The sequence below is a fragment of the Cucumis melo genome, chromosome 12 (genome assembly GCF_025177605.1).
Source record: "Cucumis melo cultivar AY chromosome 12, USDA_Cmelo_AY_1.0, whole genome shotgun sequence".
Taxonomy (NCBI): Eukaryota; Viridiplantae; Streptophyta; class Magnoliopsida; order Cucurbitales; family Cucurbitaceae; genus Cucumis; species Cucumis melo.
This window is the reverse complement of record NC_066868.1, coordinates 2404252-2461090: the sequence shown is the minus strand read 5'-3', so window position 1 is coordinate 2461090 and position 56839 is coordinate 2404252. Positions and strand designations below refer to the sequence as shown.

The 56839-nt window shown below is 29.3% G+C and overlaps 3 protein-coding genes and 1 long non-coding RNA gene across 5 annotated transcripts; 2 read left to right on the top strand and 2 right to left on the bottom strand.

Annotated features, from left to right (window-relative positions):
* The first annotated feature begins 4446 nt into the window (after window positions 1-4446).
* On the top strand, window positions 4447-5625 carry LOC103497168 (uncharacterized). The gene has a single exon (XM_008459266.3). The coding sequence runs from the start codon at window positions 4691-4693 to the stop codon at window positions 5516-5518; it is 828 nt and encodes a 275-aa protein (XP_008457488.2). The 5' UTR covers window positions 4447-4690; the 3' UTR covers window positions 5519-5625.
* A 14427-nt stretch (window positions 5626-20052) lies between these two features.
* LOC103497167 (dof zinc finger protein DOF3.6) lies at window positions 20053-22153 on the bottom strand. 2 transcript variants are annotated; one of them, XR_539348.3, is made up of 3 exons: window positions 21703-22067; window positions 20489-21515; window positions 20053-20276 (listed from the first exon to the last, which is right to left on the bottom strand). XR_539348.3 is itself a non-coding variant. In XM_008459265.3 (2 exons), exons 1-2 carry the CDS (start codon window positions 21757-21759, stop codon window positions 20550-20552), a joined length of 1023 nt encoding a protein of 340 aa, XP_008457487.1. In that variant the 5' UTR covers window positions 21760-22153; the 3' UTR covers window positions 20053-20549. The 2 variants fall into 2 exon arrangements, 1 of the variants encoding a protein (XP_008457487.1); XM_008459265.3 differs by having other exon boundaries at window positions 20053-21515; window positions 21703-22153.
* Window positions 22154-36269: 14116 nt separating this feature from the next.
* Window positions 36270-41451, bottom strand: LOC103503262 (U-box domain-containing protein 13-like). Its single transcript, XM_051080408.1, has 5 exons — window positions 41158-41451; window positions 40793-41067; window positions 39922-40038; window positions 38146-38601; window positions 36270-37624 (listed from the first exon to the last, which is right to left on the bottom strand). Exons 2-5 carry the CDS (start codon window positions 41063-41065, stop codon window positions 36452-36454), a joined length of 2019 nt encoding a protein of 672 aa, XP_050936365.1. The 5' UTR covers window positions 41066-41067; window positions 41158-41451; the 3' UTR covers window positions 36270-36451.
* An 11015-nt stretch (window positions 41452-52466) lies between these two features.
* On the top strand, window positions 52467-54449 carry LOC127144450 (uncharacterized). The gene is made up of 2 exons (XR_007816093.1): window positions 52467-52809; window positions 54162-54449. It is a non-coding gene; the product is annotated as an uncharacterized LOC127144450 (long non-coding RNA).
* The last annotated feature ends 2390 nt before the right edge of the window (window positions 54450-56839 follow it).

Genomic DNA, 56839 nt, shown 5'->3' with positions numbered 1-56839 from the left:
ATAGAGGACCTTGATCACATCTTCATCCATTGTAGCAAAGCAAAAAATATATGGCAAAGGGTTGAAGATGGTACAAAAGTAATAATCTATATAAGGAAGCAATGCAGAGCTTTTATGCACTAACCTTTGCAAAATCAATCAAAACAGTATAAGTTCTATAGTCAAATTCAGCACGATTGCTGCTGCTATGTGGACTATTTGGATCGACAGAAACAACATAATTTTCATTGAGAAAAATATTAGTATCTTGGATAGCTGGGAGAACATTTGTAATCTCGTTGGTATATGGTCTACTAGACACAAGCTACTGAAAAACTATAGTCAAAGTACAATCTCAATGAATATTCAAGCTCTTTGTAGCTGATCTTGTATCATTGGCTTACTTCTAGCCATGTTATGTTACTTTCTCCCATTAATAAAATATGGGATACGAATATAATATACCTATATCTTACAGGTTTCTTTTTTTTAAAAAAATATTCTAATGTTTTTCAATTCTAAATTAAAGAAAGAATTCCTCCAACCTAGAATTATTTTCTTAAATTAATGTGCTACTTAATTATTTAAAATAATAAAAGATTACTTTAAAGACCTTTTAAATACATACTTAAATTTAGGACTAAAAAAATTACCTATCATCAATTTAGGAACCAAATACACATTTTCTTTAGAGAAACATATCTTTTATAATTTATGGCTTCCATGTCCTCAATATAGGAGCAAGTTATCTACATTTATAAACAACTTTTGTCGCACAATAACGTTTAACATTTTGTTTGATATGTCCATGTTGACAAAAATGTTGAGATTTCAATTTATTAGAAACTTTGATGAAAATATATGCTATGTTTTTGTTAAAAGCAAAAAAGAGAATAAAAACATTCACTCTTTTGTACCTCTATGGATTTTTTTTTTAATTATATAATAGAATTGTCAATTCACTCTTTCATATTAACATCGAATATCCATGATAACTATAAAATTTTCACTTACGATGTTATATTTGTATATGTGTATGATAGGCAAATGACTGATCAACTATAGATTTATTTGCATAAATAGAACCGAATTATATGACCTAACTCTGTATTGGAAAAAAATGTGCACTATATATAATACTCAAATGTCATAAAACTCATACTATCAACTTTGAGGCTAGGAAGTTCAATTCTCTCACCTATATCGTCAAAAAAAAAAAAAAAAAAAAAAAACAAAACAAAACAAAAAACAAAACTAAATAATTTTGTATAATTTAGAGTCGGTGCCACATTTATTCGATCGAGGAAAAACATATATAATCCATTATATTAATAGTAGTATGAACAAAAATATAGGTCTCATTTGATTACATTTGTTGTTACTTACTTGTGTTACATAATCGTAATGGAACGTGGGTCTACTACCAAACTTGTAATCAACAAATCCAATATAATTAAGAAGTTAGGGATGATCAATTAATCCAATGATTGTTTTGATAAATATGTGAGATCCACATACCTAAATAAATTTGATTAAAAACATCCGGTTATGTTTGTGATAATTGAAATCCATTATGATTGATCTATCAATCAAATTATGCAGTTACAATAGGCTAATTTTTATTATAGATGGATAAACATGCCAACCACATCATTCTAATAAAATCTTTTTGGGTTTCATATACATATTGGAGCAGTGTTTATATGCTAATACATTGGTGGCCATTGCCCAATGACCTGAGTTGCGTGAGAGTTTTTTTTTCTTCCAAATTTTAGCAACATAATTTGGTAGAAAAAGTCATAATACACAACAACATAACATAGTGGAAATCGATTGAAGAGGCAAAAATAATGGAAAGCAAACAAATTACGTAATTAATGTAATTGCTAATAATAGCTAATCAACAACAAATCCTTGTTGATATGAAATACTATCATATTAAAATCTACAACAAATCAAATATAATAATAATATTGGTAAATTGGATCTATATATATAAAGGGTCTCTTTTGTTTGATATGATCTTTTAGAATATATATTTCTATATATCATTAACCAATTAATAATTTGGTTAAGAGAGATGGATCAAGATCTAATTTCTAATATATGTGGGTAATGTTAAATTAGATTGCCAATCTAAGCACTCAACAATTGGATTAGGACATATCTAATTGACCAAGGAGATTTAAGGTTGGAATTTCCATTTCCATATAATTGAACTTAAAAGAAGAAAACAACATTAAAGAAATTTATTGCATTGGTTAATTAATAAACAAAACGTTTCGAGGTGCCTTTCGAATACGAAGATAACCTCAACAGTTGAAAGATGGATACCATCGATTAAAGAATTCAAACTCTCAAATTTCCATATTTCATGTGTAGTGTTGTGAATTTTTTATTAGGTAGGTTAAACTACAAATTAACGTAAAGTTTAGATGAGATTAAAGTTTTCGGTTTGTGTTTATTTAGTTCTTAATCGTCTTTTAGATGTAGCAAATAAGCAAACACATTCTTAAACACTTAAATGTAAACTTTGACTAAAACGTTGTTGTATCAATTAAAGACTATAATTGCCTTTGGTATTGGCCGAACGTTTCAAAAATAGCGTGCCTATTGGCATTGTCGGTTCCCCTGTGTCATCAGACGACACCCATTTCTTTAACCTTTTTGCATGAACATGGCTTCCAAAGCTCATTGAATAGTTTATATGAATTTTGTCATCTCTCGATGAAAGTTATTCATATAATAGACGAGACGATTGGTCCCTAGGCTATGGATTTTGGTTCAATTTTGAATCCAATTTTCACAACTCAACAAAAATAGCCTTGAAATTGCATTTTATTTCATTTTATTTTAAAAGTTTTAGAAATTATATTTATTATATAAAAAATAAATAATTTTAAATAAGAAATAAGCGTGTCACGTCAACTTTATATTATAAGTTAGCGATATATTTAATAGAGGATCTAAAAGTGCCACCAAACCCACAGCTTAGAAGCTAAAATGTTACATACGAAAATTGAGGGCCCAAATAGAACCAAACTTAAAATTTGAAATTTAAAGTACATATATTTCTCTTTGATATATAATTTAAAAATAGGAAAAAAAAAAATAAAACATACAATATTTGTTATAAATGAACATTACTTAATTTACCAACAAAACAAAATTACATAGTCTATCAGTGATAGACAATGTTATATACTAATTAGATATTGATAGCCATCATCTATCGGTGTCTATCATCATCTACCAGTAATAGATGATAGTAGTCTCTGTTTAGTGTCAATCAACAATTATCAATGATATTTTGTTATATTCGTAAATATTTTAGTTCATTTTGTTATATTTAAAAACGAACCCTGAAAAATTGGTACTTTGTTAGGAATTAATCTAAGAAGGATGAAGGAACTCATAGTGGTACCCAAAACAAATAATTTTCTATTGCAAATTCTATTTTTTCGAAACAAAGAAAAAATTAACAAATAAATTAATAATAATGTACAGATTTTAGGGTAATGAAGTAAATTATTAGTTGATAGACACTAAGTTGGAGCAATAAATAAGTAGGAAATAAAAGTGGTAAGTTGTTAAAAATGAAAATAGGTTGTTAATTTCATGAGAGTTAAAGGAGCAATCAAATAATTGAAAGGGAAATTTGTATAAGAAGGGAAATTGGGAGCAACATTGAAGTTATAATTAAATACAAACACTAACCATTCTTTTCCAAATACTCCTAATTCCCATGTGACCTCCCCCCAAGCTCCCCTCAACTCACTAAAAACCAAATTATACATATAAAAAAAACACCCACTTCTTTGGTTCTCTCGTTTAAAATTTTACACCATTGTTGTTAATAATAATATACCGGCCAACCCGACTCCTATGTTAAATATCTCTCCTTTTTCGACAACTACACTACCAGCGTTTTATTATTTAATATCATTTAACTAAGTTCATTTTTGCACAATAAAATTATATATCTGTATATAATTCAAACTATTTATATAACTCCATGGACCAATTTGTTGAGAAATTAAGTGTTGGATGCAGAGTGCATATACTAACTTTATTCTCAATTTGACCTAAAGAATTTGTGGGTCTCATAACTTATATTTTGTAAGTTTTGAAAGTTCATAACTCATTTGTCTCAAATATCTATAAATTTATTTAGAGGGTGTTTGGACCTCTAATTTTAAGTGGATGAGATTGAGTTATAATAGTCCACTGTTCTAACTTATTTCAAATTACAATGTTTGCTATTTCTAATTAGTTTTTACTATTTCATACTTAAACTAAAATATATTTCACTCCAAAAGGATATTATTGTATATCTAAATTAAAATAGTCTAAGTTACATTTCAAGGACGAATTGTAATATTACTAGCTATAATAACCAAGTCAACGTCTAAAGATTTGGGTATTTTGTAAAATAAAACAAATGAAATTGAGATTACACTCACTCATAACCAAAGAAGCAAACCGATATTTTTTTTCTCATTTCTTTATCCTCCAACTGCTTCGTTTTTATAAACAAAACGTCAAGTCCCTTTCTCCCATTCATTTCAAAATTTTCATTGTGAGTAGTTGGATTCAACTCTTTTCCCTTCTCCCGTTTCCTTCTGAAAATTCTTCTTTCATAAACAAAAAGAAAAGAAAAGAAAAGAAAACCCTTTTTTCCCATTTGAGTGATGCAAAATCCCATCTCCAAATGGCTTCTTCAAGTTGGTTATATATTGGTTTAGGCATAGTTTTAGGGTTCCTCTTCTTAGGCATACTCACAGAGCTTTATTACCTTCTATGTCGGAAGAACAAGAGAATCAATGACACTTCAGAGGTTGAAGAAGACAACCACCACCACTTCACTAAACAACCGTCCCGTCGTTTAATTCCCACTGAAACTCAAAATCCACCTGAGAATCGTCGTGGATTCGACGCCGAACTCGGCTCCGGCGAGGTTTCGTTGCTGAAAACAACGGGGAGAGAGGAAGAAGATGAAGATGAAGATGAAGATGAAGAAACAGAGGATGATTTAGAATTACATGGGATTTATAATCTTGCTGGACAACCAAGGTTTTTATTCACAATTAATGAAGAAACAAAGGAAGATTTGGAATCGGAAGATGGAAAATCGAGAAAAGGTTCGAGAAATAGAAGCTTAAGTGATATAATTGCAGCAATTGAAACTCCTTTTTTTACTCCTATGGCTTCTCCGCCATTGAAGGCCTCTTCACCCTTGAGTTTGAATTTAGAGTCTTACAATTATAAAGTCCATGGATTTAATCCTTTGTTTGAATCATCGGAAGAATTGGAGCAGAATTTGACGAGGTTGAGATCTTCACCTCCTCCGAAGTTCAAATTTCTTAGAGATGCAGAGGAGAAATTGTACAGAAGATTAATGGAAGAAGCTCAGAGAAAAACAGAGATTCCTAAAAATGAAAGAAAGGTAATTAATAATAATAATAATAATAATAATCAAAGGTTTATTTATTCTTCAAGCTCTTCTCAGGTTCTTCCTCTCATTTCTTCACCTCCCTAGGGATTTTCTTAACTTAAATCCTGTTTAAATCTTAGAAATATAGGCAAAAAGAAAGTTCTTTTTTCTTTAATATATATATATATATAGTTCTAAGTTTTGGATGATCATCTTGTTCTTGTTTCTTCATGTTTTGCTACCATTGATGAGGTCTTTTATTTATTTGTTTTATTGGTAAAATTGTTTGTAAATATAAAATTATTTCAAGCTTTGGATGATGAATGTTGTTCTCTGTTTCTTCAAGCATTGCTATTGCTATTGCTACCATCAATATAATTTTTCTTTTTTCTTTTTAAAAATTAATTTTGTTTATAATCTTATTGAAGTCAATATGTTTGTTAATTACATAGACTAAGCTTTTACTAAGGTATGGAATTGACTTGTGCTTCACCTAATAAAGTGTTTGCATGTTTTTTCAGAGGAAAGTTTTGGTTAAATCAAAATTTTTATTATTTAGTAAATCCTTCAAACAGTCTATGAATTTTCAGGATATTTATTTGGTCATTAAATTTTTAATTATTACAAATTTAATTACTTTCCATTTTCAAAATCTTTCAAATTTAGATCATTGCAACTTTTGAAAATTTTAAGATTATTCTATAAATTCAAGTTTATAGATAGTAGAGCAGTTAGTTTTAGAATAATTGTTTTAAATGGTAAATCACATTTTGTAATATTTTATAATTATTTGATTGATGTTGCTATATTTAAAAGAATTATGAAATTTTTTTAGATTATTAAATACAATACTAAAATGATAAAAATTTATTACATCCAAATTTGAAATTTTAGAAATAATTAAATACTTTATGAAGTTTCAATCTTTAATTTTTTCATTTAAAATTTTAGATTATGTTAATAATAGATATTGATAAATTTAGAAGTATCGATACTATTGATATACATTGAAAGTATGTATCTTTCATCGATAGAATATAAAATTTTGCTAAATTTTGCTAAATTTTGTTTATATCGAAAGGCATTCCTTACAAATTTAATTAAATTGAATAATAGCCTCAAAGTGGCTGTGGTGTCTTCGAAACTTTGATTTCTACGATACCAAGAAGTCTATGCATCTGTTTTGTCAAAAGGAAATTAAAAAGAAAAAAGTCTAAGCATTTATTTTTGATAAATTATGTCTATACTATAGATCAGGACTTATGGGGTTTTTTACTTCAAAATTAAAAGGTATTTTATAAAATATAATTTATACCTATAGCAATACACATTAAATTTATTGCTAAAGAAAATATGATATTACATTAGTATATATTTTATTTTATAAAATTGAAATTTAATTTTCAAAATTTATCAGTAATAGATCACATCATTTGTACGAGTTTATTAGTGATGGATCATGTCACTAATACAATAATTGTTAGGCAGGTAGGTGAAGATTGAATTCCTGACCTCTTTGTCGTTTATTGAGATTATATCTCTTTTATAGGATAATTAGTTTAACTCATGATAATTTGATGCTATACATTTAATTATTACAACTTGGTAAGTCGTATCTAATTTTATTATAAAATGAAAAAAAAAAAAGAAGAAGAAGAAGAAGAAGATACTTGTAGGTTTTGACAAAAAGTGTTTTCATTTATTGTTTTAGTTTTTAATTAGAAAGTGATATTTCTTTCTTTACTATTTCTTTCCCTTCTAGATAATGCTATACAACTCTTATAACCTCAAATTATTTTATAAAAAGCTTAAATATATTCCTTTTTAACTTTAAAGTTGATATAATAGACCATATATTAGTTGAAGTATATGTCTTTATCTTATTTTCATTTTATTTTGAGTTGGTTGAATTGTTAATTTTAGTAAAGGTTGTTGAGATAAAATTTATTTAACGTTAAAAGTTAGAAGTAGAATAGGTTAATATTCTTATTCTCAATTTTAAAACAAAATTTAAAAATCCGAATAAATGATTTTATTAATTGTGTAGAAATTAAATTTAAAATTGTAAAAAAGATTCATATACTCTTTACTATTTAGAATTGAAAATAAAAACGAAAAGGTTTTCTTTTCCCTCGTTGATTTGAGAATATGAATTTGTCAACATTTTTAATGGCTAAAAAGATTACTTCCTAAAAATAAAATAATATAATTGAAAAATAAACAATTGATATTTTATTTTTATCGACATAAAATCAAAATCAAACATTCCCATTTTATTTTTCAACTTTGAAAATCTAAGTTTTGGGTTAAAAATTATATTTTCAAAATTAGTAAAATATTAAAACCATTTACAAAATATAGTAAAATCGTTCGACTCTCCTTAGTTTATTTAAGTCTTCTTTGGTTATATTTTTTCAATAGTTGCAATTTTTTTTTAATTATTTATAATAATTCCTGTTATTTTGAAAAGAGGCAGTTAATAATTTGAAATTGGAAAAAGGGCATATGATGGGTCATAAATCAAAAATTGAGAAATTAAAGGGACAGAAAGAAAAAGAAAAAGTGTAAAAGAAAAAAAAAAAAAAAAAAAAAAGAAAAAAAGAAAGAGAAGAAGAAAATTGGTTGTGAAAGTTTGAATTCATCAGTTACCCAAACAACAAGAAATGTCATTGTTATTATCACGCGATTCGGCCGCCGAAAGTTGGTTGCCTTCCAACTATCTTTTTCTTAATAATTTACCCTTTTATCACTCTCTCAATCATTTCTATTTTTTCTAAACCATCACTTCATAATTAAAAACACAATACAATGTCTTTGATTTCTAATATCATCTACAAATTTTATATATTTTGAATTTCTAATCAACTCTCTTTCATTCAGACTTTAAGAAATTGGGTTCTAATTCTAATTGCAATTAATTATTTTTAACTTATTTATCAACCCCTTTTATGTTTTAACAAAACATATATAATTACTGTTATATAATTTATAGGAAAGATTGAAATTTTTTGGTCCATATATACTACTACATTTAATAGTTTATAATTAGAATTTATTTATCAGACAATTATAAATTTAAAATCCATTATAAAGTCACCAATAACTTATTTAAACCACGAGAACCAAACTTAAAATTTGAGCCTAATTTAATTTATAACACATATTTTAGTTTTAAAAAAATTAAAAAAAATTCTTGTGATATTATAAATTTTAGAACTTAAATTCTCAATATAAAAAACATATAAAAAGTCGTGTTCTTCAACATTGCTGCTAATAAAGAACAGAAAAAAAAAAGGAAAATCAAATTATTTGTTGGAATCAATTGACAAATAAATATTTGTATCAATTGAACTAATCGACACAGTATTCTAAACTAATTGAAATATATTTTGACTTGGAAACACTTTTACTAGAAATATGATTGATAAGTGATAATGAAATGGGTTGGTGTCGTAATATAATTCAAATCCATATTTGGATTGAACATTTTAAATATGATTTGTAATATGGTTGACGGCTTTCAATTTAACTAAATTTTTTACCGTTTTCACGTTTAACGAATTCATTTTTATTCATCTTTGATTAGTTATTCTTTTTCAACCATTATTAATCCTCGATAATTCTAACTGTATTTTCAAACTTTCCAAATTAAACACCCCAATGTTTTACCATTTCTAGAAAAATTAAATTAAACTCATCAAATATCAAAAATTAAATAAAGCCATCTCAAAGTCCATGAGAGACAAATTCAACTTATGACTAAACACCTTCTTGGGGAAAAAAAAAGCACAAAAATTCTAAAGTAGATGGCCATTAATTTTGTTTTTCTTGTGTAAAAAAAAAGAAAAAGAAAAAAAAGGCTGAAGCCCTGCAAAAGTTTTTATAGATAAATTTTGAATTCCAAAACACAATGTTCATTTTCATTCTCTTCTATTGAGGAATTTGAAAACTAGCTATAGCTACCTTTTCAAAAAGCTAGTTATGATCTTAAGTTATTTATACAAATAATTCAATCTATACTATTTTATATTTTAATACCCAATAACACAAACATACTTTGCAAAATAAAAAACTCATAACATTTTTTTTTTCTAATTTTCTTTATTTTTTATTATCTAACTTTTATGTTTAAATTGATAGATATTGAAGTCATTGTTGTATTTCTATTATAGGTATTTATGATTGATAAAATATGAAATTTTGTTATATTTTGTAAATATTTTTGATAGTTTATTATTTTTAATATATATTTTGTTTGGTGTGATATTTTGTTGCTTTCTTTTGAAAGGGATGGATGAGCTTGGTTCATGTGGAGGTGGTTGTGATAAGTTCTTTCCCCACAAGTTACATTCATTGTGGATTTGAATCATATTGCCAAGAAATGGGCATATCATATATCTATTTATTTATTTATTTCCTCCACCAAATACTTTTGGAAATTAAGCTACAATAAAAGTGGACATAAAAGAGAGTATTTTATTTATAGTAAGGGATATAATTTGAAATATATTAACAATTATAATAAATATTACCTTATAGAAATTCTATAAGCAAGAGATATGCTTAATTAATTGTTTTTCTTTTTATCTAGAATTTTCTTAACTATAATTTTACTCGTATATTAATCTATGAGTGATACACTCATTTTTCTACATGTTATGTTAGTTTATCGGTTGTAGTCTTCAAGCAAAATAAAGACTATCACTATATAGACTACGATATATATCCCTTATTATTCTATATAACAACATTACTTTACTAGGTATGATACACTTCTATATCTTCATGATACTTGTTCATTTTTCAAGTGTAACAATGGATATATTTCTATCTATGATTCTAATTGTAACTTTTCATTTAAGTGATATAGACTCTATCGATAATAAGATGATATTTCTACCAAGTGCATCAAGAGTGGGAAAATATTCCACCATTTGGTCATTTTTTTTTATCCATTTGAGGACCATGTTCTAGTAATAATTTAAAGTGACTTGTTAAAGGTGTGATATATTTTAACTCATTCATCCTAAGCTTTATCACACTATTTAATTAATAAGACCCTTGAGAAAGTTTCATGGTGTAAAATTTATCTACTCTTCTAACAATATTATATTTATTTCAAAGATAACCTTTTAATTCACTTTTCAACTTATTAACTTCATATCTATCTAGAGCTAGCTTGCTACAAGGCATGCATGTCATCAATGTAAATAGCAAAAGTACAGAATAGACCCTCCATTATTTTGTCTAAAGTAAGTAAACACAAGGGGTCCAACATGTGCTTCTTTGAAAACCACAAGACAACATAAATGAATCAAACTTAAGGTACCATTCCCTATGTGCTTGCTGTAGAGACCATACAAGACTTCTGATCAAGAAAACATACCTTATTTTTAGTTGCCTTACTTATAAAGGCAATTGGTTGTTGCATCATGTGTAGGTAGTTCTTTTATCATAAATCTCCAATGTAAAAATATTGTTTATTGTCGAGTTGATATAATTTCAGTTTTGAAAGTGACGACCAAGGATAACAGCATTTTGATGGAAGAGTGCCTGACAACCGATGAAAATATTTCACCATAATCCACTCCCTCTTTCTGATTAAAAACCTTAACAAGTCTTGTCTTCAACATCCAACAATTAGACTTCTCTATATCTTGTTTTAGCTTGTAGCTTTCTGTTATTTCCTTCCATTTAGCACTATCTTTTGAATTCATAGCTTTAGAAGTTAATTATTATGGCTCTACATCAACATCTTCTAACTCAGCTGAGAGGTATATCACTTGTAGGGTGTCTCACTTGGTTGTTCCATTATAAGATGACATCAAATTTAATGAGTTGGTTGTTTTTCTTGAGCTACTTTTAGCCTTCTTGAACATCTTTAGTATTTGCTATTGCAATCTTGGTCTCGTAAAGTATAACACATCATTTCTTAGAATCTGTATAGGACCGCAATGAAAACTCAAGTTGGTTCTGCTTGATGCAATTTGTGCGTCAATTCTCATCCCCAAAAAAGTTCAATTAGTTCAACTCCTTACAGAATCTGCAAGTGTGTAAATCAATAATATCTGCAAGTGTGTAAATTTTGTATCTCAATATAGTTTTTTAAGCTATATATAAAGATATTTAACAGTTCACTCAAAACGTTCAATTTTGAGTGCAATCTTAAAACTTGCACATCTTAATTAATCTTTGATTGATAACACAAACTAAAACAGAGGGTGTTCTTGAAAATGGCTAATGGTATACCTTCAGAAACCGATGAAATAAACAGTACGTAACGCTAACTTTCACAAAATTATCAACCAAACAAATGACTAGATTTTTTATTTTTTTGTTTTTATTTATTCATTTATTTTTTTGGAATGTGTTTGTTTTACTAAAAACATGGGTTTACATTCATTAAAATTGAACAATGGAGTAGTAGGAGACACTCTTAGGCATGCATAAGGGAAAAGTTTGGGTAAGTCTAACAATGTTTCCTGTTGCATCTGATACAACTGTTACAACTGTTATTTGGGGGAGAATTCAAATGGAGATTTATTGGAATATCTTGAATTTGAATTTGGTTTGTGGCGTTTTGATTGGTGAACCAGTACAAGTTTAGAAAAGTACGTTGTATAAACTCCTTTAACCCTATACATTTCTTAATTTTGTAATCTATATTATTTTAATAAATGTTGCCCCCTCCGCCCTTGCGGAAACATATATATACCTAACACACCGTTAACGAACTTAAATATAAACTTTTATATCGATTCTTTACTTTTACGTTTTTTTAATGTTCTTTATTTGTCGATTTCTATGGTTACTCTTCTTCTGAATTACAGTTCAAAATTGCGATAGAAAAGTGGACTAACTTCATCCTCGAGATTTGTCTAACTTGAGTCTTTGATTATGTTGCTTATCCACACTTCAAAGAAGGAAAATTAGATAGAAGGGCAAAGAGACGCTTACTTATTGGTTTCCCACAAGGATTAAAGGGTTATAGATTATGGTGTATAAAGATGAAGGACAAGCGAAATGCATTATTATGCTTCAAAGATTTCTATTCAGATTCATATATGCTTCAAAGAGTTCTCTTCTTCTTCTTCATCAAAAAGAAAGTTGTATTATATTGAAGTGGGTTTTGGTGTTGTTATATTTAGTCACAAAGGAGAAAGCTTTTACATCTCCATCTTTTATCCCCGATAAATTTCCTAGATGTCAACGATGTTCGTTAATGGTCTACTCTTCTATTAAAACATGTACTTGTGCAAGAAGGTTTATCACTTATAGACTCGATCAACATTCTTATATGAGTTTATAGGATGAATATCAAAGTAAAAAAAGACATGGAATATTTACCATTGATCATGTACATCACAAATAGACACACATATATATATAATCGAGACTCGAAATTACACCAACACACAATATATCCATCCATCAAGATAACATTGATAAAACATGTGTATATTTGCAATCAAAGTTCTCATCACCTAATAGATTGATATTCTGTTTAACTATATCAGTGTCATAGACTTAAATATGTATCAAATGAAAACAATGTATTTAAGTCTTCCTTTAATTTATACTTTTTTTTTCCATCACAATCATGCAATAATTAAGTTCCATTAGCAAAATTTACCTTGACGACCCTTTATCTTGTGTTTTAGCTATGTCTGTCTTGGTAAGAAATATAGCAATATTTTTAAAAAATTACAATTATAACAAAATCTAATTACCATTTTGTTGATAGTGATTAGTTTGATATATAGGCTTTTCCTATATTTACAATTCTTTTAAATTAGTGCTAAATTTTATCAACAAGAATAATCCAATAGACATACATTGATCCTGTATTTTCCAGCACAAAATCAAAACACACAAACAGATGATCATCTTTCGTTCCTGCTATTGCCACCCTTTAGACTGTTTAGAACGAGCGAAACAAACGCACCTTCAGGGATTCACAGAACAACTTTATAAATTTATGGGAATATGTCTGTATGCTCTACTGGTTGCTGATCTTTTAGGTCAAAACACTTCAAAGGCTATAGACCATTATAGACTATATAGCTATGCTCTTTATATTGATGCTTTCATGTAATCGGGCTTCCCGCTAGTCTCTCTTTTTGTATTTTTTTTTTATTTTTTGAGATATTGAGAATCCAACCTTGAAAAAACTAAGGAATTTCGCACTTTGTCATAGATTAATGGAAATCATTTGAAATATGGGAGATGGAATTTTAGTTATCATAGTGAAATTCTCGTCCCCTTGTTATGGGAATAATCATATCTCTTTGAGAATTACCTCCAAGATCAATGTCATATATTAGTTGGCAAACAACATTAGAGTTGTATAATTGGCCTTGTTTTGATGCGTTGCGGGTGGCAATATGCCAACACTTCTTGGGATCAAGAGCAACCGCTAGCTGCTTAATATATACGAGGAACTATCAACTCTTTACACAATGGAAATATAATGAAATCGACGACTATACTGTTGGAGAGTTTATATCGTAAACACCAACAAAGAGAAGTAGTGAAGAGCAATTTGCACACTTTGGAGACTGTGTTGAGAACAACATGCATAGGAAAAGAATGACTTTTACCTCTCATGAGTTAAGAGAGCCCATATAATATAGTAGTGCAATTGAGGATAGAGGAAATGAAAAGGTTTAGTTTGTCCAAAAAGGAAAAGAAGATGTGTTATAAGAATCTTTGTGGAAGAAGAAGAATTCTCAAACAAGATTTTTATTCTGGAGGTTTGTTACGATATATTGGATCTAAATGGAGAAAAATCAAAATTTGGCAAAATGATTGATAATCCAATATTTGGCAAAATGTTTGGTCGCTCAGATCAAGGACCAATTTCACTCTCACTTCTTTTACTTTCATGATCAATAGCACTGAGAAAAATTGGTACATTGACAATTCTGTTGATATATGCTCACTAATTTCAGTTCCACGTACATAGCAAGTTTCAACATTACTCAGTGTTTGAGTTTCCCAAATGTTTTGATAATTGTTGATCGTCTCTTATGGGTGGTACTCTGAGGCATGCATGAGAGAAAAGTCTGGGTACTTTTAGTAACGTATCGTCTTACATTTGGGACATCTATTATCCGTGTGAGAATTCAAGCCAAGGTGGAGATATGTTGGAATACCTTGAATTTGGTTTGTACCACTATATAAACTCTCTAACTATAAAGATACCTTAATTATGTAACCTATGTTATCCTCTCTGCTCTATAAACGTACCTAACACTATTAGTGAAGCACATAAACCATCAAGTTGATTCTTTAAGTGAGTTCAATATTAAAAGAGAAAAGTGGAAACCATCCCTTTAGGGATTTTTCTAACTTGAGTGTCTTTGGGGTTGCTTATTCATAGGAGGAAAGTTAGATTAGAAAGGTAAAGAAATGCTTGTTTATTGGTTACCCCACAAAGCATATGTAAAGTAATCGTTACAGATTGTGATGTACATGGACCGTCCATTGAAATTCTAGATGATTTAATTAAAACTCAATCACTTAGAAGTCTTCCATTAGATTCTCTCACATAGGTCTACCTTGGGTCCTTCAATTAGGTCCTCCGCGTGACTTCTAAATCCTCTTAATCATGTAGAAAGATCTTTCATACAAGGGTTTCCATGTGATTTCTCCGTCTCCCCACTCGGCTCTTTCAAAGGTCTTAAGCTCCCTCTAGACTTGTTCGTGAATTCTCTAAGCTTACTTTAGATCACTTATCTTTCTAGGACGCTCAACCTTGGTATTTAATGTATAAATATGCTAACCAACTAATTTTGATTTATATTGAACATGCAGAGCCTAGGAGTAAGGAGAAAGGAAAAGTAGTTTTTCAAATACTCTGATGATGCGAATCCAAAATAGAAGGTCCCTTGGAGATTCGTTTTATATTTTAGCAGCCCATTATTGATGCCCACTTAGATATGAAATGTTATGCCGTTTCATCACAGAAAACATATAATATAAATAAATTGAAAAAAAAGGCATAGCAAGTGGGTCTACATAAAGTGGTATCATATTTAGCGATAAAGATTTTATGTTAAAACCAATTGATATTTAGAGATAAAACCTTACGTCATATAATATAGTATCAAAGACCATAAATTTCGAATGAGTATTAGATCTTAAAACAGTAACTTAAAGAGGTACATACCATATGATCTTGTGGAGGTGTGTGTGTTTAGAATTCAACATTAAAGATATGTTAATTATTATGGGAAGGAACTCCAGTTACATTTGATTTATTAATAATATATTTGATACATTTGATCACTACCTCTTGATATACTTTGATAATGACGTGCTTGAGAAATATACTAATTAATATACTTGTCAATCATGCACTAGTTTATATAAATAATAAACTTGATATCCTTAATTGTGATGAATTGATATTACTTGGTAATGATGCATGCTCTTGACGTTGTTAAATTAACCAAATTATATTTATTGGTTGACAATATTAATAAACATGATATATATGATTGATTTACTTTAAGATATAATGATATACTTGACTGATATACTGCTGATAAACTTAGATATTGTAATTCTTTTATAATGTTGATGCATCAATTAGTATACCGTTGATACACTTCATAGCGATGTACTTGAATGACGTTGATATGTTTTATAATGATACATTTATATTCATAGAAAATAAATAAAACCTAAACTTCTTCTTCTTCACACATTCAATAGACCCCCCACTCGTACATCTCTCTTTCACCAACCAGGCACTGCTTTACACCATCTACTGTTGGCCATCGCTCTACCTCTCTATAACTTACCTTCAGTGACCGCATTGCATGTGGCAAGTCATAGATCAAACATTAACTTAGACAATTAATAAATTTTAGTAGATTACAATTAGTATCTTTATGTTAAATTTACATACACCGTAGTTAGAATTATTTTTAAAGTAATCTTATTCTAGTTTGGTTGGAATTTGATTTATCGTTGTATTCACTCGTTTGATCTTTATCTATATTAATCTTTTATACACAGATGATAAACAATAAATTCATAACAATATAAACAAAATTTTGTTCAACTAATTAACAACCCAAGTTTGGTTGGAAGTCTAATCGAAATATCAGATACGTATTCGATACTCTGATGTAATAAATATGATTCAATTGTAATGTATTCTTGAGGTAAATGTGATGTAAGTAGAAAAGAAAGAAGAAAAAAGAATGCATGTGGGTGGGGGAGAGAAAGAGAGGTGTGTGGAGGGGTCTTGGAATTCTGCGCCCACCTTTGATTGCTGGTCTTCGTACGTACCCACAACAGCAACCACTCCTCTTTTATGTCTTTCTTTTCTCTTTGTCACCCCATTTCCACACACACATCTTTACAATCATATAATTTCCCTCTCTCTCTCTCTCTCTCTCTCTCTCTCTCTCTCTCTCTCTCTCTCTTATTTTATCAATTTCATTTCTTTTTCTCTTGGTTTGTGTGAAAGCTATGTATGGATTATAACTGTTATTATTCTCTCACCTTATTTTCAAATTCTTTCACATATTTTCCTTATAGCCTTTGATTCAAATTACAACATAAAAAACATAAACTCATTTGCTTGAGAACTTTCTCCTTTGTATTCATTCTATTGATTGAAAAAAAAAAAAACAGCTTCGTTTGTATTGAAATAAGTGTCATAGAATGAATTTTCCATCACTTGCATCACTCATAACATAAGCCTTTAAAATGATTGGTTATTTACGTGAAGCGGGAATATTTTATATTTAAAGTTTTGTAATTAATTATGTCACTACTTTTACAACAAGTTAGATTGTTCGTAATATTCTCTTGTAGTAAAATTTTCGACATTGAATTATGTGGCATTTTTCCTTTTACTAGTAATTAAAAGTTTTAGAGTTGCATGTGGGAGGAAAATATTGTTCCAACATGCATCGACCTAGTCCTCTAAATCCTATGGAACCTACATGGCTCAAGAGGAATAAATCATATTGTCAAAGTTATATAGGAGTCACAACCACACACTTGTATGTTGGAGATGATTATTGGATTATTAAAAGTGCGAACAAAATCTCATATATGTTAGGTTAGGGAGTGATCCTGAGGAATGAGAAATATAATTGAGAACAACTATTTTCGTAAGTATGATGTCATTTGGGATAGTACTAAAAGTAGACAATATCATACAATTTTGAAAATATCTTGAAGGAAGGATTTCTCTCATGCTCCTTTGTTTACAAAATTTTCTTTATTTCTCGATGTTAGCTCCTCTTTCATTGCACTAAATTGACATTTTTTTGTAATTCCATTTCAATAGATTCTTTCACTACATCAATGAAGTTGTTTTTTGTTAAAAAAAAAAAAGACCTAGTCCCTTGAATCAGTAAATCTTAACTCTTTGCTGATTGTTCTCACTGGTCTTACAAGTGAGGATGAGGAGTATTAAAGTATTATTATTATAGCTTAAATATATTTAGATTGATCGAAGAAATGACCATTTGAAGAACCCTATTTGTCAAGGGGAAATTTTAGAAATTTCTCCTCTCTCTCGAGTCAAGGGACAGAAAGCAATGGTACCTTCTCTCTCTCAAGCTTTTGTTACAAAACATTGCATAGAATAATTACTCTTCCTAGTCAATGTGACAGCAAAAAAAGAAAAGAAAAGGCAGAGCAGGACAATTGCTTCCTCTTAACTGTCTAATACGTATGAACAAATTTTTTAACTCATATGTAAAACAGTTAGAAGGTAAAATTTTGCTAATCTCCAATATATTCCGGTATTGAAATGTCTTGAGAATCTATTATTTGATACTTCAAATGACAAACTATGGAGTCTCAATATCCTAAGTTGTATTCATATTTATACAATGTACGATTTTGGTCTAATATTCGTCTTTTTGACCTTACCTATAATACCTCTTTAATTTGACATATGATATTTCAATTTAATAATAAATCGTTCTTTCTTCCTTATTGTCAACATAGGTAAATCTCTCGATCGGTATTGATTTCTCTATTGTCTACCTTTTGAGTGTTTGTCAATTTCATAATGTTACCGTTATATGGACAAAAAAAAAAAAAAAAAAGGATAACTAACTCCAAGTCAGTTTGGATTTTATACACACCAAATTCAACTATAAAAACAAGAAACAAAAAATGTTTTGGAAACAATAAATTGGTGTGTTCTTAGTTTTTTTAGTTTGGTTCTTGGCGTTTTCTTTAGATTGTTGTCTTCATAACATCCGTACCTGTACACACATATTCTCACTTTCATCATTTTTATTATGAAAATATCATTGTCTTTAACTTTGTCCTTTTTTTTTCTCTATCATGAACACACACACATGCACACATAGATGTTTCAAAGTTTTGACAAAAAATATGAACCAATCAATAAAAGCATTTGACCATGTGGGTGGAACACCATTATCTGTTAAAGCTACTCTTCCTGGCTTATCCTACTTTTTCGTTTTTAATTATCGTGAATATGTTATGTGATCTTTCGATTGATCGAGTATATATTAACAACTTTGTAATGTATTTTTTTTTTTATATTTACCATTTTTTCCTCTATCTATGAACGCCATTGATACATTGTTATTGAAATAGGTAAGTTTATATATATATATATATATCATTCTTGTTTTTTATTTGTGGGGTGAGTCATATTCTTTGAAGACAAAAAGCCACCAATAATAAGAGGGGGTTGAAAGGACTTGTAGGCATCAAATGAAGTATTTCAACAGTTTTCTCTTCAAAATCAGAGCTGCATTAAAAGGTGTGTCATTGAGAATAATGTACTGAAACTTTGGGTCTGATCAAATCTTATTCTATATACTTTTATTTCAATCTTTGTTATGCTCACATCAATCTTAATTTACTTTTATTAACATTTCTGCCCATATTAATTAATATATTAAAGTAAATGTCCAACGCATCAATATTAATACACAGCTCAAATTCTTATATAACGTTTAAATTTTTCCATAATTTGTATGATGTAAACTTACATTACTTTAATGTATAAAACTCCTATCATGAAACTTCTTACATTACTGTTTAGTTATATGGAGTTTTAGAAAATAATGAGGTTAATTTTTTGTGAAATATTAATTAGTAGTATATATTAAATTTTTTTGAAGTATATATAAGATTTAAATAGATGAGTGTAAATTAGGGTTTATAGAAAATTTTTCACTTGAACTCCTAAAGCATACTAATTGGCTAAAACTTAGTTAGATATATATAGATCAATTTAGTTAATTAGATCTATGAAAAATGTGTGTTACTCTCAACTTTGTCAGTGTGCTTGAATCTAGTACACACATATATAATAATGCAAATATTGTTAAAATGTTAAATCAAATGCGCAAGTGTTGTTTACATCAATCAATTTGGAAGAATTTAATTAGAAATATTATGAATTCAATTAAAACAACACTTTTTAAAATATAGATTCAAAAGTGCCACAAAATCCATGCAAATTATTCAAGACAAAATGAATATATTATAATTAGAGAAGAACAGGGACTTTTTTTTTTCCGATATATATTATTAATCATCAAGATTAAATGAAAAAATTGTAAATAAAACTAAATCCCATGGTCCTAATTAACCATTTCGCATTCCATTTTATACACATAAACACAAAACAATACTCTTCCATTTAAATCCAACAAACATTAGCAAATCATAGTCACACACATTCTGAAAAAGAAATTGAAATAGAAAAAAAAAACAATATTTCTACAAAGCACTCTTTTTGTATAAAATAAAAAAGATAAATAAAAGAGAGCACAAACTAGCTACCATGGAGATTCAGTTTCTGAGTGTTGATCAAAGAGGCTGAAGAGAGGTAGAAGAGTGCCTGGGATATTTTGTGTTATAATATATGATTAATTTCTATAAGATCTAAGTAGCTTAATTAATAAGAGATTTAATTGATCAAGTGAGGGCTTTTACTTCTTTTTTTTTTTTTTTCTTTATTTGTTCAACTTAATTAATAAATTTTGCATTAAATCACTTGACCATTTAAATCTTGGTAATAATTAAGTTGATATATATATAAATCAAACTTACTACAAAGATGTGAGCTGAGAGATGCCATTTTGAAGATGATGATCTGATCAATTTGGGGCTTTTAATGATTGAAGTCACAAGAAATATGGCCACTTGAAGTAGAACTGATAGCTGAAAGATCTGTCCAACCATTTGATGCATTGCTCCAAAATTGATTGTTTTCAGAATTATTGATACCCAAATTTGATGATTTCAACAAATTCAGTACTTGGGTTTCTTCAATCTTCACTGGAGGCAAATGGGTTCCCCTTGAAATTGGTGTTAGGATTGAATTTGTTGTGTTGTCGCCGCCGCTAATTTGAAACGGGTACAACCCTGGCGGGGTTTCTAGGCCACCTGAGAGAGGAAAGTTTTGGGAACTCCGCCACGGATGATGATTCAGAAGGGCACCGTTACCGATGTTGTTAGTTTGAGTCTGGATCTCGTTGAAATTCAACCCTAAACTTGATGTCCCGAATCGAGAAAAATTATTCAACGAAGCCATGAATGAAAGGTGAGGGTGTTGAGGCTGTAAATGACCAATAAGATTCTCAGCACTACTATGCAAGGGAATTGTAGCAGTAGTAGGAGAGTTTGAATTGTTATTCATCACTTGACTTTCATTTCCACCCGCCATCGTCGCTGCCGCCGTTGGAGACTTCGATCGTCTAGTTTTATTCTTCTTATTCCTCCGACAGCCACCCCCAACCGGGACGTTCCTTAGGGCACCCCCACGAGTCCAATATCGTCGGCAACTCTTACAAAAGTGGCGAGGCTGCGAGAGACTATAGTTATTAAAATAACAAAACTTCGTATTGGTAGAATCACATCGAGGACACTTTAGCGCCGTCTCTGGTAGTGGTACGTTAGCCATCCGAGCTCGGTCCGCCATCGAACCACGCCGGATCGAGCCAACACCAACACCCACACCGACATGGGACGATGGTGCGGACGAGAGTTGTTGAGTTGGTAATGAAAGAAGGTGTTGATGTTGAGGAGATCCATCACTATTACTTATCTGAGGATGATGATGATGATGATTTGATTGCTGCAAAAACCAAAAGAGAAAGCAAAAAAAAAAAAAAAAAAGCAAAAAAAGTAAAACCCCAATTAAGAAAATTGTTTGAGATATAGAAGGATATTCAAGAGGAGATTACAAAAGAAGAGAATAGAGAATAATTCTTTTATAAATAAGTGAAGAACAAGGGAAGAAGAAAAGCTCTTATTATTATTACCTGATGATGCCAATTGGGAGGAGGATCTAAATAGATTGGAACAGAAGAGAAATCCATGGGAGAAGGGATTGATATCTTTTTATAAAGCAAAATTTTTTTGATGTGTCTTTAGGAAAAACCAAGGTGGAGAATCGCATGCACTTGGGGAATACCAGAGCCAAAAACACACAAAAGAAAAGGAAAAGAAAAGAGAAAAAGAGAAAAAAAAAAAATAAAGGCAAAGGCAAAGGGAAAAGATGAAGAGAAGAGAAGAAGAGAAGGAGAGAATTAAAGCTATGGTGTGGAAGCTTTTGTTTAACTTTGCTCTCTTATTCTCTCTTTCATTCTCTCTTCCTTATCTTTTTGTTTTATTATATTTTTTAGGGTTTTAGTGGAAGGAGCTTCCTTCACTTATAAGCTTCTATTCTTTTGAGCTGTGTATTGTGTGGCTAAGAGGTTCAAAAGGGGAAGATGGGGAATATAGTGCCCTCCCCATCTCATGCATTTTTTTAAAAGATATTATTATGTGATCTATTACCTCAACATACATGTAAACGTTTTTGTCAATCTCGTCTCACTATTTCAATAAATCTTTCTTTTTTAGTTACTTTAGTATTACCTTTTTCTAAAGAAAAATACTAGAGGTCGACTGATTCATAGGTGAACCCCAATAACTTAAGTAGGTTGACTCCTTCTTAGCACCCTCGTGATCATACCTCAATCTAAAAAGAATAGATATCGATAACAATGAAGAAACATAGGATTTGAAAATAAGTCTAGGGTTAACTTTTATTGAAGATAAGTTAATTAATCTCTATTCCATATTCCTTCTATAAGTTTTGAAAACATATGCACGTTGGATGAGAAAATATCAATTAGACAAGTATATTATTGATGAAGATGGGGTTTAGTGATTTGTGATTGGAAAAGGGAATTGCCAATATGTAGCTATTAGGGTTTTGGTGGTGGGGTTGAAGAAATATGTAATAGAAAACACATAATTGAAGGACTTTTTGGCAATGAGAGACATTTGCCTGAAAACCCTTTACCTTTTTATACGACCAGATTAGTTTCAGTGTTCTTTAATTTTATGTGGGACACACTCATAACATTTAACCATTTTTCTTTCTTATTATTTACCCAAATATATAACAAACAATTCCATATTATTCCATATACACTTTTTACTTTTATTATTTATTATTATCATTATTATTTACATTGGTAGGTTATCTTTTTGGGATGTTGTGGTTTCATGTGTACGTCAAAGTTAAAAAAACAGCCACACCCAAAAGCAAATATGTAGTGCTTCATGAAAAGATTCATTTAAAGTCTTAATCACATGTTTATTTGTCAAACTAAGTATAGCTCATTCATTAATAATCGATCACATTGTTTATTATTGATACCGTCCTTTATTGTAATATTATGTTCTTTTTTTAAATTTTCACAATATTGTTCACTCCCAATATAAACCAATTAAATCTTTTTGTTTTTAACACATAGAAGGTTTCATACTTTTCTGTTCTTTTCTTTTTTTTTAAAAAAAAAAAAAAGACTTTCGATACATAGAAAAGAAGTTAAGATAGACATCTATTCATGAAAAAATTAAAGTTCTAGTATTTCGAGAGTGTGTGCACGTTAGCTACGTACTATTTTTGGTCATGCGATAATTTTGCTTACATAAATATTCTTTTAGTGCAAATGTGACAGCTGATTAGTATAAGTAGCATCTTATACTACTGTACTGCTATATGAAATTTTCCAAAATAAACCATAAGAGCCTAATACAATATAATGGAGATGTGATTTCATACTTATATATTATTAATTTAAAGTTTTTCTTGTATCTAGTTGTTTATATATAACTTCTTATGTCTGCCGTTCTTGTTCATTGTGTGGGGTTGAGTTTGAATCTACGAAACATGCATCATTCGATTGTGATCGGGTGAGGGAGATTCGAAAATCCATTTTCTAGCTTGGAAGAAAGTTGATTTTCAACATTGTGGCGCTCCAAACATTATTTTCATGCATGCACAAGTTTCCGTCAGCACCGCAACGTTGTCCCTAGTGCCGCAACGCCACATCAAATTTTTTAAAAGAAATCTACGATACGTATGTCAAGGGACCGCTGTCGTTTCTAGCCGTTCTTTGCACCCTTTCTCTTTATTTTTCTCCCCTTTCAGTTCTGTCTATGTACTCGATCGAAGATTTCTCCATTGCTCAACATGTCAAGAAGGGGCTAGAATTTATGGGTTATTTAGCTTTTCCCGTATTTCGATGCATTTATGATTTTGAACTAGATTTTTTTGGTTGATTATATTAATTCAATTTTGTTTTGAATGTTTTAATGTCTCGTGTTTCGGACATTTGGGCTTGTTAGATTATCACTTTGTTGAAGTAGTAGGTTAAGTTAGCTTGTTATAGGCATTCATCAATCTAACTTAGAATTGAATTTAGTATTTAGGCGCCTTGAAACTAATTATTCTACCTAAAGAGTCCTTGATCTTAATGCATACAATTGATATTATTTTAGATGTTGTATGCTTCTCATCGGTTTAATTGGTATCAATTTGTTACTTAGGACAATTCAACTGTGTTTTTCAATTGATTTGGTTAGGTAAAAGTAACCTAGAAATTTAGTAATGATAAAAACATGACCAAATACATTAAATAGAGAATTTTGTTTGATCCAAGCTAGATTATTTTGACATTGAATTCAGTTAAATATACTTCTTTTTCTATTTTTTTATTCGCTATTAAAACCATCAATCTCCTCAGTTACCTCGAGTTGAAAGCAATTTGTTTGAGAAATTTACGTGCTTTCTGAGTTCAACATGGATTTTTCACTAAGACTAGTTCTTGGTGCGTAGTTCAGTTAAACATTTAATCTAGGTTTGGATGACAAGTTCATAAGTTTTTAGGTTAAGATCAAATGTCCCAGATTGTGACCAGCAATATTAGATGATTTAATATTAGAATCAAAACAAAACAAAACATTTCTCTATTCAATTCTTAAAAAAAAAAAAGTTGATTATTAATTTATTTTCATTTTGATATTAATTTTCATATCCTATTTCTTTCAAATATTCATGATAATTAAAAGAAAGAAGCAAAAGAAGTTGAGTTTCACATTGTATGAGTTGAATTTCTTAATTTATTTCCTTAAATGTTGAGACATTGTGGTGTCTTATTTACTTAATTCTTTGATATTTTTGAGATGCCAAGAAAAAGCCAAATGCATTCAAACATAATTATGCCATATCTTTATTATTCAACTTCTTTTTTTTTTTTTTTGGTTAACTTTTTCACTATTTATGAGTATATATGGGACTTTAGTCTCTTTTTAACTTTAATGCTACAATCATATTACTTTGGAAGTGAATAAGACTTTTTGACTGATTATATAATGTGTTTGTTATTTGTTTTATTATCCTTCCTATCATATATAAACCTCTTTTTCTTTATTTAATTTAAATAAAATCTTCACCTTTTTTTAGATTGAGACTTCAAATAAAAATCCATTAAATCATCTCACCATCAAAGTGATCTAATGGTGAAATTCTTTGTATATAGTTTTGATTAGGTTGCAAAAAATTGTGACTTTTCTTCGTTAGGAAGCAACCATTCAAAACGTGTTTTTTTTTTTTAATTTTTCTTTTGGAATAGTTAAAAGATATAGGTTTATGATAAATATTATATATATATATATATATATATATATATATATATAGAGAGAGAGAGAGAGAGAGAGAGAGAGAGTTACTATGATTAAATTTTAATTTTTTAAAGATACTTCTTGGCTTGATTGATGAAACGAAATGAGAAAGTAAAATAGAGAGGCCGGAAGAAAGTCTTTCAATTTATAGAGAAAGATAAATATGCATAAATGTAAAACTAATGTCCTAGATTTCGTATTTTTGAACGTATGGTTATAATGTCCTTCTAATGAAATATAAGAATTTTGAAAGTTTTTAAAATTTTTGTGTTGCATTTTTCTAATGCCTTAGGTCTTAGGATTGGGAATCTAGGTTAAGGAGGTCATAAAACCCTTTCAACTTCATTAATTTTCAATTGGTTATGATATATAGGCTTAACTAAAAAATTTAGGAAAATAAAAACATCTCTCTTTTCTAACTTATTCCTAACTACGGTCTCACAAAAAGGAAAAAAAAAAACACTTTATATTATAAACACTTGTTAGAAGGGAGGGGATTAGTCAAAAGATATATTTGATTATTGGTTTTTTCGAATCCTTTTTTTTTTCGTAAATAACTAGAATGAAAAATAATATATATATATATATATGGCACACACACATGTACATGTATATATGCATATATTTGTAATATAATAATTAAGAAAAATGGGTATATCAAACACAACTTAATTGGAAAAAACATTGATCTTGATTAATTGAGAGTCCACCTACTTTAAGGTCTTGTTGTTGTAGGCCTAAATTCTATTTTAATCGATCAACTTTAAGTTTGGTCCCTTTAAGTTCTAAAAAGAATTTTGTTAACTCAGGATGAGAGAGGTGTCTTTAAATGAATGAATAGGTTACCAAATAACACAATTACTTTTTAAAATGTTAGGATTTTAATTTTTAATTAGAAGCTAGATGGTAAATTGTTATACTATTAACTAACTCAAAAAATCTCTTTACCTTCAAGATTTTGATCATTACTATTTTACTTTCATCCTCATACAAATTTTGTAGTGTCTCAAGTTTGAGACATTTTATGATTCATTCAAATGTTTTTTTATTTAAATATATAAAATCACATCAATATAACCTAATCCTAATAACAGTAACAAAAGTCTTTCATAAGTGATTAAATACACATTTTAAAAAGTTTCTGGAACTCATTAAAAAAAATAAGAAAAAGAATAAAAAAAGGGGGGGGGGGGTTTTAAAAATCGAATATCACAAAATTCAAAAAAGATGCTAACTTTAATTAATTGGTAGAATCAAGGGAACGAGTTTACCCATACTCCCATCAACCCCATCTCATATCCTTTACATATATATATATATATATATATATATATATATATTAAAGAGAAAACTTCGTCAAATGACTAATGAGTGAACGCAAATATCTTCTTTATTATTTCATCTCTCACTAACTTTTTCATATACTTTGAAATTAATACATCCTTTTACCTTTAATGTCTAACGTAGTGTTCATGTGTTTGTATTAGAGGACACACATGTATTAACTTTTACTTCATCCTTGAGTTAATTAATCCCACCATTTAACAATTTCACATGGATTGATTATTACAATTCAATGTTTAACATACTTCTTGACTTTTAATCTTATATAGAATAGCTCTGTTATTGCAAATACAAAATGTAGTGCATTATTTATTTATTTTCCTCTTTCATTTTTAATTATATACTACTTTCTAATGAGGACAAAGTAGTGAACCCATATAGTAATTTAGTTTTTTTTTTTTTTTTTTTTTTGCCAAAACTGTTTTTTATATATATTTCCAATTTAATGAATTTAAACAACTTAGGGTCAATCATAGTCATAAATTGTCACTATGATTGAAAAATTCATATGTATCATAAATTCGTAACAAGAAAAATAATTGCCATAAAATTTCAAAATTAAATCAAAAAGTTCGTTTCTTTCCTGTAAAGAACAAATGAATTTTAACTTTTATGACTATTTTTCTTGAAATTTGTTGGTCATAGACTAAACTTATAATTTAGTCTAAAAAGGAAATGAAAAAAGATAATGTATTGTTATAAAAGGTTTATAAAGAGTTAGAAAGGAGAAAAAGAAAGAAAGAGTTCAATTTATAAACCCTGCCCCTATTTCTACCTAAGTCCCTCTTTTCTTTTCTATCGTCAACCTAGTTCTTACAAAGAAAATAATTTCAAAATTCAAATGAAAAATTAAGGGAAAAAGGATATCTTAAAAATAAATAAAACAGAACTATGTTTATATTTAAATATAATAAAATAAACAAAAATATTTACAAAATACCATAAACTTGTTTGGATCAATTGTGATATATGGATGGAAAAAGAAAAGGTTATGGATGGAAAATTGAATATGAGAGAGGGCCGGGAAGAGTTAAAAAAAAAAAAAAAAGAAAAAAGAAGAGAAGGAAGTGGAGGAAACGCGGTAGCGTGGAGAGAAGGCTGGAGATGGGCCTCCAGTAGCCGTCCGATGGGGGGACAAATCGTCTTTTATTAGATGCTCTTTGTTGGATATTCCTCATTGTCATTGCCACCTCACTCACTCATGGGTCCCACTACTACAACATACCTTTATCTAAATATATAATCACCCAATTATTTTCTCCCTTCCATGATCTGGACGCCAACTCTTCTTCTTCTTCTTCTTCTTCTTCTTCTTCTTCTTCTTCTTCTTCTTCTTCTTCTTCTTCTTCTTCTTCCTATTATTATTATTATTGCTCATAACTCAATGCATATGTGTGTGTGTGTGTGTGTGTGTCTGTTTTCTTTTTATTCCATTAACTTGGATGCTCAATAATAATTCCCCAATCTCTAAAATATGACAAAACAAGAAAAATGTTACTATTTACTACTGTTTCATCATTAATTAACCTCCACTTCATCATCTTTGTTACGTTTTTAAGAGAATTAAATATTCCAAACCCTATATATTTTATTCACATACATACAAACTATGGTAGCTGTATTTTTCTTTTCATCTTTTTTACTGTTAACATATTGTTTTCAATCTCCATACTTTAAATTTTAATTCATTCAATCAAAATCTAACGAGTTAAGATTTCGTGGAAAATCTTCAATTACATGGAATTGAGGAAGAGATCATGGATTTCTCTCGGTTAAATCATGTACCTACTATGATTATTTTATTTTTTCTCTCTACTTTTCTATAAAGATATTCCCAAAATTGAAAGATGATTTTAAAATATTATTTGAACTAACAATTTTTAAGAAATTGGGTGTTCTTTTTTTTTTAAAAAAAAACTAACTCACAATCCAATTATTTCTTTCGTAGAGGTAAAAATCATTGTACAGATTAATTAGTGTCCATAACAAAAACTAACCTAGGAAAAATCATCTAACTTTAAGCATTCAAACTTTGAACGATGAAACGTTGGTTGAGAAGAAGCATTGATGACAAAAGGCCATTCAATGAAAAAGAAGAACAATGTATGAATATGCAAAGATGCTATGGGTATGTGTTTTGGTACAACGAAAAGTTGGCGAAGAAGACATGGCACACACTTAAAACCACTAAACAACAACAAGTACCTAAATCTAACTAATAACCTTTGGTCTCTCCAACCATCAAATTGCACCCGAACTTACAAACCAAAATGCAATCAAATTGCCATCAATTTCGGATGGTTCGAACAATTTAAGTGGTTTGGTTAAGTTTTACTTGAACCCCTAACTTTAGCATGAGATTGGCAACTAATTTATAATTTGAAACAAAATATTTTCTAAAAAAAATGAGAGAAAAAAGGAGCAATTAGTGTGGTGTGCCTATACCACATAAATTCTATCGTTAGTTTCTAGCTAGGGTCATAACAAGCATGGTAGGAAGAAGATGAACTTGAATGATACGTAGTTATCGTCATACTGCATACAGTGGGGTCAAACCTATGTTTTTATTTTCTTCACAACTTCAAAAGATTAGATCGAGTCTAGAAAAGGGCGAGTCAACTTGAGGAAGATTAATATTAGTAGCTTGTGTGAGCCTGCTAAGTCAAGAGCTCAAAACATGGGCAAACTTCTTGTTCTCAACCTAAGATAAGCCTTTTGATTAGTCAGATGTTCCAATTGTATTCATCCACTCTCCATTGCCTCTCCTAGACATATTTCTTGCCTATCTTAAGTTCATTTCGATATGAGATAATTTTTCTGATTTTATATCTTCAAATTTTAACTTCCTACATTTTGTTATTACTCACAGGGTCACAAGTCCAAAATTACCTATAACAATTAGAAAACCAACCCATAACTTTTAAAAACAAAAAAAAAACAAAAAAAAAAAAATGAAAACTATTATCCCTTTCTAAAAGTTGGAGCATTTGAAACAATACTATATAAATAAATAGATATGAACTTGAACTTTTGTATTCCAAAAACCATCGAATGAAAAATATAAATTGTCCCATTACCATACGGAAAGTGTTTAAGAGAGATTCTTTTTCTTTTTGAATTGTGATGTGTCCAAAGGATCGATTGCAAGTTGACAAATTGAATGTGTAAACTATTTATATATATATATATATATATATATATATATTTTTAATTACGTATAGCATCTACACATTGCCTTACAAACAAATATCCTTATAAAAACATATCATTCAATATATATATATTAAGTATATTCCATAATGAACTTGTATTTAATCCCTTGATTTTACCTTTTCTTTTTTTCTCATTTTAAAATTAAAACTTTTGTATCTTTTTCAAAAGAATAACATAAAGATTTCGAATCATATAACATATAAGTCTTCTTCAAATCTACAACAAATTTTATTCTCATTTTGATTATATTCAATGTTTTAATATTCTCCTAATTAAGTCCAAACAAATGTTCATATACATATATTTATGAAATTACACAAGAATAACATTAGATAATATTAACCATTAAGAAAGTGACTTAAAATTTATTACGCAAGAATATAATAACACTAGAGGTTAAAGGTTCGATCGTCATTATTCTCGTGTTTTCGTTATAAAAAGATTATATAGAAAAGAGTTTAGATTTACTAGCTTGTAATTACTAAAATTTGAAATTGCACGTAACTCATTCATAAATTAATGTGTTGTGAAAGTGTTTGTGGTATTTGAAATTGTCCCATCAAATTTTAAATCGAAAAAATTGGGGCTTTTGAATTTATACCATTGTTAAAACTAGACGGCTTTTAAACTTTAGTAATTACAATACCGATAACAATTTGAAAGATGAATTTTAGAAGTTTAATCTCTATGGGGAAAACAATTATTTTTGGGACACACATGTTTGTTGGTTGATAAAAATGAGAAGCACATCGTATCAAAATTCTTTTTGAATAAGAGAATGGTTGATTTGAAAGGGGGATTAGAAGAAAGAAGAATGAGAAAAAATGTTAAAAAGAATAATAATAAAATTAAAAAAGAAAAAAGAAAAAGGTGAATGATGAAGATGAGAAGAGTATGGTAAGGGAATCTAATTCCCCTATCCAGTTTTTGACATATTTACCCCTTTTTTCTTTTCTTTTCTTTTCTTTTCTTCTTTTATCTTTCTTATGTGTTGATGATTTTCATGCAAAAAGCTTTGGCCTTTTGTGGCAGAGAGGGATAAATTAGTTGCAAAAGAGAAAGCAGATTTTTAATTTTGCAGCCTTAACATCCTTTATATTGTCCTCTTTCTTTACTGAAGACTCATATCGTAGGACCCTTTTGTTTCTTTTTATTATATATATATGTATATATATATATATATTGCATGAAGGGACCTTCCATTTTGAAATAGGGGTCAACTTCACAATTTGGATCCTTTTGAATTTTTGTTTCCTACACTTTCACATGCATTCATCTGTTCTACCTTTTCTTTTCCCAACTAAATTTTTTCTTTTTTAGTTTTGGGATTTTAAGAATGAATGTGGAGATCGTTAAGAGTCTCACATTGAAAAAATCAAATAGACTTACATTTTTTATAAGATAGATGAGTCACGTTCTTTGATGGTCAATTGGTTTTGAGATGAAACTACATGCTATCAAACATGATATTATAGTCGAGTATTTTGTCCAAAATAGGTAAACCCAAAAGAGGCACCATCTTGAAATGGCATGGTTTTAAGATGAAGCATCATACTATTGAACAAAGACATATTTAATGAATCTTTTAACATTTTGGTAATTGTTTTTTTGTTTTTTTTCTTTTCTTTTTTGTGTGTTCTCTTGCATTTTTACGATGTTGTTATGCATCACTCTTAAGCATAAGAGTTTGAAATCTTAGCCAAATTCTAAAAACAAAATACCAAGTTTAAAATACTTTACTTTTTTAAGTTTTCAAGTTTGAAATGTAGGTGAATAGTATTTAGTGGTGTAACGAGTATTATAGGTTTGATCTTCAAAAACTAAAAAGCTAAAAAAATAAATGGTTACCAAATAGAGCCTAAATTTTTTAATTTTGTCTTAAACAATCTGGTTGAACTTAAAAAAAAAAAAAAAAAAAAAAAAAAAAAGGTCTAATTAATAAGTTATTAGTAGAACTCAAGACTTTTGATTTTGTGCTTATTAATTTTGTAAATGTTTTTAATAAAGATCTATTTATATGTCTAAGGATGATCTAGTACCCATAAGATTGAAAAGTTAACATAATTTAATTTATAAGAAAAAATACAAAGAGTTTGAGGATCCATCTATTCGATAATTTTTAAAATTCATGATGCTTGTATATCATACTTAAAATCTAAAGTTCACAATTCTTATTAAACTCTTCAATGTTCAAGATCTATATAGATATGAATCTAAAAGTTGATATGGGACTAAACCTCTAATCTAACTTTTGGTGGATAACATGAGATCATATATATATATATATCTTTATTTATTTATTTATTTTTGTAATGAGATTAAAAATAGTATGAGTAGGAATTTTGAATAGTTGTTTTAGGTAATTAAGAATATTTATTAAAAACATATATGGTATTTGATTTTAGTTTATGTGTGCATAAATATAGTCAAAAGCACATCTCTAAACAAATTGTTAGAGCATTTTATAGTACTTAAAGAATAAACAATAACACATGTTGGACTAATTTTGGTGGATAGAAAAACAATTTCAAAATCGCTATCATTACCTCTTTAAATATTAATCTAATAGTTTTATGATTTTTTTAGTATGACAATCGTAGAGTATGAGGTTTAACTTCTAATCTTACCTTAACGATTATTTCATAATTTGTATTCAAACATTAGCACTGATATTTTAGGAGGCAGAGGAAAACACTATGTTAATTATTAAGCACTTCTTACGGAAAAAAGAAAAGAAAGAAAGAAAAAGAAAAAACTAACTAAATCACATTTGCTAGTAATTATTCTTTATCTTTCCTTAAAAATGATTTACTATGAATTCACTTGTAACTATATTTTTATTTTCTTTTAGATAATTCCAAATATGATAATTAAATTTAAAATATTAACATATATAATACTATTTTTTAAAAATTATTGTTGCAAATATAATATTAGTAATAGAAATTTATCATCGATAGACTTTGTTATATTTATAATTTTTAATTTTTTTTTTTTTTTTTTGCTGTATACTTAATTTACCTATCTTTTATAATTAGAAAAAAGTACAAATATAAAAGGCATTTCAATCTAAAAGAAAATGGATATTTCAAAAGTTGAACTTTAAATCTGCAATTTTTTCTTATAATTTTGTTTTGTCTTTCTTCCTTTAATTTTTCTTTTGTTGCAAAAGATTCAAAAAAAGACTTCTTTTCTAGTTTTTAAATTTTGGACATTTCATCTTTAATGTTTTTTTCTATTTTGTTTTATAATAGAAAAGAGATATTATAAAACAAAAATAAGCTTTATCCTTAAAAAAAAAAAAAAAACAAGAAAAGCTAGGAGATGATTTAATAACTTTATTATATTATTTTGGCTTTGTGTTCTTAAAAGGATTCTTTTTTTTTGTTTTTTTTAAGAATGATCTTAAAATTAGTCAAATTCAAATCTATATTTCTTACTAGCTAAAAGTAATAATTTTAAAAAAATTCTACTTTTATGTTTTTGTAATGTAAGAAGCTAAGAAAGGCTTATATATACATATAAGTTTAATTTTAATTATAAACAAAATCAATATAAATTTGAGATTTAATAGAATAATTATTTAATAATATCAAATATATATTATAATAATAATAATAATAATAATAATAATAATAATAATAAATTGGTGATGTATAGTGTAATAGTAAGAATTTAGTCTCGATATTTTTTAATTTGTGATAATTTAGTCCTTGTATCACATGAAAAATCTCAAATTTTGATTATAAAAACGACTCAGTTTTTATAATTCATAAACAAAACTTGACCTTTATTAATCTTCGTATATGTAAAACACTTCGTTGAATATTAATAGTAGTATTTTTCACATTTGAGACTAAAACATTACAAATTGTTAAGTATTATGAGGACCATATTGATATGTGTGTGTATATATGTGTATGTATATATACTTATCAAAGTTGTGAGGTCCATAAGGGGTTAAAGAATTCATTAGCCGAACTAAGAGTGGACCAACTTCACCCCGTCCAATTGCTTGCTAATCCCAAAGAGTTAAGAAATTCACAATCAAAAATATACAAAATATATATATATATATAAGCAACAGAAAATGGAACACACAAAATTATGCTATTTTTCTAACGGTATGTATATAGCTAATAGAGTTAAAAGAACATATATATCTCACTCATCTACCTCGTAGAGCCAAAATAATAAATAACAAAAATAACGTAAATACGAACAAAAATTAGGTTTTAGATATTAAAACTCGTTTGGTAACCATTTTACTTTTTGTTTATGTTCTTGAGAATTAAGCTTACACACTACTTCCAACTCCAACTTTCTTCCTTTGTTGTCTACATTATATTCTACCAATGCTTTAAAAAACCAAGTAAAATTTTGAAAACTCAAAAAAATATATATTTTTCAAAAGGTACTTTTTTATATATATATTAAGATAAGAATTTAACCTTTGCATTTAATAAATATGCAAATCATGATACGACATAAAGAGAAAATACATTTGAATTTCAAAAATAAAAACAAAAACAAAATGATTACAAACAAGACCTAAAAAATTCAAATCAACATAAATTATAAAAAGAATGTTTTGAAATATTTACGAAGGGGAGGATATATAGATTATTGGGAGTGAATTATGGGAGAGAGACAAAGGAATAAGTTAGGTTAAGGAATGCACATGTGTGTGGCAGATTGGAAGGGGCAAAACTCATAGTGAAAGCCATAATTAACCAAAGCTGCAAACCACTGTAAAAGCAGCTGCCGACCTTCTCCTCTTTGCTCTCTCTCTCTCTCTCTCTCTCACCATCTCTTCACTTCCTCTCCTTCCACCATTGCCAACCAACCATTATAACAAATCATTGTCAAATATGGTACAATTGTAACCCAATCCAAAATAGAAACGTTTGCATATGTCTATTCGTTATAAAAAGTCTATTATATACACACACGTATTCATATATTATTTTACACTTATCAATGTTAGAAAATAGTATATATCATGAGGACCCAAACTAATCTAAACTATAAGTCAATCAAAAAATTTTAAAATGTGATGTAAATGAGATACACGTAATCATTACCTATATCATGAGTACTAAATGTCGATCGTTGTCACCAATAGTTATAAATTATTATTAGAAGATTTTTTTTACTGAGTTTTGTATTTTTAAGACATTTATATGAACAACAGACTCCATGATTTATACTCCACTCTATTCTCTTCTTCCTAAAGTCATTTTTCAATGGCTCTAAGTTCTGAAAGTAAAGGGATCGAAAAGAAACTTTTTCATTTTTGTGGCTTATCCTTAGTTTTCCACCGAAACCTTTTGGTATTATATATATCCTTGATGGGAAAGATATGGATTTATGAGCTAAAAATAGAAAGGCCAAAGTTTTGAAAAATAAATAGTAGAATGGAAAAAAAAAATGGAAACTCAAACTTGAGAGGAAGATTTTGAGATCATAGTACTGTTGAGAGCTGAATTAGATTGAACAACTCACCAAAATCAAACTAGAAAATTGATCTCCTGTTTCTTTCTACCTTTTTTTTTTTCTTAATCCCAATTTAACTACAAGTCTAAAACAAATACGGATTCTACCAACTAATTAGGTTGCAAAAGAAAAGTATTAGTCGTGTTAATGAAAAAATGGGATAGAATTAGAAAAAAAGAGAGTAAAGGGTTTAGCGGCAGTTGTTTTGAAGAGAGTCAATTAGATCCTCCATACAAAAATCTCGTGAACTTAATCACAATGTGCACTAATAGAATATAATTATGTAATCATATATTAATGTTTCCTATTTACTCGAATACACAAAGACAATAAACAAATTTGATGAATAGAGTTGAGCATTTACACACTATATTTGTAAGAATTAATTAACACCTAAATCACATTGGAAACTTGACCGAAGATTGATTGAATCGCTACCTAAACATGTTTAAACTGAATTTTATATATATATATATATATATATATATATATATATATATATATATATATATATATATATATATATATATATAGTAGTTTAAATATGGTAAAACACAATTCATACATACAATATCAAAAAAATATGGATTGTTAATTAAATTTACAACTAATTAAAACATCATAATACTCGGTATGAACGTTAGCTAGCAAATATTTTTCAGTTGTTCAATGATTGTTGGAATATCTAATGCGCTATGAAGATCAAGAAATTTAGTTTCAAATTTTGAAATTGTCCTCTCCAAAAATTTGAGGATGTATAATTCATTCATTCATTCATTGGTTGGGTTTTTGATTCTTTATGTTTTTGTCCACAAAATAAAATAAAAATAAAATACAATTATAAATTATGATAATAACTTACAAGATTAGGGGAAGTGATCTTCCACCTCCCCTTTGTGAAGCAAAAGCTGCCTCTTTCATTACACATGTAAAAAAAAAAAAGAAAAAGGTAACAAAAGAAACGGAGCTATGTAAACCAAAACATCAAACTCCCCACTCTCAGCTACCAACGACTTCCGTTGTTGAGGTTGATTGCGATGGCTGGCTTTGAGGTTGAGATTCCGACGTTTGCAACCGAAGCACCCTAACCTCTTCCGGATGTGCTGCTGCATGCTCAAAAAGTCGGTTTATTCGTTCAAGCAATTGTGCAGCTTTTCGTTTTCCTCTATCAGTGCCATTGCGTGCCAAATCTATCAATGAACTAATCACTCCAAGTTCTCTGGCCTCTACTAGGTGTTGCTCGTCTCCCGAGCAGAGGTGTACAAGAACTGCAGCCGCATTTTCTCTGTTTCTGGGGGATCCTGTCCCAATCACATCTACCAAAACCGGCACTGCCTTTGCAGATCGGATGGCAGCTTTCCCTTCGGGGTGGCTAGCGAGTATAGCTAAGATAGCTAAGGCTTCATCTACCATTCCGGTTCCGGGCTCGGTGAGAAGCTGCATTAAGGTTGGAACTACACCAGCTCTTACTGCCTTTCCTTTGTTTCCTTGGTAGATGCATAAGTTGAAAAGTGCAGTTGCAGCATCTTTCTTACCTCTTTGTGTGCCTTCACTAAGCAGTGTAACGAGAGGTGGGATGGCTCCGGAGGCGCCAATTCTAACTTTGTTTTCATCGACAACCGAAAGGCTGAAAAGAGTGGCTGCTGCATTTTCCCGTGCTTCCATGCTTCCCTTTTTTAGCACGAGAACGATACCAGGAACTGCCCCAGAGGAAATGATGCTTCCCTTGTTGTCCTCACATATAGAGAGGTTAAGAAGTGCCGTCACAGCATGCTCTTGAACACGGGAGTCCGGAGTTGAGAGAAGGCCAACAAGGAGAGGGATAGCACCAGCCTCAGCAATAGCAACACGATTATCTGCATTCCGTTTTGCAAGAAGTCGAATCTCTCCGGCTGCAGATCGTTGATCTTCCGGATTTCCAGATGCGAGTTTGCAAAGAAGAATATCAATTTTTGTGCGTTCAGCAGCTGAGCAAGATGATGAGCTTCTACATGTTCGAGCACTGCTGGGTCGTTTTGGTGGTTCAATACCGTTGGCTTCACACCATTGGGCTATAAGGCTACGCAACACATAATTTGGAGTAAGAGTAGTGCTTGAGAGGTTCTGTTGTGTCTTTGGACATGTCACATGCCCTGCTTCAAGCCACTTCTCAATGCAGGAACGTTCATAGGTCTACAGCAGAGAAAATTTTGGTTTTTGCATTAATTACAAAAACAATACTAGAGTAGCGGCTTCTAAGGCATTAGATATATAAACGCTTAATATGTCGTATATTGCAGTAAAAAGTATATGCATGAATAGCAGAGCGACACTTTCTCATACAAGGTATGTAATCTTATGATAAAACTGACACCGACCAATTTGCTCCTTAAACCAGCCGACTAGCATTGGTTCGGTCAATTTTCGTTGGTCGGATCAGTTTTCAGAGTTCCTATGATCACCCCTAATCTTAACTGAAACTAAGTTCTAACACTAGTCCAACTCAAGGATCTCAACTTCAGGACGCTATGCCACCTAAATTATCTCAATCTGATATTGTTCTTTACCTAAATCTAATCTACTCACATCTGAAAATATGAGGATGTAATGTGAATAACTAGACCCTAGAGCCCACTAATTAGTAAAATGAAGGCAAAATGAATGCAAAGGCCATAATTACTTGTTATCGATGAGAAAGGGTACTACTATAGTACCTGTCCAGTTGAGACAATGACAGGATCTCTCATCAACTCCAGGGAAATTGGGCAGCGAAAATCATCTGGTATAATTGGGGTCTTGTTATTTTTATCATTGGATACATGACCACTACAACTTGCTGGAGGACTCTTGTCTCTACTAGGAGCTTCCGTTTCAAGGTTCTCCGTTTGCACAAAATCTTTTATTTTCTTTAGCAGCCCTGCCATCTTCTCAATGCTTTGACCTGGATCACCATCAGTAGCAGCAACCATCTCATGCAAAGCTATTGATTCTTGTGTAAGATCGGATATTCCTATTAACTGTAATTTTTCGGACAGTCTCCTCAGGCGGTCTTGATCTATAGAAGAATCATTGGTCATGTTGTTAAGGGCAAGGATATCTTCCGACAGTTCAGAGTCAGGAGCTTCGGCCCTGCCTCTGGCCCTTCTGAATTGAGCAAGAACAAGCTCAACCTATATACAGGATTGTAGATGTGTAAATAATGATTTTAAAATATTAATTGCAAGCTTTTACACCTTATCTAATATCCAGTTGAGATAAACAAATGAAGATCTAATCACCATAGTTCTTACATGTTCTTTCTAACCTCATATAAATTACACTAGTTTTGCAATAGTTATATTTCATTTTGACCAAAAACAATTTTTATGTTACGTTCAACTCCTGAACTATTAACTATTCTTTCTTATACTGATTTTTTTTTTAGGCTTCAACACAAAAGTCACAGTAAGACAACAAAAAATCCATTGGTCCTTCTAATTGAAAAGGACAATAATTATATTAATTGAAAACTTCAACAAAAAATAGGAAAACTATAGGATGTGTTTTGAGTGGGGTTTTAGGGGGAAAAGAATTAGAAAATTGGGCCAAACCGTGTTTGGCCCAAAGAATATGATAAATAATCATAATCCCTAAATAACCCTATCTTATCCCATCTTTACTTTCTTACAACCCTACATTACCCTACCCAAATAACTTAATCTAAATTATATTATTATTTTTTAAATTACTACAATCATAATCCTTCCTCCAAACACATATTATTGTAACACTACTATCATAATCCCTCCCCCAAACACATACTATTATAATACTACCTTTTATATTCTTTCTCCCAAACACATATTATCATAACACTAGGATTATATTATCATAATCCTAGGATTGTTATAATCCTTTTCCCCCATAACTCTCTCTCCCCCAAACGCACCCTAAATACACAAAGACAACAATCCCGACTTGATCAAGGGGTTCCCCACAAGTTTGTATCCCTCAGCCCTCCGGCAACATCATTTCCTTTATTAAGAAAGAGGATGCCAACTTGAGCAGAGTTCAAAAGTTACATATTAATGTGTGTCTCCCTATTATCAAATGTGGGTTTGAATCCACAATAAAGTTTTTCTTTCTTTCTTTTTCATTCAACAATATGAGGGGTGGGATTTGAAGCTCTAATCTTTTAGTCGAGATTACAATGTCTTAACAAGTTGAACTATGCTGATCAAGTTGACAATAATGAAAATTGAGCAAATAGTTTAGAAGTTAGACATATACTTAAATAATATTTTCATTGAACAACACTTGTAAGAAATCAAGAGGGAGATGTTGCAGATGTTTTCAAAATGTTTGCTTATTACATATATATGTTGAATGACATCTTGAAATGATAGTCTATCAAACTAAGCTAGCATTATCTCCTATCATGCAAGTATCGTGATATATCTAGTTTATCGTAGGCTATTCAAAGTAGAAGATATAATTTTTTTTTCCTTTACCTGCTCTTTAACTTCATCGGATATATCTAGTTTATCGTAGGCTATTCCTTCCAACGCTTGTTCCAACTGAGCAGTTACCTCGTGAAATTTGTTCATAATTTGCTCCCTCTCTACAGCCTGGAATGGATAATGAAATGAAGTTAGATTAAAAAGTAGATATGCTAACAAATATCTATAATGCTTCAGATATACTCCTTCATTTTGTAAGGAAACAAGCTAATGAAGTTTGATACAACATCTAACTAGAAATGGGAAGTAATTGCATGGATGCCACGACATATTATTCTTATGGATAAAACCAATTAAGCTTAGCTTGTTCATTTGAAATTGGATTTAAAATGGACGTAGTTGAATTATAGACAGAAATACAAGTAAAGTTTAATTATAGAAAAAAACATCTATTGGAAAATGTCATCTGAAAGAGGAAATAATAAAATGGTAAATTCAGACGGAATTTGATGAATTTTACATCACTATCCTTTCATAAGGATGTAAATATTATGCAAAAATAGAAAACATAAACTGAAAGTCTAGTCTTCGAAATTCTTCATTCCTCGAACACAAAAATCCGGAATGAACATAACAGCAATATTTTTCCGCGTTTTGAATGTTTCTAATTTGCATCGAATATGTTATTCATCTACATACATAGTATTCTGTTAAACTAAATCCAACAAATATACAATTCCGGAATAATGGAAGCGGATGTTCACTCGATTTTCTCGATCACGCGAATTAGGCGCTAGAAAAGAAGAAGCGAAAAGCACAAGAAACACAGAATTGCGAGAAGCAGCTTCAATAATGCAATACTCTGAATCAAAGAACTAACAAGATTAAGAAATGAAGATTCAAGACAATAACACGAACTCACCAAGAAAATCTTACTCCCTTCGCTGCCAAATCTGAGCAACTTCTTAGCAGATTCAAGAGCTTCTTTCAACAAAACAAGAGCCTTAAGAGTATCTTCAGTAATACGGTCTTTACTATCTCTAATCTCTTCAAACATTGGAATCAAAAGCTTCAATCTCCTAGACAAATTACAATACTGTTTCTTAACAGTATACCTAAAATCCGAGATCCAAGCAATTTCATTAACAACATCGATCAAACTCTGAATAAGAAGACCACTGTTATCTTCCTCCATAGCTAAAACAAAACAAAAACACTCCAAAATCAGATCTAAGCCGTGAAACTGAAGTTGAAAACAGGTAACTAAAGATCTGATTGAAATCTCACCGGATTTGAAGGTGTTTGTTTAGTAGCTTAGGTTGAGTAGAGATGGTGCTAGGAATGGGAAGATAGAGACGTCTCCATTACTGAGAACAAGGAGAGAAGTGGTGATTGTGATGATGAGAAACAGAGCTGTGAAAAGGGGATTTTGCTTTTACGTTTTTCAAGCGCGGCTGAAGGATGAAGAAGAAGAAGAAGAAGAAGAAGAAGAAGAAGAAGAAGAAGAAGAAGAAGAAGAAGAAGAAGAAGAGAAATGAGAGAGAGAGAGAGGGGGAGAGAGAGCTTAGAAAGAAAAAGGGGTGTGTGAGTGCTGTGCTGTGCTGGATTTTTTAGACGTTTAATCTTTGCTGTTACCGTTACCTTGGACGTTTGTTGTAACGTCGTTTTTGTTCGTCGGCTCATTCGGCTTTGGCTCTACAACTACTCTAGTCTTTACTTAGCTTCTTTTTTTTATTGGCTAAATTATACAAGAAAGTAAAAAAAAAAAAAGTGATTTTCTAACAAAAAAAAAATGATTTGAAACTATTTATAAAAGAATAGAAAATTTTATCAAATTCTTTTTAGCATGTTTTAGTTTTTTTATTTTGGCTATAGTTCGTAAATATTTTCAAATTTTTTCTATCCAAAAATATTTTTCATAAAAAAATACGTTAAACTTTAGCTTTCAACTATTTAATAACTTAACTTTTTATTTAATAATAATTTAGTTCCTAAATTTTATTATGTAACCATTTAGTCCCGAATGTAAAATTGAGTGTGAAAAGTTAATTAGGTTCTTAATTTGTATAAATAAATCTATATATGAACTACCTAAAGACTCAATAATTTTATAAAATACAATGTCTTCATCATAAAATATCAAATATTAACATCAATTTTTGATAAATTTTGTTTATGTTGGAGGCAAAATTGTTATAAACCAAAATACAATGACTAAATTGTTATAAATCAAATTTCAAGGACTAAATAACAATTTTATAAAAAAATTAGGAATAAAAAGTATTTTTAATATAAAAATTAAAATAAGAATATGTATATTTTTAAAATAAAAAATATAGTAAAATTAAAATGGAGATTAAAAAAATTGACATAAATGTAAAAAGAGAATCGTAAAAAATGACAAATTTAACAAAATATAGCAAAATTTTAAATTTTATCAATAATAGGCATAGATAGACATTAATATGCTTTCTATCGGTCATATTGATAGACAGTGATAAAAGTTTATCATTGTGTATCATTGATAGAATCCAAAATTTACTATATGTTATAAATATTTTAGTTTATTTTACTATATTTAAAAAATACTTCTCAGCTTTGATGTTTTTGTCAAAAATATTCCTAAACTTTCAAAAATTAAAAAATACACAACCTTCAAAAATGGTTCAAAATACTCTTAATGTTAGTTTTGAGATGGAAACCGTTAAACTTTTGTTTCAAAAATACTCTTGAAATATTGAAAAGTTTAAAAAATAACCTTGAGCTTACAAAAGTTAAGAAATATCTAAATTTTATACCAATTTTTTCACCAACTAAAATCAAACCTAAACTTTTAAGTTAAAATCATAGTTTTAAATTTATTTGACTATTAACACACACAATTATGGATCACGAATATATAATCAATTTCATAGTTATTGTCGTAATTAATTTACAGTTAAGTCTTAAATAAAAAAAAAATGCATTGAACTATTAATATAGTAATAGTCTGATAGATTTATTAGTGTGAGAATTTCTTTTTTTATTTGACTAGTTATTGTTTTAGTATGTTTTAAGGAGATTTGTTTTTTGAAACTTCGTAAAATTTTATGTTTAAACCAAGGTTTAAAATATTGATGTTGATTGATATATCAAAGTCTTAATTTTATAGAAATTTCAATTTCGATGAATATTTCTAGAAAATTGTAAAGCAAAAAATTTTAAAAATAATTATATATTATTAAATAAGTATTTTAATATTTTCAAATAATTAAATATGCTTGTTATTTATATTAGTGTAATTTTCATGTTTATTTTTTGTGATTCGTATATTTTTTTACGATGTAATGGAAATATCGACTCACCCCTTCTATCAATATTGAATCTATGGAAATGTAAAAATATGGATAAAAATATTCACATATTGATGGAAATTTAAAACTATAGATTTAACTTAAAATTTTGGTTTTTATATTAGGGGCTAAGAAATTTGATGTAAAAATTGAATTAATTGAAATATTTTTCAATTTTTTTTTATAAATTTAAGGGTATTTATGAAATTTTTCAATAGTTCGAGAGTATTTTTTAAACAAAACTTTAACAATTTTGGTTCAATACTAACGGTAAGAGTATGTTTAAACCATTTTCAAAAGTTTAAGGTCATTTTTGAAATTTTGAAAAGTTTAAAGGTATTTTTGATAGAAACATTAAAATTGAGGGCATTCTTTATAATTTAGCTATGATGTTATGATGATATTTTGGACGAAATAGTGGAAGTGACATAACAAATAAGATAAAGATATCAAGTTAAGAAAACGATAATAATGGACAAACAATTAAGTCAAGAGAATGAAAAACCTTAACCGAACATTTAGTCAAAGAAATCCAATCAACTTCAAACCTCAGCTACGAATAAGGTCAAGGTCGACCCTTCTTTGTTTTGATGATGGGGTGTATTACATGACTTACATAGGTTTTGAGATATAATGGGTTTGGGTCAAAAAGCCCAAACCAACCTTCTCGATCTCAACATAGGCCAACGAGCGATTGGAGTTGATCCATGGAATTTGAAGAAGGAATATGCCAAATGCATGCCCTATACAATTTAACATGACATATTACCTAATATGACTAGGAAACTCGGTAAAACCCCAAGTTAAAATCCCACAAGATGTATATCATTATGACCTATGAGGAAGTAAATCTATTCTATTGCTTGAAATCTCTACTTGCTATACATATGCACTTTCTAAATTAAGTATCAGAGTGTGCGTGACAAGCACCACATCGGTGTCTATATCTTGTCATCTTATAAATCATGTTATTTTTCAAACTACAAATTCATTCTAGTTGTCATATGCAAGTCATGTGTGTTTTTACTATCCAAATTTTGACATCAACAATAAACTTTTTTAATTAAATCTAAATTAAATTTCAATATTTGGGAGAGAAAGCTTTTCACTTCTCTTCTCTCTCTACTTCCAAGTGAGATGTTGGTCTCTTGTTTCTCTTGATGTAGTCAAAGTTTGGTTGTTGATTGATTCCTAAAAAAATTAACAAATTAAATTTCAAGATTCAAATTATGCTTCATAATTTTTGGTACTCTTACTCATTTTTGTCATTTGCCATATGTAGTGCACCATCATCGTCTTATATTATAGCATGCATCGAATTAATAGTCCACTTTTGTATGCTACATAGGTCCACTTTTTCAAATCTTTCTCTAACCGCAACTTATTTTTCGACTAGAACAATTAAAAATATGTTGGAATTATATGTCTTTATGAAGTCTATGGTATGACTCTTTATAAATATTATTATAAATTTAGTAAATCGTAGAACAAAGAATACTAGCTAGATTTTAAAACATATGACGAAATTAAAAAACAACCAACAAAAATACTAGATATTATATTAAATTTTACTTAAATACTAAATTTACGATTAAAATTTAGTAGATTCTTAATTTAAAAAGAAAAACGAATAAACAAATTTTCAAATTTTGGAAGAAAAAAAAAGAAACAAGCAAAAATTTAAAGCAATTTATTTAGTAACAAAAAGAAGAAAAAATAATGAAAAGCTTTTAATTTGAATCATAGTCAAAATTAAAATGAAGAAGGGAAGAAAGAGTTGATGTAATGTTTGTTTATTTGAATTATATATATATATAGTATATTATATTTTGAAAGATTATTATATGCCAATTAAAGGGAATAATTGATAATGATAGTGCTTGAAAAGAAAGGTGTGTTGTTATTACGTGTTAGTTGTGGAAACATCAACCTAACAATAAATAAAGTTCTTAATATATTCTTATATATATATATATATATATATATATATATATTGTATTATCTTTTATCATTATTAAATTAATTATTTTATATATATATATATATATAATGTATTATCTTTATCATTAAAAGAAAGGACTATATAAATATATATGATAATAATTGAGCTGGACACAGCCATGAATACGCGTAATCAAAAGCCCTATCCTCTCCCATTGGTATGGAAATTGAAAAATGCATAGAAAAGCAAATGAGAATCATATGGTTGGTTCATGCTTCTGCCTTTCCCAACAATGGTCAACATTGCATTGTCCCACTCCTTTGATAGCATTATCCAATCAATTTCATTTCCCCTTTTCTTTTCAAAAAAAAAAAAAAAGTTTGTTGGGGCACCAGATCTTGTTTAAGTCGATCGCTATAATTACTTAGTAGAGATCAGATCTTCTTGTCTATAGACTTTATTCTATAAAGCTTGCACAAGTCAGGTACTAAATTTGTCGGATATCTCTAACTCTATGAGACATCTACGTTTTATACTATTTTATATTTATTTTTAATAACAAATTGATCTCTCTCTCCCTTTGATCAAATCAATCAATCTCTCACCAAAATATATAATAAACATATATATATGTATTTATTTGAATATGTATGCCTCTAATCCTACGAGACCTGTAGACGGGTTTTGAACTACTAATTAAGGTTCTAAAGTTAGGTTATTTTTTGAATTAATTTTGGTTTTTTTTTTAATGAAGCTAATTGGAGACTTCTTGGATATATGGACTTCCCTCTGTCCAAGTTAAAAATTAGTCTTCAACTTCCATTTTGGTAAGCAAACTGAAAAACTAAAGTTGGATTGTAATTGATTAATTTTATTGGATAAAATTATTAACTAAATTCGTTATGTCTAAGTCGGATTTGAGAATTATTTTGGATAAATGATTCTTTTACTGGATCCTTTTGAGTTGGACACTCAAAAGTAAATAATTGTCTTTTCTAGTTATTGTACCATTATAAGCATGCTATTGTATGATGGAATAATTTATGTATACACCGAGAAACTTTGGACTATGATATTATGCTAAAACCTATTAATTGTTGAATGCATGCTAAGATTAGCGGTGACTATCAACTCTTCTGTTATGTGTTCCTTCAGGGCCACTACTTATGTTATGTTATTTGTACATCCATGTTATCTCTACATTATGCTTATGTGAGTATTTTTGTACTCATCTTTTCTTATTTCATGTTTTTTAGGTAAGGCAAGAGCAAATGACGAGTGGGATCATGATCGTGCCATTTGGGATTAGAAGATTGCTTCTGTTCATATTTGTTTTCAAATTATTTTAAATGTTTTGGTAGGAAACTATATGTTAGGATTATTTTATTTTATTGTTACTTTTTTATATAATTTTTCAGGGGTACTCGAACAAAAGTTCTATGTACTTATTTATTAACTTTTTTCATTGTTTTCTTTTGTGTCGTCAATCTTATTTTAAAATAAAATTTAATATTTTCAATTTTAATTTTATAAATTTTGAAGTAACAACCTTAATTCCGAAATATTGAAAATTGGATCGTTACATTTAATAATACAGGGTTAATATCCTACCAAATGTATAAAGTAAAGGTATGTGTTTTAAGAATGGGATAGGATTTTTTTTTTTTAATGGAAGAATCATTTTAAGATGTAATAATTAATTTTAAAAATAAAAGGAAAAGAATTGTATGAAAAGAAGGATATACCAAAGAATATTGAGTGTTATAAATCTTATATGAAAGAAAAGAAAATTAGAAAAATAAAAAGATGTGACTGACAGCAATGGCATCCCCTAAAGTTAATAGAAAAATTTAATGACAAGAAGAGAGGAAATGGTTTGTTTTTAATTTAGAAATGGGTTCATGTTTGTTTAGTGGCATCAACACGTTTATTTAAAATTTAAAAAAACAAAAAAAAAAAAGGAAAAGAAACTTAGAAGAAAAATATGTAGATTGTCCACATGTCACACTATTGTTTGATGACAACTTAATAACCAATTCATCTCTAAGACTATGGGATCATTCCCATTAATGTTTATAATATCTTTATAAAATTCACTCTAAACTTCTACAATTGTATTATTCGTTTCTTAAAACTGACATTTAAAGAAGTCTACAAATATAGGAGAATTATCGATAGAATAGTGATGTTTAAAGATAATTATAATGAGAAGTCTAAATTTATTTACTTATGAAAAGCTTAGAATTTTGATTTACTTAAACTGTTATTTCACATAATACTAATGTAAATCATACATTTATGAAAATTTAAGATTTTAATCGATACAACCTTCGAGGGATAACTTGATATTTTCCTAAATTGTTTTAATCTATTATTATTTATATATGTTATTTAAAGTTTAAATTTATTGTTTAATGACTTAGATAGTTTAATACGTTTGAACATTTTGACACTAGGTGTTCGAATACATTAGATAATTTGATAAGCAAAAGTGTTTTGTTTATATACTAGGAGTGAGGTTTAAGAAACCTTTTATTTATCGAGAGATTCTCCGAAGAAAATTAATTCATCATTTACGTAATGTCTCGCTGACTAGGATTTAAAATATGAATTTAATTAATATCTAATGACATGGAGACTTATAAGATGTATCAAACCAAATCATTTTTTCATCAAATGTGGTTAAGAGACAAATCAAAGTGAAAACTAGTGTGCATGTAATCCCATATTCTAGGAAGACTATACAAAAGAAATTATCAACGACATATTTGAACGAAACGAAGTATGAGTATATGAAATTATGATATATATAGAAAGGCTTAAAAAATTAGTAACTATTACCCATACAAAAAAAATAATAATAATAATAAGCATCTATCTTTTTAATTGCTAAATTATAAAAACTCCAAAATCAATCATAAACCATCTTTAGCTTGGATTAATTTTATCATGAGTGAACTCTTGGATATTTTATTAGAAAACACGTGAATGATGACATAACATATTGAAAAGAGTAGTGTTAGTTTAGAGGGATGATTTTCATTTCTAAAAGTAAATCAAGATGTGAGGATGATCTTGCCATGTTAGTGGTATTTCCCATCAGGTGCTAAATCCAAATTTCAAATCCTAGTTCGAATTTTAGTCTTGAGACATTACAATTTAGACATAATTTTTTAGATACAAATTAGCTATTTAATTAATAATTAAAAAGATAATATTTTTTAGTATATCATATCAAATTACCGCTAAGCTAAACTTACTTTAGAGAAATATTACAATTTACTTTTGATATTTTATTCTTGTTTCAATTTAGTTTGTTCACTAGATTTCAAGATTTACATGTATAAATGATCCATCTAATTTTAGCGTGATTTTACACGTTTATCCTATGGTCACTCAAATAATTTTTATTAAGATAAAAAAAGAATTGCAGGCCCGACAAAATCCTGTATATCCTCTTCAATTTCTCCATAAATTAAAGAGGAATATGACCAACAATGGTTCGAAGTATATACAAAGAATTTCTTTTTTTTTTTTCTTTTATACTTTTTACTATTTGATGATAGTTCTGGAATATTAAAAAAAGAAAAAGTAATTGCAGTGGGTATCACTTTTAAGACAAATAATTAAGTATAAATCAATATTTTTAAAGAATTGCGAATATAGCAAAATCTATCATTAATAGACTTTATCACTAGTAGCTCTTGTAAGTGTTAAACTGTATCCTTATTCAATAGTAGACTTTTATTACCAACGATATCATCATTAACAACTCTTTAACTAATTGATAAAATCTCCATCAATGCTTTTTTCAGAAATTATTCTTTAGGAAATTGTATAAGATGACAAAAAAATTTGGAAAAAAAACAGACCATATCACATCTTTTTTGCATATTGCGAATATGACAAATATGATAGCTATCATAGGGCTATCGGAGGGCTATCAGAGGGTTATCCGCTTTTAAATTTGCTATTTTTGCAGTTTAGAAAATGTAGTGACATGGGCTCTATTTTCATAATTTTTTTGTTATTTTTGTAAAAGCCCCTTATTCTTCAAGGAAATTTAGCAAAGAAAACGTGAGGTTGTTTTGTTTTTTAAAAAACTCTAAATCGTGGGTTTTAGATTCTTATTTTCTAAAAAAATTAATCGATAAAAAGTTGGGTTAAATGCTAAACCCTAGTCAATGCTTTGAAAATTTCCATATCATATAGGAGTAAGTTAGGTTAAAACCATGTCGGAATTATGTTTATTTAAGTAACAATAATGGTAGTTTTGAATAACCGCCGAAAGTTTAGTATTTTTTAAACTATTGAATTAATGTTCGGAAGTATTTTTTTCTCCACAGAAAATACAAAATTCATGAGTTTTTTCCTTTTAAATTTAGCAATTTTGTTTAATTAGGATAAAACAAGTAAAATTAAAAATTTGTCAAAATATCATATTTTCATCGACATTTCCACATTTTATAGGTTGGAAATCATCGATATTTCTAATATATTATAGAATGTTTCAAAAATCATATTATCACTAATATAAATATATTATGAATAACACACATGTTAACTTGTATTAAAAAAATCACGACCTTATTTATACACTAATTTACATCTATTTATTTAGAAAATAATTGTAACCTAAAGATTAAAGATTTTGTGGGACAAGAAAATGATCGAAGATGGGGTTAGTTCCTTACAGCGGACCACACCGGTTGAGAAAACTGGGCCGACATGGCGGGTAGAGGGAAATTGACCTTTGAATTAGGTCAATCCAACATCGACACGTGCCCAGATCATAGTGGAGATAGGGTAAGCTGAATAACTTTTCGGCTCGGCTTGCCATCCGTCTTAAGCCGCCTCCCATCACCCGCCACCACTCTCACGTCCGTTATGTATATGGACGACGTCTAATCGAATGCCCGAATCGAAGGATGGTGATGGTGGGCCCACTCTTGTATGTATTTCTTTTTAAGATATAATTATCAAAATAATGTCTCTTTTCTTTATTATTATTATAACTTTGTTAAGTTTAATTATATTTTTATGGTCTTCTCTTCGGTAATTATATTTATAAAATGTTTATATATATTAAGATAAAACTTTTAATTTAATTGTCTTCCTCAATTTTCATCTCATTCATAAATTTTTCTTACTAGTGTTTTTTTTGTATGTTAACGATTTAATCCATTTACTTTAAACGTTATAACGATTAGTTTGTGTGTACCGAAAATTTAGTGTTAATCGTTAATAAAATTTTAATATTTGTAAGCTGGTTATAACTAATTAGGAACCTAACATATACTTACAAGCTACAAAATTACAAAATTGGTAATGTACAATAATATAAATTGATATCTAATCATTATTATAAGAATTAAATTGTTATAGATTTAAAAGTACAGTGAAGTAAATTATTACATACTAAAATTCAGGAACAAATTATGACAAAATTGAAAGTATGATTTATTCATTTTGTGTTATTTACTTTCTACCAACTATTAGAACAATTTTGAGTTTAGCTATAAGCTAATTTTGACCTGTGGACATATACGTCATATGTGATTACAAATTACATAAACCATTATCACATAACTTCTTATCGTAGGATATGATATTGGATTATCTTTTGTGGGAGTTCTCTCTAACATCGTATAGATACAATGACGGTTACTCATGTGCCATAATGGTGGTTATTAATTGATATCAAATCTTATGTCATCATGCATGTAAGACGGCAGTTTAATATGATGCTGGTTGGAAACCGCATCGTACTCATATCATCATAGATAATTTACGATGACAATTTGATATAATATTAATTTATTATCGACATTATGTTACGCATATTGGATAACAGTTTTAGAGCGAATTAATTCTAATCCAATCTTTTTTGGGTAGATGATGTTTCATAATTGTTATTGTTGTATACTACAGTCATTGACATCATTACTAATATAACCTACAACAAATATATTAGCACAGTAAATCATGCATAAAATAGTTTTTACAATAATAATAATAATATTATTAGTTTTAAAGCCCTTGTTTCAATTAATTCATTTACACAAATGCTCAACAAATCAACGTAATTAAATGTGTCATTTTCATTTTAATATTTGATTATCAATCGACTAAATACAATACTCTCATAAATAATTGTTGAATAAGAAATTTTGGAACCAATCACAAATTGCCACATCATTTACTAAAACAATTGTATTTGAGATTAACTAAAAATTGACATGTGTCCCAAATTAAATTTAAAGACAAATTGGACAATTCTAATGATGTCAGGTGTTTTTATTATGGCAATTGGATCAAATTAATTATTTTGGTTCAATTAAATATTATTTAGTTAGGCTAAAATTCAATTGAGCCAAAAAATAAGCTTAATTTAGCCTATAATAAAATATGACTCAAATCCATGTGATTGAGTCCATGGGTATGGTCCATGGACCAGAACAGGCTCAAGTCCATAAAAACCCACCAGGGAACTCTATAAATAGAGGAGTTCTCTTCATTTGTGGAGAGGCAAATTTTTAACTTCAGAAGGTCTAGAGAGAATTCTCCCAAGAGATAGAAGACTTCTCAACTATGAAGCTCCTTTGAAGATATAACCTTTCTTCCAAGACTCCAAGAACACTTTCGAAGATTGAAGCTCCTTTGAAGATACAAGCTTTCTTCCAAGTCTCTAACTTCAAGAACACCTTCAAAGATTGAAGCTCCTTTGAAGATACAAGATTTCTTCCAAGACTCCAACTTCAAGAATATCACGTGCTTCGCTTCCTCAAATCAAGCGTAAGCATCCAGCCGATAGAGAATCAGAGGATCAAATTCTAGAGATCGAACCACATCGCATCAAATCAACGCAAATACAACATCAACACAAGTTCAACCCCACGAATCAAATTTCTTAAAAAATCTCGTGTGAACAATAACTATACAATATATTTCAAATTTACCAAAGTTATAAAAAATAGTATATAAACACCGGAAAGAGTTGTTATCTCAAATCATTTAGCAAATAAATGCACAGGATCTAAAATTTCAAAAGAGAAAACATAAATGAAAACTATTATTGTATTTGTAATTTGACTTGGGATTCAATTCATTTACTTATAAAAGATAAAAATCATTGTAAGAAATCAAGAAAAATGAGTAAAATTGTCCAAAAAAATAAATAAAAACTAATTTTCAAATAATTATAAACTAAGGGCCTATTTGGCCCGGTGAGTGAGGTGAAGTGGAGTGGGCTATAATCGTTTGGCCCACGAGGTATGAAATAACCCTAATATTCCTTCACTATTCTCCTCTCCCTAGCTCATGCGTACTGTTATCCACTCCCTCTCAACTCCCCACTTCGTCTGCCTTCTTTCACAATCCACTTCATCTCCCTTCTCCACGATCAACTTCGTTTCCCCTTCTTCTCCCTTCTTCCGTTCTTCTCCTTGTCACACATTCTTCTCCTTGTCGCTTATTCTTCCCCTTTGCCGCTCCAATCTCCCAAAACATTTTCTTTTTGGCCATCATTCACGGTACCAACAAAACTTGGTTGTTAGGGTTTGTGAATTTTTTTTTTTGGAGCTTGGTAGGGTTTTTGCGAGGATATGAGCAAGGTTAGGGTTCAAATTGCGCATGGTAGGGATGAAGATTTCTCATCCCTTCACGGTTTGTATCCCTTCTTTGTTATTTTATAAAAACCGATGATGAGGTCCCTTTGTTTTTCCTGATCTATTCATGAAATTTTGTGATTCTTTTCTTGAAGTCGATGATGAGGTCCCTTTCTTTGTTTCATAAATTTATATTGTTCTTTGTATTTCTTGAGTTTTCTTTTTCAATTGGTGTGTGATTCAATTTTTGTGATCTATTACCATATGAATTTTCATATGATTTATGTTGCTTTGTGTATTTTTCGAGCATTGTGATTCTTGATTTTCTACTGTAAATTTTTTACTCCATGTACTCCATGCGTTGAAGCCGATTGATTTCTATTTTTTCTAATATGTGACCATCTGAGGCTGAGGTTGATTTCTTTTGCTCTCTGTATTTTGTGACCAATGTGATTTCTGTATTGCTCTCTATATTTTGCGATCAATTTTGATCAATGTGATTTATGTTGCTTTTACATCATTGTCATATCCCTTGTTTTTTAGATTCATATATTCACTACTGTTTAGGTTCTGGTTAGGATATATCCCTTGTTTTCATGGATTTTTTTATACTGTTTTGGCTCTCTGAAAAATGAAATAAAGACAACATTGCCCACGTACTTCCTACTTCATTACTTTGTTATATAGGGTGTATTTGGTAGTCACTATTGCTCTAAAAAAGTTTTTCAACATCTACCCATGTATTTCATGAGTCAACATTTTATAATGTTATGTACTCTTTATTTGGTAGTTTTGGGTTAAAATCATGGACTTCTTCACCCAACCATTATAAATGGTCTCAATTTAACTCGAGCATTCTTCAACCTCATCCCATATCTGTTTCATGATCATTCCGTGGTAGACTTCTTATTTTCCACTTATGTTTGCTCTTCGATTGTTTAGACGTATGAACATAATTACATTGGAACTTTTTTGTCATTCTCTGTTATGCATTTGGTCTTTGTTTCTTTATTGCTTGGCACTGAATAAGGCTAGACCAGTTCTTTTGTAGTTGTGTACTATATTTCCTGTTTGTTCTGTTTGTATGCAAAATATATTTCTCTTTGTTTTGCATGTTTCATTTCCACGTGATTCATATCCAAAATGCTGGCATGTTTCATTATATATAGTTGAACTTGAATTTCTTACCTCTGAGGCTTGTCCAATTAAACTTTTTTACCTTATATCTATTGTCCTACATTTATTTAAACTTTTCTTACCCTTCTATTTTTAAACCTTATACAGGTGTATGTCAGGTTAACCAATAGTGATATGTCATCATTCCTTCTACTTTTGTAATATCATTAATGTGTATTGCAATTTTTTGAATGAATTTCGTCGCTAACATTTGTCTATGTGATGTTTTTTCAGGTTAGTGAAGAGCAAGAGTCCATTAGTCAAGGTTCGTACACCAATAACTTAGATGGTTGGAGTAGTTTTTCACCATTACTGGTTTGTAAATAGCATCTTATAATAGTAATTTTTGATATGGCTCAATCTTGTTGGAAGACATGTAATTACACCATAACATATTCATTATGACTGCTACTTTTCAACTTTATATTCATTTTATCTTGATATTTATTGACTTTAATTATTAAACTTATTCATTATGCATTGTAGCAATTAAATAAAATTGTGTATGCACAAATGTATTAATTATTGTCCATGTTTTGCAAACATATTAGTAAATTTTATGCAACTTTACCATGTCTTAAATATGTTTTGCAAATTCAACTATATAGAAAAGTATAGTGGTAATCCAAAAAAGTGGAAGGGTCTAAAAAGGGAGGGTGATAGGAATATGATTTTTATGGTTTTTCTATGGTTTAATTTTATCCAAGAATAAAGTTCAAAACTAGATTCGACGTTGGTGTGTTATCTATTTTTCTGCCCCATTATTATTCCTAATTCAATGTTCATCTTTTTCAATAATTTCATAAGGTTAGCTGTTCATTAGCTTATTGACTGTTTTAGATGGGATAAAATTTTACGGTGATCCATTATTAAAAATTGTTTGGTTTGAGAACTATGATTACATGTTTAAGTGACTTATGCATATGACATAAAATTTTCAAATGTTGCAAAGAGAGTCAAAGAGGGAATGGATGTTATTTCTCTTTAATTACATCACTATATATATTAATGGATTTAACCCAGATCTAAACTTTAAATAATTTAAAATTTAAAATTAAAACACAAACTTTGTTGGTTTGTATTTTGTATTGATTTTAAAATGGTTTAAATTATTTGTCTTGAATTTAAAACCATCACTAAAATTAAACCATAGAAAAACTATTTTTTTAAAACAAATTTTTCTTTAATAATTCAATCACGTTAATAATTTAACTTTATCTTCGTTTTCTATTTCTTCATGTTTTTTTATTTATCTAGTTGGTAATAAATTTTTTCTCCAAATTTTAACTAAAACCTACAGTGTTTTAACTCTAAACAAACGTTGGGAATTATTTAGGTCATCAATTGTCATCACATAATGGATCCACAAGAACTAGTTACGATACTTACAGTATTTACAACTTTCCAACGTCAGTTACTTCTAACACTAGAATTATTACTGAATGAGATCGTAAGAGGATAGAACATACATCATTTGATAGTAGACATCATATTAGACAATTAACATATTTTCGACTAATCCATGAGTCAGATCTTTGCTGTCGTCAAAGTACGCGAATGGATAGAAGGTGTTTAGCCATTTTATGTCATTTACTAAGGATGACTGCTGGATTAGTCAGAACAGAAGTTATAGATGTAGAGGAAATGGTTGTCGTGTTTCTGCATATAGTAGCTCATGACATGAAGAATAGAATGATATAAAGGAAATTTGTATGGTCTAGTGAGACTGTTTCTAGACATTTCAACCTCGTCTTGTTAGCTGTTTTATGGTTACACGAAAAATTGTTGAAAAAACCTCAGCCAGTAACAAACTCGTGCACGAACTCGTGATGGAAATGGTTTGAGGTAAATACCAATTGTCAGGATGTTAGTTGGACCTTCCAAACAATATGCGTACGACTAAATATAATTTTATTATACCGTAGAATTGTCTTGGTGCGTTAGATGACACATACATTAAGGTGAATGTTACTGCAACTGATCGTCCAAGGTATAAGACACGGAAGGGTCAAGTTGCGACAAATGTACTTGTTGTTTGCGATACAAAAGGTGATTTCGTGTTTGTTTTATCTGGGTGGGAAGGATCGGCCGATGATTCTAGAATTCTTAAAGATGCAATATGAAGACGGACTGAGTCGAGTGAGTTCAAAATCGGACGTAAAAGTTTCTTTTCATCCGGCATTTATCCTTGCGGCAAATACTTTTATGCATACCTTGTAGGTTTAAATCCTACAGAGCTCCGTTCTTTCAGGCTCATCTCGCCGTGACCTTCTCTTGAATTCTCAAAACTTCTGTCGCTCCAAAAAAATCCCATTATTTGCTTAAAATGGATCGTTCTAGCAATGATGGGATTTATATTATGTTTACTAAAGGTTCCGAAGGGTAAATAGCTAAACCTTTTATCTCTTCATACTATTTATATTCATATGATGAGAATTCAAATAGTCGAATTATAAACAGGGTATTATTATCTCTTTGATGTTGGGTACCAAAATGCATAGGGTTTCTTAGCCCCATATAGAGGAGAAAGATATCATCTTTCAGAATGGCATGGAGGAGGTAATGCACCAACAATAGCTCGAGAGTTCTTCAATATGAAACATTCGTCGACGCGGAATGTCATCGAAAGAGCATTTAGGTTGTTGAAGGGTCGTTGGGCAATTTTAAGAGGAAAGTCATACTACCTAGTCGATGTACAATGTCGAACAATCATGGCGTGTTGTTTGCTATACAATCTTATCAATAGAGAGATGACTAACAGTGAAATAACCAATGATTTAGATGAGGGTAATTCAACGTACGCTACAACTGGAGGTGACGAGATTAATTACATTGAGGCTTCAAACGAATGAAATGAGTGGAGGGATCAATTGGCTCATACGATATTCAGTGATTGAGAGTTACGTGACTAG

Bases quoted from the DNA above. Each gene is read 5' to 3' on its own strand.
- LOC103497168 (XM_008459266.3), top strand. From the start codon at position 4,691: ATGGCTTCTTCAAGTTGGTTATATATTGGTTTAGGCATAGTTTTAGGG.
- LOC103497167 (XM_008459265.3), bottom strand. From the start codon at position 21,759: ATGGATTTCTCTTCTGTTCCAATCTATTTAGATCCTCCTCCCAATTGG. The intron at 21,516-21,702 runs GTAATAATAATA...TGGTTTTTGCAG, and splicing joins CTCCCAATTGGCATCATCAG to CAATCAAATCATCATCATCA.
- LOC103503262 (XM_051080408.1), bottom strand. From the start codon at position 41,065: ATGGAGGAAGATAACAGTGGTCTTCTTATTCAGAGTTTGATCGATGTT. The intron at 38,602-39,921 runs GTAAAGGAAAAA...TCCTGTATATAG, and splicing joins CCGATGAAGTTAAAGAGCAG to GTTGAGCTTGTTCTTGCTCA. The intron at 37,625-38,145 runs GTACTATAGTAG...TCTCTGCTGTAG, and splicing joins TCATTGTCTCAACTGGACAG to ACCTATGAACGTTCCTGCAT.